The following is a 61,670-nucleotide window of genomic DNA, read 5'->3' on the forward strand; positions in this document are numbered from 1 at the left end:
CTAATGTATGCATGCTTCAAGGGGGCACTAGCCCCATATCTTTTCAGTAGCAGCATCTTGGAAAAAATACTATTAAATGGGCATGATTAAAGACAATGTCGATATTCACGATAAAGTTTACTATATATTCAAATTGTAGCAAGGCTTAGGCCAAACAGAGCACGGACAAATAAATTATATGTCAACATTCACGCCTTTCATATGCAATTAATGTTAGATTTGTACATAGCTTTTCTTTACAATCAAGTATGCACGAGTAAAAAAATTGATTTTAAACACAAGGGAGCGTTTCTTGTGAATAAACCATCAGTTTTTGCCACGATTTCACGAATCAAGCTGATGGGCCTAAACTCACCGTATCAACTTTCTATTTCGGCTTACTATTATCATCTACCGCAAGAAATCTAAGCAATCTTTGCATTATAAATAATATATTTTTGGATTTCCAGTAAATTTAACAGTCATCTTGAACTTTAGAATATATCAGCATCTTGAACTTTTTCTCGAAGCTTCGCTATACACTTCCGCCATTACCACTTGGTCACTGAAACGCTACCCGTTTCACGAAGGTTACTGAAACGCATATACGTATCGCCTCAAAGGGGACACTTTTGCATGGGGGACCGATTAGCATACTACACCGGCATGAAAATTCGGTGAAATTTGCTCGCCGTTACATGAAACCCGACATGAAACTGTCGAATTCTTTCGCATGATATTCACGTGACTTCGTGCTTCTCAAAAAAGAGCGGGAAAGTTTAAGAGTAAATTTCTAAAATGGCAGCAGAGGATCCAAGGAAACTTCTTTTGATCACAGTCCTCAATCTAGTTTTTACAACTGGTTGCATTGCGCTACAATGCCAAATGCTTCTAGCTATACAGGTATTCTTGCAACAGCAAGAAATTAAGGAAAAGTTAAGAGCTGCGGTTGAAGATAAAAATCGCGCCCTTTGCCGATACAGAGCCATGAGAAATCGATTTTTGAGGAAAAAAAGACGACAATGGAAAAAGCCTGGTCGCACAAGTGCATGGTGGTTAAATGTTTGGGATGGAGAATGGCATGTTAACTTTAGAATGTCAAGGGAATTTTTTTCAGACTTGTTGTCGAAGTTAGGCCATACATCTGTGCAGCATTTATGCCAGGGTTGCCAGGTGGCCTGGGACCAAAGATGCCAAATTCTGTTTGAAAAGTTGCCAAAAGTTGCCAAACAGGTTTTTTTCTCACAATGACGTCACAAAACTCTCACGCATGCGTACTTAGGCCCAAAGTTAACTATCATGTCCGAGAATCAAGATCGGCAATGTTGATAGAGACATAAAAAATCATTATTCTATTGAAAACATATCTGATATTCCATATTGAAACTCGAGGATTAAAATGAATATAACAAAATATCAAAAAGAGATAAAAAGTGTATCGAAATATATATATATCTTACATGTCTAGCAAATCTGCCATACCGTCAATATCAGTTACAGTTGCCTTATACATATTTTCTGTGTTAAATAAGGCAAGCATTCTTTGAGTTGCAACAAAGTCCTTACAACATCTTTCACCAAAGCATAAATGTGATCTAATTCTCACAACTGATTCTAGTAGATTTGAGCTCATTCTATTGCGAGGCTTTGTTTTCACACTTGTCACCAACGAAAATATTCGCTCTACAACTGCATTACTGACAGGTGTAGTGAGGCATGATAATGCATATAGAGAAAGATCTTCGAACGGATGTTCTCCAAGTAGGTTTCGATACTCAGCCACACCTGACCAGAACTGAATTGCGTCCGTTGGAATTCCTCCATTAAATACTGCAGTTTCCTTCCAATTGACTTGCAATATGTTGCGGTACTGAATGTCAACTTCAGCCATTTTGTCAGCCAGGAGGTGTTGCATGGGAAGATCAAGTAGTGCAGATCTTCCAACCTGGCTCAAAACTTTTGAAGGATGTAGCTGAGCTAATCCTTTGAAAATATTATGTGATGTTGGAATCCTTTTTTCAGGTTGTGATGCTGCCTCCAGAAGCATTGAATGACATCGTCCTTTGGCTTCATTGACTCTTAAAATCATATTTGGATCGTTGTTACTGTCCTTAATTGTCTTCATGGCCTCAAAAATAAACTTTCCGCCAAAGTCAACCTGCTCTATAGGCAAAGCATCATGAGAACACCACTTTTAAAACTTTTGAAGAATAGATGAAGTTGCTGAACCAGCTCATCGGCATCTATACTGGTTGCTTGAAAAAATCCATTAACTTTCTCAAATTCCGTAACAACAGGGCATAAAAATTGAAAATATAGATAGTTTATAGGGTCTTTTAGCATATCTGAGATTAGGCGTGCTGTGTAACGTACACTGGCTTGAGCCTCTTGCTCTGCAATTCCAAAATAGGCCTTGAATTCATTCCAATTCATTAATATGTTAAATATTATTTTACTCCTCACCAGCCAGCGTGTTTCATTGTACTTCTGGAATGGTTTTGGTAGATTTGAGCTCTCTGTTCCAGCATTAATTATGTCAAAGAGCTTCTTGTAGGCATCTCGACGAATCGTGCTTTTAGTGAACCATTTCGGAATTTTTTTCAATAGAAAGCCCAGATGTGATGGCATCAGTTCGAAGGCATGCTTGACACACAAAGCCAAAGAATGACATATACATTTCATTTGCAGGCAATTTGGGGCTTCCTCGACAATCCTCGACCAAAGAGAATTGTGCTCGCCAACCATGTTTGCTGCCCCATCACTTGCATAGCCAACACAGTCTTCGAGCTTTAACCCTGAAGTCACCAAGCATTCCTTCATTGCAGTAAACAGATCCATGCCAGTGGCGCTGATAATATCAACGAGGCCAAGAAATGCTATTACTATGTTCTTTTCTTTCTTGCTGTAATACCTGACAGCCAAACACAAAAACTTCTTACAGGCAATGTCTGTTGACTCGTCAACCATTATACAAAACTTCTGGCCAGCCATGTCATTACATAAATCCTCGTATAAGGCCTTCGAAATTACATTAATAATAATGCTTGTGCATTTTGTACGATGCAGTCTCATCTTTGACAGTTTGCTGCCTGTGCCATGGCGAACAATTATTTCACCCAGATGATCGATAGCAAGTATGGCTGAATGGCATGTTACTGACACTGCCATCTGTATCTCTATTTTCTTGACTACCTCATCTTCTCTTTCAATACCAGTAATTGTGCGATTACTTGCAATTGTAGAGGTAAGTCTTGAATGTTTTGCGGTATCTTGGTGCTTTTTCAAGCTTGATAGACGTGGCTGGCAATTTACTCTGCAGATAGAGCAGTATGCATCGTCTGACCCATCCACTGCCTTTTTCACCCATGGATACGCTCTTTGCCATTCCATGTTCAAAAAGTGCCAAAAAATTGCCAAACTTTAGACAGTTGCCAAATCTAAATTTTTAGTTGCCAAACAACATGAAAAAGTGCCAAAATTGCCAATTTTGGCAACTAAATTGCCAAATTGGCAACCCTGATTTATGCAACGGAGGCGATTTTATCACTGATTCCCCCCGATATGAAAAACTGATATGTTTACACGACACTTTCGTGCCGGTGTAATATGCGTTTCGGTCCCCCCATGCGAAAGTGTCCGGGGGGACCGAAACGCATAGCAAAACGACACTATGCAAAAGTGTCCCCTCTATAAAACAATAGGGGGACACTTTTGCATAACAAAACTGTATGCGAAAGTGTCCGGGGAGACCGAAATGCATAGCAAAACGACACTATGCAAAAGTGTCCCCTCTCTAAAACATTAGGGGGACACTTTTGCATAACAAAACTGTATGCGAAATGGTCGGGGGGGACCGAAACGCATAGCAAAACGACACTATGCAAAAGTGTCCCCTCTATAGAACACTATAAAACGATAGGGGGACATTTACCTAAAAACTGATTGCCCTATCCAAAACATCTATGGAAGAGGTCAATAATTGAAATATCGCTCTGGTTAAATTATTCATCAAAATGTCTTATTGATAGGATCAATAAAATATGATTGACTTTCTTCAAATTTGTAATGGTATAACTATTGCTTCAGTGAAATTACCATCAAATTCTTAAGAATTGTAGTTTGCAATTTCGACATTAAGAATTGTAGAAAATATCGTGGAAATTGAATGGAAACAAAGTAACGTTTATTCATAACTGTATGGCAAAAATTTAAGGGAAACGTAGAAAACTTTATTTAGATCTTATAAAGAGAGGAAATTACAGCTGAAGAGGTAGGACTATTGACACATGAACATAGCATACAGTGGGATCCTGATACAATGAACCCCTGGTTTAACGAACTTCCGATATAACAAACTATTTTCTGGTTCCCTTCAGAAATCGTTATATCGGGATTCCACTGTATTTGTTATGTCAAACGAAATCAATAGGTAAAACCAATATATTGTTTCATATTCATGTGAGACCATGCTATCCACTATCTAGGTCTTGGCTACCGTAAGCAGACGTATGGCCTTATAATGCGATTCAAGGTGCACACAAAATTTAGCCTGGGTATACATTCCACTGCAAAGTTCCCAATGGCAGAGACAGAGAAAGAGTGGGTGGGACATCTCGGTGTAATTGATTTTGTATTTCGCCGAATTCTGATGAGATAATTCTGGGAAAGGGTAATATTTTAGGAAATTATTATACTTTATTCTGTGTAACCAAAAAAATTAGTCTTGAGGGCATCCTACTTGTAAAATAGTTACTTTCTGGGGTTAAAAAGGCGCTTTTTGACTGCAAAAAGGTGTGGAAATTTTTTCATTCTGTCCCAACCAGTTCCATAACACTCTCTTGTCATATACTTTAATCATGTCATGTACTTTAAACAAATTAATTTAAGTTTCTGATCCATCATTCTCCAAGGCCTTTTTTGTTAAAAAAAGGAGAAAAGGTGGGTTTTTTTCAAGTCTTAACCTGGGTTGTACAAGAACAACTATAAAGTAAATTACCATATGATTATATATTAGCATTATTGTATTAACTCCTTACACTGGTTAATAACAGAGCCGCACTAGCATATTTAGTCCCAAGCATAGATGAGCCTCTCTATGAACTAATGTGAAAATGAAATCTAATGAAATTTGAATAATCATTGAATGCTGAATTTTTGTCTCTGTAGTTACAAAAAGGCATTTTATGAGTCGAATAAAAACATTTCATTATTATGTATATGAACAAAAAGAAGTTATTTCTCAAATTTTAATAGATAAATATATCTCCTTAATCATGCCTCCTCGATTTACTTGCGACACGAGGCGACATTCTGTGACTTATACAACTTTTCTCTTCAAATGAATATTCAAGGGCGGAAAGCTATTTCAAGGTTTTGATAGATTTTGAAATTGAAACTTTGGACTTGAATATTAATTTGTTTTTGTGTTTCCATTTTTGTATTCCGTTTTTGGTTAAACTTCGATTTATTGCTAATACTCCGATTCTTTCTAAAGGGAAAAAAGTGGAGTATCTGTCTTCAATTCTGAAATGAAGAAAAATTGATAAAATTCGACGAGGGCTATGTTAAATGATTACTGTGATTTCTTTTAAAGACAATCAACAAACATTAGTCTTGTTGTTCTGGAAAAAATCAAATCTCATCCAATTTGTATTTGAATTGACCTGTACCAAAATACACCATTGTATGGAATTTCTCGTAGCGAAAAGAAGTTTCATTATGATGAGCTTTCAGTTGCCTATTTATAGGCGCGAAGGTGTCCAGCTTTATCTCCGTTGATTCTTTGTAAGCAATAGCGAGATAATGTTTTCAACTTTAACGTTGAAAAATAATCCCATTTTACTCAGACTCTTTGATATCAGAAGGAAGAATGTAATTCTTTGTCAAAGAAGTTTATATGTCCCCTCCTTTGCTACCCAACTTTGTCGTTGATATTCTAGTTGTACCTTTACATAAAACCTTTCAGTAAGGGGTCTCTGATTGGGCAATTGCAAGATACAATTCGCCATTAATACATGCTAATGCTAGATAGTTTGATAAAAAAGGGTCGAGTTTTATATATGGTGATTTGAAGAGATGTGTACATATTGCGAATTTTCCAATTTAGGGGCAATATTATGCATGCTTGTATCGTGCATAAAACAGTTTTACATAAAATTTGATCTTTAGAATTAATCGAAATTCACTTGCCTGAATCTAAACTCAGACTACGATATATTTGGTAGTTTTCAATTTGAAAGCTCGGTATTGCGGTAAAACGAAAATTTCCTTGCAGAATTGCGTTAATAGGAAATTTTCTATGCGGAATCCTGGTATCTGATCTCACCCAAAGAGCCACCCCCCCCCCCCCCCCCGTTCCCTTGAAATTTGAGGAAAAATTGCAATTTATAGACATCTGTTACTGAAACATCTTGTCTCCAGAAAGTCAGAGCAGCTTCCAAAGGTCCTTGTGCCAAATAAAAAATTTGCAGCCCCCATGCCTACAGTAGGATGGTCTCCACTCCAATAAGTAACTAATCTTTTTATATTGAGACTTTGTATGAAATATCAGTTGTAAACCTCTTCACTCCCTTTATTTTTTTCAAAACCCTTTATTCCAAATTTTCCAATTTAGGGGCAATATAATGCATGCTTGTATCGTGCATAAAACAGTTTTACATAAAATTTGAGCTATAGAATTAATTGAAATTCACTTGCCTGAATCTAAACTCAGACTACGATATATTTGGTAGTTTTCAATTTGAAAGCTCGGTATTGCTTATATTATCCTTTCCTTGCAGAATTGCGTTAATAGGAAATTTTCTATGCGGAATCCTGGTATCTGATCTCACCCAAAGAACCACCCCTCCCGTTCCTTTGAAATTTGAGGGGAAATTGCAATTTATAGACATCTGTTACTGAAACATCTTGTCTCCAGAAAGTCAGAACAGCTTCCAAAGGTCCTTGTGCCAAATAAAAAATTTGCAGCCCCCATGCCTACAGTAGGATGGTATCCACTCCAATTAGTAACTAATCTTTTTATATTGAGATTTTGTATGAAATATCAGTTGTAAACCTCTTCACTCCCTTTATTTTTTTCAAAACCACCACAATTTCCTTTACCTCTTCTGAAAGATAAAATGAAAGGCTAAGTAGCCATATTGAACTTTGTAATGCCCCTATTTGCATTGGAATCTGTTATTTGTTTGCCAAACAGGGAAATGCCTAGGTACTACCTACCCCTGATGTGGCTAACACAGTTGATTTTGTGCATTTTATATCCATATGCATTTATTCTTATCATATCAATAAGTAATATTATTGATATGTTTTTTTGAATAGGTCTTGCTAATGAAAGTTAAGAACCACAAAATTAAACTAGCATTGTAGTCTCTGAACTGGTTAGAAGGTTTACCAAAAATCTCCCAAAGGTCTGAATAAAGTTCTGAAAAAAGGTGCCAAATACCTGAAAGCATTAATAAGAAAATCATTGAAAGTTTATATAACATAAAATCTTTATATGTCTGATAAATCTGACAATAAATACATGCATTTTGAGAAAAACAGCTCTGATTTTATTGTTTTTTCTCAATTATTATTTCTCATTTTTATGCAAAAAAATCTGAACACAAATGTCTATTGTGTAAGAGCTGTGCAATAAACCCCTTAGTGAATGAGGGCTAAGTCAGAGATCATGTCAGGCTTATTCTAGCAAAAAAGTACAATCTCATGGTATTATACAGTAAACATTATGACCCCACAATTGTACAAAACAAATAAGAAAATTTTTTCATGATTGTCAATTGTTTAAACCATATAAAAATTTTAAGAAACAAAAATAATGTATTCTTTCCATCTATCAAAGTAATGTGAACCCTAAGACAGTTGTAGTGTTTACATATTATTAATGATGATGACATCGTCATATCAAATTTACACTATACAAGAAACATCTCATCCATTGTTGTCTTGTTTAAGTTTATTGAGTAAGAGTTTTCAGAAGATGTATTATTTGAAAAAGAAAATGCTCAGCTCAGCATCAATAGAGAGTGTTTGAAAAACCAAGAACAATAATTGTCAATGTCAAGAACATCCAAATTGAAAAGCAGACATTCTGAACAATATTACCTCTTAAGCAAAACAAAATTAGCAATATTTTATGTTTATACTTGTAAATATCAGTACAGAATATTCAAGATAAAATGTTTTCAGACAAAAATTTCCTCAATTTAAAAAAATTAATAGGGGGATTTGGATCATTTATTGATATAGAAGATGCCTAAACTTGAAAAGTATACAGTTTATATACACATCTAAATACTTTGCCTACTTTGTCTCTTAGTTGAAAAGAAAGGATGCAAAAATTCCGCCTTGATTCTAGAGACTTTGATAACTTTTTTCAGAGGTGTCATAAAGTTTGATGGAGGGGCTGTCCCTTTTAACATGGGGTAGAATATCTTCCCCGTCTAATGTATGCATGCTTCAAGGGGGCACTAGCCCCATATCTTTTCAGTAGCAGCATCTTGGAAAAAATACTATTAAATGGGCATGATTAAAGACAATGTCGATATTCACGATAAAGTTTACTATATATTCAAATTGTAGCAAGGCTTAGGCCAAACAGAGCACGGACAAATAAATTATATGTCAACATTCACGCCTTTCATATGCAATTAATGTTAGATTTGTACATAGCTTTTCTTTACAATCAAGTATGCACGAGTAAAAAAATTGATTTTAAACACAAGGGAGCGTTTCTTGTGAATAAACCATCAGTTTTTGCCACGATTTCACGAATCAAGCTGATGGGCCTAAACTCACCGTATCAACTTTCTATTTCGGCTTACTATTATCATCTACCGCAAGAAATCTAAGCAATCTTTGCATTATAAATAATATATTTTTGGATTTCCAGTAAATTTAACAGTCATCTTGAACTTTAGAATATATCAGCATCTTGAACTTTTTCTCGAAGCTTCGCTATACACTTCCGCCATTACCACTTGGTCACTGAAACGCTACCCGTTTCACGAAGGTTACTGAAACGCATATACGTATCGCCTCAAAGGGGACACTTTTGCATGGGGGACCGATTAGCATACTACACCGGCATGAAAATTCGGTGAAATTTGCTCGCCGTTACATGAAACCCGACATGAAACTGTCGAATTCTTTCGCATGATATTCACGTGACTTCGTGCTTCTCAAAAAAGAGCGGGAAAGTTTAAGAGTAAATTTCTAAAATGGCAGCAGAGGATCCAAGGAAACTTCTTTTGATCACAGTCCTCAATCTAGTTTTTACAACTGGTTGCATTGCGCTACAATGCCAAATGCTTCTAGCTATACAGGTATTCTTGCAACAGCAAGAAATTAAGGAAAAGTTAAGAGCTGCGGTTGAAGATAAAAATCGCGCCCTTTGCCGATACAGAGCCATGAGAAATCGATTTTTGAGGAAAAAAAGACGACAATGGAAAAAGCCTGGTCGCACAAGTGCATGGTGGTTAAATGTTTGGGATGGAGAATGGCATGTTAACTTTAGAATGTCAAGGGAATTTTTTTCAGACTTGTTGTCGAAGTTAGGCCATACATCTGTGCAGCATTTATGCCAGGGTTGCCAGGTGGCCTGGGACCAAAGATGCCAAATTCTGTTTGAAAAGTTGCCAAAAGTTGCCAAACAGGTTTTTTTCTCACAATGACGTCACAAAACTCTCACGCATGCGTACTTAGGCCCAAAGTTAACTATCATGTCCGAGAATCAAGATCGGCAATGTTGATAGAGACATAAAAAATCATTATTCTATTGAAAACATATCTGATATTCCATATTGAAACTCGAGGATTAAAATGAATATAACAAAATATCAAAAAGAGATAAAAAGTGTATCGAAATATATATATATCTTACATGTCTAGCAAATCTGCCATACCGTCAATATCAGTTACAGTTGCCTTATACATATTTTCTGTGTTAAATAAGGCAAGCATTCTTTGAGTTGCAACAAAGTCCTTACAACATCTTTCACCAAAGCATAAATGTGATCTAATTCTCACAACTGATTCTAGTAGATTTGAGCTCATTCTATTGCGAGGCTTTGTTTTCACACTTGTCACCAACGAAAATATTCGCTCTACAACTGCATTACTGACAGGTGTAGTGAGGCATGATAATGCATATAGAGAAAGATCTTCGAACGGATGTTCTCCAAGTAGGTTTCGATACTCAGCCACACCTGACCAGAACTGAATTGCGTCCGTTGGAATTCCTCCATTAAATACTGCAGTTTCCTTCCAATTGACTTGCAATATGTTGCGGTACTGAATGTCAACTTCAGCCATTTTGTCAGCCAGGAGGTGTTGCATGGGAAGATCAAGTAGTGCAGATCTTCCAACCTGGCTCAAAACTTTTGAAGGATGTAGCTGAGCTAATCCTTTGAAAATATTATGTGATGTTGGAATCCTTTTTTCAGGTTGTGATGCTGCCTCCAGAAGCATTGAATGACATCGTCCTTTGGCTTCATTGACTCTTAAAATCATATTTGGATCGTTGTTACTGTCCTTAATTGTCTTCATGGCCTCAAAAATAAACTTTCCGCCAAAGTCAACCTGCTCTATAGGCAAAGCATCATGAGAACACCACTTTTAAAACTTTTGAAGAATAGATGAAGTTGCTGAACCAGCTCATCGGCATCTATACTGGTTGCTTGAAAAAATCCATTAACTTTCTCAAATTCCGTAACAACAGGGCATAAAAATTGAAAATATAGATAGTTTATAGGGTCTTTTAGCATATCTGAGATTAGGCGTGCTGTGTAACGTACACTGGCTTGAGCCTCTTGCTCTGCAATTCCAAAATAGGCCTTGAATTCATTCCAATTCATTAATATGTTAAATATTATTTTACTCCTCACCAGCCAGCGTGTTTCATTGTACTTCTGGAATGGTTTTGGTAGATTTGAGCTCTCTGTTCCAGCATTAATTATGTCAAAGAGCTTCTTGTAGGCATCTCGACGAATCGTGCTTTTAGTGAACCATTTCGGAATTTTTTTCAATAGAAAGCCCAGATGTGATGGCATCAGTTCGAAGGCATGCTTGACACACAAAGCCAAAGAATGACATATACATTTCATTTGCAGGCAATTTGGGGCTTCCTCGACAATCCTCGACCAAAGAGAATTGTGCTCGCCAACCATGTTTGCTGCCCCATCACTTGCATAGCCAACACAGTCTTCGAGCTTTAACCCTGAAGTCACCAAGCATTCCTTCATTGCAGTAAACAGATCCATGCCAGTGGCGCTGATAATATCAACGAGGCCAAGAAATGCTATTACTATGTTCTTTTCTTTCTTGCTGTAATACCTGACAGCCAAACACAAAAACTTCTTACAGGCAATGTCTGTTGACTCGTCAACCATTATACAAAACTTCTGGCCAGCCATGTCATTACATAAATCCTCGTATAAGGCCTTCGAAATTACATTAATAATAATGCTTGTGCATTTTGTACGATGCAGTCTCATCTTTGACAGTTTGCTGCCTGTGCCATGGCGAACAATTATTTCACCCAGATGATCGATAGCAAGTATGGCTGAATGGCATGTTACTGACACTGCCATCTGTATCTCTATTTTCTTGACTACCTCATCTTCTCTTTCAATACCAGTAATTGTGCGATTACTTGCAATTGTAGAGGTAAGTCTTGAATGTTTTGCGGTATCTTGGTGCTTTTTCAAGCTTGATAGACGTGGCTGGCAATTTACTCTGCAGATAGAGCAGTATGCATCGTCTGACCCATCCACTGCCTTTTTCACCCATGGATACGCTCTTTGCCATTCTGGTTTGAATTTTCTACCATCGTCATAGGCTCCTTTCCATTTCATTCCTATCGATGACTTTTTTGAACTCATTTTCAAACAGTAATACAGACAATAGTTTTAGTAAACAGAATGATAACAAATTGCACACCAGTGAATAGATGTTTTAATTTCTATTGTAAAATCTCACATTATTATATATTTTGAAAAGGAAATACAAATATATTGTCCAATCAGCATTGGGAATCGAAAAATACGTACCTTCGATGTCATCCAATCGAAATCATCAATAGAAATGACGACATTCGACATGTGAACAGTATGCAAACATATTTAAACATTGTTTCCTATCACCGACACCACACCTTAACATTAGCAAAGTTGCCGACATCACAGGGTCACACCAAGATGTAAGTACTTTGTTCCGGTCACCCAAGTCAAGTGAATGAAACTTCGAGAAGTGTCAGGGATAGGCACAGGGTGTCATTAACGGAATATTATCGAATTTGAAGGGAGAATGTCACGAAAAGATACTAAGAAAATGTCACAAACTCGTGAAGAGAAAATGTTCAAAAAGTGCCAAAAAATTGCCAAACTTTAGACAGTTGCCAAATCTAAATTTTTAGTTGCCAAACAACATGAAAAAGTGCCAAAATTGCCAATTTTGGCAACTAAATTGCCAAATTGGCAACCCTGATTTATGCAACGGAGGCGATTTTATCACTGATTCCCCCCGATATGAAAAACTGATATGTTTACACGACACTTTCGTGCCGGTGTAATATGCGTTTCGGTCCCCCCATGCGAAAGTGTCCGGGGGGACCGAAACGCATAGCAAAACGACACTATGCAAAAGTGTCCCCTCTATAAAACAATAGGGGGACACTTTTGCATAACAAAACTGTATGCGAAAGTGTCCGGGGAGACCGAAATGCATAGCAAAACGACACTATGCAAAAGTGTCCCCTCTCTAAAACATTAGGGGGACACTTTTGCATAACAAAACTGTATGCGAAATGGTCGGGGGGGGACCGAAACGCATAGCAAAACGACACTATGCAAAAGTGTCCCCTCTATAGAACACTATAAAACGATAGGGGGACATTTACCTAAAAACTGATTGCCCTATCCAAAACATCTATGGAAGAGGTCAATAATTGAAATATCGCTCTGGTTAAATTATTCATCAAAATGTCTTATTGATAGGATCAATAAAATATGATTGACTTTCTTCAAATTTGTAATGGTATAACTATTGCTTCAGTGAAATTACCATCAAATTCTTAAGAATTGTAGTTTGCAATTTCGACATTAAGAATTGTAGAAAATATCGTGGAAATTGAATGGAAACAAAGTAACGTTTATTCATAACTGTATGGCAAAAATTTAAGGGAAACGTAGAAAACTTTATTTAGATCTTATAAAGAGAGGAAATTACAGCTGAAGAGGTAGGACTATTGACACATGAACATAGCATACAGTGGGATCCTGATACAATGAACCCCTGGTTTAACGAACTTCCGATATAACAAACTATTTTCTGGTTCCCTTCAGAAATCGTTATATCGGGATTCCACTGTATTTGTTATGTCAAACGAAATCAATAGGTAAAACCAATATATTGTTTCATATTCATGTGAGACCATGCTATCCACTATCTAGGTCTTGGCTACCGTAAGCAGACGTATGGCCTTATAATGCGATTCAAGGTGCACACAAAATTTAGCCTGGGTATACATTCCACTGCAAAGTTCCCAATGGCAGAGACAGAGAAAGAGTGGGTGGGACATCTCGGTGTAATTGATTTTGTATTTCGCCGAATTCTGATGAGATAATTCTGGGAAAGGGTAATATTTTAGGAAATTATTATACTTTATTCTGTGTAACCAAAAAAATTAGTCTTGAGGGCATCCTACTTGTAAAATAGTTACTTTCTGGGGTTAAAAAGGCGCTTTTTGACTGCAAAAAGGTGTGGAAATTTTTTCATTCTGTCCCAACCAGTTCCATAACACTCTCTTGTCATATACTTTAATCATGTCATGTACTTTAAACAAATTAATTTAAGTTTCTGATCCATCATTCTCCAAGGCCTTTTTTGTTAAAAAAAGGAGAAAAGGTGGGTTTTTTTCAAGTCTTAACCTGGGTTGTACAAGAACAACTATAAAGTAAATTACCATATGATTATATATTAGCATTATTGTATTAACTCCTTACACTGGTTAATAACAGAGCCGCACTAGCATATTTAGTCCCAAGCATAGATGAGCCTCTCTATGAACTAATGTGAAAATGAAATCTAATGAAATTTGAATAATCATTGAATGCTGAATTTTTGTCTCTGTAGTTACAAAAAGGCATTTTATGAGTCGAATAAAAACATTTCATTATTATGTATATGAACAAAAAGAAGTTATTTCTCAAATTTTAATAGATAAATCTATCTCCTTAATCATGCCTCCTCGATTTACTTGCGACACGAGGCGACATTCTGTGACTTATACAACTTTTCTCTTCAAATGAATATTCAAGGGCGGAAAGCTATTTCAAGGTTTTGATAGATTTTGAAATTGAAACTTTGGACTTGAATATTAATTTGTTTTTGTGTTTCCATTTTTGTATTCCGTTTTTGGTTAAACTTCGATTTATTGCTAATACTCCGATTCTTTCTAAAGGGAAAAAAGTGGAGTATCTGTCTTCAATTCTGAAATGAAGAAAAATTGATAAAATTCGACGAGGGCTATGTTAAATGATTACTGTGATTTCTTTTAAAGACAATCAACAAACATTAGTCTTGTTGTTCTGGAAAAAATCAAATCTCATCCAATTTGTATTTGAATTGACCTGTACCAAAATACACCATTGTATGGAATTTCTCGTAGCGAAAAGAAGTTTCATTATGATGAGCTTTCAGTTGCCTATTTATAGGCGCGAAGGTGTCCAGCTTTATCTCCGTTGATTCTTTGTAAGCAATAGCGAGATAATGTTTTCAACTTTAACGTTGAAAAATAATCCCATTTTACTCAGACTCTTTGATATCAGAAGGAAGAATGTAATTCTTTGTCAAAGAAGTTTATATGTCCCCTCCTTTGCTACCCAACTTTGTCGTTGATATTCTAGTTGTACCTTTACATAAAACCTTTCAGTAAGGGGTCTCTGATTGGGCAATTGCAAGATACAATTCGCCATTAATACATGCTAATGCTAGATAGTTTGATAAAAAAGGGTCGAGTTTTATATATGGTGATTTGAAGAGATGTGTACATATTGCGAATTTTCCAATTTAGGGGCAATATTATGCATGCTTGTATCGTGCATAAAACAGTTTTACATAAAATTTGATCTTTAGAATTAATCGAAATTCACTTGCCTGAATCTAAACTCAGACTACGATATATTTGGTAGTTTTCAATTTGAAAGCTCGGTATTGCGGTAAAACGAAAATTTCCTTGCAGAATTGCGTTAATAGGAAATTTTCTATGCGGAATCCTGGTATCTGATCTCACCCAAAGAGCCACCCCCCCCCCCCCCCGTTCCCTTGAAATTTGAGGAAAAATTGCAATTTATAGACATCTGTTACTGAAACATCTTGTCTCCAGAAAGTCAGAGCAGCTTCCAAAGGTCCTTGTGCCAAATAAAAAATTTGCAGCCCCCATGCCTACAGTAGGATGGTCTCCACTCCAATAAGTAACTAATCTTTTTATATTGAGACTTTGTATGAAATATCAGTTGTAAACCTCTTCACTCCCTTTATTTTTTTCAAAACCACCACAATTTCCTTTACCTCTTCTGAAAGATACACTGAAAGGCTAAGTAGCCATATTGAACTTTGTAATGCCCCTATTTGCATTGAAATCTGTTATTTGTTTGCCAAACAGGGAAATGCCTAGGTACTACCTACCCCTGATGTGGCTAACACAGTTGATTTTGTGCATTTTATATTCATATGCATTTATTCTTATCATATCCATAAGGAATATTATTGATATGTTTTTTTTAATAGGTCTTGCTAATGAAAGTTAAGAACCACAAAATTAAACTAACATTGTAGTCTCTGAACTGGTTAGAAGGTTTACCAAAGATCTCCCAAAGGTCTGAAAAAAGGTCTGAAAAAGGTCTGAAAAAAGGTCTGAAAAAGGTCTGCCAAATACCTGAAAGCATTAATAAGAGAAGCACTGAAAGTTTATATTACATAAAATCTTTATATGTCTGATAAATCTGACAATAAATACATGCATTTTGAGAAAAACAGCTCTGATTTTATTGTTTTTTCTCAATTATTATTTCTCATTTTTATGCAAAAAAATCTGAACACAAATGTCTATTGTGTAAGAGCTGTGCAATAAACCCCTTAGTGAATGAGGGCCAAGTCAGAGATCATGTCAGGCTTATTCTAGCAAAAAAGTACAATCTCATGGTATTATACAGTAAACATTATGACCCCACAATTGTACAAAACAAATAAGAAAATTTTTTCATGATTGTCAATTGTTTAAACCATATAAAAATTTTAAGAAACAAAAATAATGTATTCTTTCCATCTATCAAAGTAATGTGAACCCTAAGACAGTTGTAGTGTTTACATATTATTAATGATGATGACATCGTCATATCAAATTTACACTATACAAGAAACATCTCATCCATTGTTGTCTTGTTTAAGTTTATTGAGTAAGAGTTTTCAGAAGATGTATTATTTGAAAAAGAAAATGCTCAGCTCAGCATCAATAGAGAGTGTTTGAAAAACCAAGAACAATAATTGTCAATGTCAAGAACATCCAAATTGAAAAGCAGACATTCTGAACAATATTACCTCTTAAGCAAAACAAAATTAGCAATATTTTATGTTTATACTTGTAAATATCAGTACAGAATATTCAAGATAAAATGTTTTCAGACAAAAATTTCCTCAATTTAAAAAAATTAATAGGGGGATTTGGATCATTTATTGATATAGAAGATGCCTAAACTTGAAAAGTATACAGTTTATATACACATCTAAATACTTTGCCTACTTTGTCTCTTAGTTGAAAAGAAAGGATGCAAAAATTCCGCCTTGATTCTAGAGACTTTGATAACTTTTTTCAGAGGTGTCATAAAGTTTGATGGAGGGGCTGTCCCTTTTAACATGGGGTAGAATATCTTCCCCGTCTAATGTATGCATGCTTCAAGGGGGCACTAGCCCCATATCTTTTCAGTAGCAGCATCTTGGAAAAAATACTATTAAATGGGCATGATTAAAGACAATGTCGATATTCACGATAAAGTTTACTATATATTCAAATTGTAGCAAGGCTTAGGCCAAACAGAGCACGGACGAATAAATTATATGTCAACATTCACGCCTTTCATATGCAATTAATGTTAGATTTGTACATAGCTTTTCTTTACAATCAAGTATGCACGAGTAAAAAAATTGATTTTAAACACAAGGGAGCGTTTCTTGTGAATAAACCATCAGTTTTTGCCACGATTTCACGAATCAAGCTGATGGGCCTAAACTCACCGTATCAACTTTCTATTTCGGCTTACTATTATCATCTACCGCAAGAAATCTAAGCAATCTTTGCATTATAAATAATATATTTTTGGATTTCCAGTAAATTTAACAGTCATCTTGAACTTTAGAATATATCAGCATCTTGAACTTTTTCTCGAAGCTTCGCTATACACTTCCGCCATTACCACTTGGTCACTGAAACGCTACCCGTTTCACGAAGGTTACTGAAACGCATATACGTATCGCCTCAAAGGGGACACTTTTGCATGGGGGACCGATTAGCATACTACACCGGCATGAGTTCATTTCGGATCTCATGTAAAGGGCCCCTAACTCCGCTTTGTTCCTAAAAATTCCATCAACATTACTAAGAAAAACAGCTACAGTTTTTCAAGTCACTGAGTGTGGATAACGGTAAGGCAAAGTTCTTTTTCATTTTATTGTAGCTTTCGTCATTTAAATACGCAAGAAAGGGTCTTCTCTTTAAAAGCACTGCAATTGATTTTAGGCCGACTTTTTTGCGATCAGGAAGTTATAACTTTTGACCCTCCACCTCTGTTTTGGTCTGTATGATGCGTTTCATTTCTTAGCTCGTACGTGCAAAAAAATTAAATAAAGGATGTCTATTTTAGTGTCAGATTTGCAATTTTATTTCCTTAACCTGTCTTCATGTCTTGAACTGCCCAGTAACTTTCGGCACATGTAACTTCGGTTGAATCCATGGAACTTTTGCCGGAGATACATTGAATCATACTACTTTTTAAAATTTAGATCTTTCGGAGGAGCTTGGTGGATTCAACCCTGCTCACCAAAGTTAACTTAAGTTAATTTCTAGTTATCTTTTCTTGGTCAAATTATTAAAGAAAGATAGGCCTAATCAATCATATTCAAAGTATGCGAAAAGACCACAGAAGGTAGGACCATGGCAACATCATGTTTTATTACCATGGTTTACCATTGTGAGACACAGAAATAACCCTCTACAACCATGGTGGAAACTATAATAAATTCTCTCAAGACATTAATATGCTTGTTGAAAAGTGCACAAAAACATGTACCAGTTAAAAAGTGCTCATAAAAGAATCAGAAATAAAAGCAAAACCTTGGATCAACAGCAGAATACAAAAAATGATGCGAATTCATGATCATATGTTTAGAAAAATGAAAAGAAATAGATCGGATCTTCAACTCTACAGAAAATTCAGAAATCGGGTAACAAATGAGATAAAGAAAAGCAAGCTAAACTATCTCCACGCCCATTTCTCTACGAAATGTCAAAATATGAGAAAACTGTGGGTAAGCATAAAATCAATTATCTCTAAGAAAGGCTCCATATCCCTTCAAGTATTGGCAAAATCAAGGATAAAGAAGAAATAATTTCAGAAACAACTAAAATTTCTAATATCTTTAACAAGTACTTTGTTAATGTTGCTGAGAATATTACCAATACTTTGCTAAAAAGATCTGAGTCACCTATTGAATATCTTGAAAATAAAAAACTTAAACTCAATCTTCCTCTCTCCAGTCGATCACATAGAAGTTGAGAATGAAATTTTTAGATTTGACTCATCAAAGTCTTCTGGGCCACACAGTATCCCAATCAATCTATTGAAAATTCTAGGACCCTATATTTCGAATTCCTTAGCTACACTCATCAATCAGTCGTTCTTCAAAGGAATTTTTCCAAATGAATTAAAGGACATCTGTCGTGAACATGATTGGCTAATGCAATACAATTATCTCTTTTGTTTAATACAAAGCATGGAATCGAGGGTGAATTTTTACGGCAATAAAAATTAATTTAGAAGAAATGAATAGTCACAAAACAATGGAATTCCACTTCAAAGGCTTTTGTTTTATTAGCCAACTGCTAATGCGACATATGCCCTTTAAAAGTAGCCAAAATAATTCCTGTTTTTAAAAAGGGGGACACCAAAACTAAGTCAAACTATAGGCCTATATCGATGTTGCCAGTCTTCAGCTTATATGAAAAATTAATGTACAAACAACTCTATTCGTTTATTACTCATAACAAAGTAATCTACCCTTTACAATTTGGTTTTCAGGAAAATCATTCAATTGACCATGCTTTGATTAGTATGACTGAAGCAATAAGAAACAAACTTGGATGTGGATGTGGAATATTCATTGACCTTCAAAAAGCCTTTGATACTGTTAAGCACGATATTTTGATTAACAAACTTGAACATTATGGTATCAGAGGAGAGGCCCTGGCTTGGTTTCGGTCCTACCTTTCAGAAAGACATCAATTTGTTTCAGTCAATGGCGTAAATTCTGAATTACTAAAAATCACATCCGACATCCTAATTAAAATTGGTGAACAACATATCACCAGGGTAAATCATGTAAGATTTTTGGAACTTCTTCTGGATGAACATCTTAGTTGGAAAGTTCATCTAAATGAACTCTCCAAAAACTGTTTTTTCAAAAGCTGTACTCACGAGATGAAAGACATTTTTCTCCCACACTCAACTTATCTCAAATGTCAATGCAAATTCTTTTACTTTTTTCTATAATGGACATTTGTGATAAATGCTTGTAACCAAGGTTTTAGCTAATTTGCTTACTTTTTGGCATCTTCTGTTTTGTCTGAAAGGACAATAAAAAATTATCTTGAATGTGCTTAACAAATAGTAGTGTGAAGCTGACTCCACTGTGAGCAGACATCTTTTTCGTTACCTGTTATTGATGTTTTGAAATTTTGCTTTGCAGGCAATGTCATGGCAACAATATCACCAAGTGCATGAGCATTATCGTCATACGAAATCTCTACATCAACTGAATCTGCGCAACCATGGAACATTCGTCTACTATGGTGACATCCCCTGTAGAAAAAAGCTCTCTTTCTAGCGACCCAACCGCATCAGGGACTTCATCTATTGAACAAACACCATCAAGTGATGACGTCATAGGTATCCTACATATGAGACTTCTGATTGTCTATTTTAAATTTTTTTTATTCTCTTTGCCAATGTGAGCTAATCATGAAGTCCCTTAATAGCACAAACACAGCTAAAAATGTCGAGAAATGGGTAAGATCTGACCAATGAAAAATTTGGAAGTTTGGCAAAGATTGCTGCCATTTAGTTAAAGAACAGAAACCAAATTTGACTGATTGGATGTTGATATTGTGTAACCGCAAATTTTTATCATTTTTATTCGAAACCTTTTGTAGAAGACCAATCAATCAGGCCTTGGCTATGAACCTTTAGGTATAGCTTTAATTGATACCAACCCCACTTTATAATCAATGGCAATTTATAATACGTAATTTATAATTTTGTAAAATAATCACCAGTATATTCTTATAGCTTCTAAGTAAAATTCCCAAATTAAAAGAGCATTTCCAAGTGAAATAAGGTAAATTGCTGCCCAGAAGCACTGACTGCCTGTACCTAGGAACTGATTGACTATTCATCTACTTTTGCTGCTTCGCAGGGCGAGCTGAGAGAAGTGTGCCTGTACAGATATATGACATACAACAACATCCCAGAAAATGTTAATTCCTTTGTGAGGTTTTTTGTGCTAGAGGCCATCAAAGGTTTAAAGACAAGAGAATCCTCTAAACTGGTTGTTCACTGCAGGTGAGCTTTTTGCTGCCTTGAATTTTGCCTTCATATTTTGCCTTGACTTTTTGCCTTCACATTTTGCCTTGACTTTTTGCCTTGACTTTTGCCTTGACTTTTTGCTTTGACATTTTTCCTTGACTTTTTGTCTTCACTTTTTGCCAACATTTTTTGCCTTCACTTTTTGCATTGTGGATATACCCAGTTGTGGATGAAAACAGGTCAGTTAGTAACGGGTCATTCCATGTCAAAGGGGGACAAAATTTTCAAAGTTGACACCCATGGTCACAGATTTTTTTTAATTTTGGTAGGAACAAACAACACCATGAGACAGACCACATTTTAAAATTTCAATCTAATATCTCATTTGGTTTGTGAAATATAGGAATTTGAAATTCGGTATTTTTTGGCTTTAGTTTCTTGAATCCGCCATTTTGATTTTTTCCATAACTATAACATTTCTTAAAGTTCACGACAGACCATGATTTTGCATACAAAAATACCATACCTGGTCAATTAAACACCACTGAATCCAAAAATGGCCTTAAAACTAAACTAAGACTGAAGAAACTCATTCTATTTATAGAAACAGAATGGAAGAAAGTTGCCATGGCAACAAGTGTTCCATTTTTTGGCTCAAAATTAATCATGTTGGCGAAATATTTCAAAGTTGAATTTTTATATGTTTATTATATACATAAATGTCTAACATATAGCAGAAAATCAGCAATGTTATTTTTGTTGTTCTCAAATTAATGGCATTTTAATTATTCTAAGTTTTACCTGTTCGGAAAAGGGTACATTTCAGAATCAAAACCAGTAACAATATTCTGGTTGAGCAATCTTCACTTATCTATGCAATAATGGGATTAAATGACTTCCAGAAATTACTTTGAAAACAATTTCAAGCCAAATTCCGTTAACGGAACACATGACTGGAAATGTTTCCCAGTCAGTGCTGCTTCCCTATTGAAAATATTACCAGCTGGGTCCAAGAGAAAACTAGCTCCTTTTTCCTGCATATTGGCTGAGTTTTCATTTTTTATTTTTGTAATTCGTTTTAAAACTGCTAGATGGAGAAAAAGATCTGTCAATGATTCAAAAAAAGTCGTCATTGCAGTTCCCATTTTAAATCTCTATAAGGCAATAAGTCTATAAATGCTTTTCAGGTTCACAGAACCTAGTTTGTACATGATATTTGCTGAAAAAGTTATAACAGATTTGACATCTCACATGAACTATCAGCTTTGCAGAATTGTCTTTGAGTTTCTGTTTAAAATGAAATTTGTGTGGCTCGGATAGGATCAATTGTATTCATGCTCTGCGCAGCAGAAAGAGCAACTGTATCAGTGAAGCTTGCATATCATCTTTTGGAATATAGTTCATATGCTTAATTTACAGGGCGTTATTTGTGACAAATTGTCTCCTGTGAATTCTGTTTTCTTGGGTCCCAAACTTTTGCATTACATTTTAACCAAGCTGTTTTTCTTTTTCAGTGATGGAATCGGCATGTCAGCTGTTTTGGTTGCTATTGCCAACGGCATTGAGAGTTTGGCAAAACGAGGCTCTGTTGATGTTTACAACATCGTGAAAGTGTTGCGCAATGACAGAGCTGGTGCTGTGGAGCAGTTTGATCAGTACCGCTTTATATACGAGGTAGGCCCTTTTGCTAGTAGTAACCCATTCAATCTCAGTTTTCTGCACAACTTATCCTTAATTCTACAGGGTCGACAGTGTTGTCAAGGTTTGAGGGCATGATTTCCCTAGGCATGTATTCAGGGGGGTAACTTAGCTTTGTGTGGTGCACGATTTGTAAAGAAAGGATGACAAACAATTGACGGGGTGAAAATCCATTTTTTTGGGGGGGGAGGGGATTTCACACTACGATTCTCTTTGCCTGGGGGCTCATTTATTATGGACATTTTCAGACAACTAGCATCATCGTCAACCATCAAGTGAATGGTGTTTTTATGGAGTTAATAAACCTCGTATATTAACATGCAATTGGGGTGGGGGCTTATGCGAGAACAGGGGCAGTTTTCGTGTTCAAAGTATCCTTTGAGGGTGACTTTATGAAAAAGACCCGCACCAAGGTTGTCTTTGTAGCTGGGCCGTCATGTGTACGGGACAATGCATGCTGGTCAAGCTACCGATACAGCTCGGTTACCAGGCTGAAGACCCTTAAATTTATTTCAAATTTGTGAAAATCCAACAACGCAATCAAGTAAATGAGAACATATTAGCCTTCTTTTTAAAATTATAGCTCAAAATTCAGGTTCACGCTAAAATTCAATCCAAAAGTTTATGACCATGTCTACTTGGAAAAGGCACCCCCAAAGAATGGCTCGTCTCGTACCGATGAGTGTAGAAGTTACGCCCCCTCCCCTCCCCGGGGGTATCTAGAGGCAGGGCCGCCGAGAGGTTAGGGAGGTTATGGGGGAAAACGGAAAATTTTTTGCAACCATGCCCTTTAGATTAGCTAAAATTTATTAATTTTTGAGCAATCATTTAAAAGACTTAACTATTTTAGGCATAATTATGTTACTTTAAATTAATTCGATTTCAAAACGGATTCCATTACTATATGAACCCCCTTAGACCTCAAGGCCTTAGGCAGTTTGTCCCCTTGCTTCCTTTCTTTCAGCGGCCCTGTTTAATGGTCATAGAAGCTGTTTGTTACAAGTACCTTCAATCCTCCAATGAACGCCCCCCTTCTTTTGAACGCCCCCTCTAATAAACGCACCTTCCCAAAAGGGTGATTTTGTACCTGTTATTTGATTACAGTACTTGTGTGTAGCATAATGAAAGATATTTTTTAATTTTTGAAATAAACGCCTCCCTTTTATAAATGCCTCCCTCTAATAAACGCCCACATCAACAGTCAAAAATTATATAAACGCCCAGGACGTTCATTGGAGGATTTAAAGGTCTTATGAACCGAAAAACGATTTTCACTTATTTGGTAGAGCTTTTTTCGCTTGTCAAGACGCCGTTCCCCGTTTCTTTCTACGACTTGAAATTTTTTAGATATGGCGCTCGAAAGCCCGAAAAAGTGACCTTCAAAAGCGATGCCACTCGAACGCGGTCAGATCGACGCTATGACGTAATAGGTTTGACACGTCCCTTCGATAGCCATTGGAACCTTTGTCAGTGATGTTGATAAAAAAATCTTGCAAAAGAAGATAAAAGCACGAAACTTTGTCAGAATACAGAGTTTGACACGCTGAAAATGATAGGATGCATATCTTATCTGGCAAATGCCCCCTTGTGCTATTTTTAAACTGGGGTACTCGATTCCAGGCCTTTGAAGGGGTTTTTTCCATAAATCAGTTGAAGATCGCGATAGAAGCATTAAACTTTGTGAAAGTACATAGTTTGATACGCTGAAAAAGATAGTATGCAGACCCAAGGTGGCAAATTACCCCTTGTCCTATTTTTAGAATGGGGTACTCGATTCCAGGCTTTTGAGGATATTTTCCCAAAAATCAGTTTCAAAACACAATTAAAGTAAGAATCGTGCTGCAAGTACATGACTTGATCGCTGAAGATGGGATACTGCCCCCAACTGTCAAGTACCCCTTGAGCTATTTTTAGACGAGGGTACCTGTTCCCAGGCCTTTGAGGATTTTTTTCAAAAATCAGTTGCAAAATACAAGGAAGTCCAAGGAATTTGAAGGGTTTTCCCATAAATCAGTCATGGGACTTTGCAAAAGTACGTAAAACAAGATTGTTCTAGAAAACTATATGCTCATTGTGCAGCAAAATTATTTTGTAAGGATAATCAAATTGTAGTTATGACATGGTAATTTGCATTGAGAAAATTTAAAAAGGCTTTAGGAAAATAAATCTCAAGTACATAAAAAAAATTCTATGCATTTCAAGTTCATATCAAATACATTTTAGGTAGGATTCCAAGCATTGAGCTGGGCCCGGCCTTGCTTTCGGCGGCCCTGGGGAAATGCTCGATGTTCGTTCAGTTCCTTGTGACAACACTTCCTGATTCAACAGCAAGTGTTGATTTTATTCCACAAGTGAGAGCAGTTCGTACTTCGTACTGCCTTCGAGTCTTGTCCTTGAATAATAGCCGGCAAGGAGGAGAACTTCTTTGTGAACAAGATTCTTGAAGGGGTTTTATTCTGTTACACCGTTATTCATTCCTGTTTGTTAAACCATCAGATGTGAGCGTGACCTACGTCTCGTTTATTCCTCGGCTGCAGCAGTACTTCCTTGTCTGATAAGCGATTATGTTGAGCACTTTGTACACGAGCACCTGTGATAGAAAAATATAATCACGATTCAGTCTTTCCCTTTTCCCACCAATTTAATGAAATAGAGTTCGCCAATCTAGTGAAAGCTTACACACAGTAAGGTCTGTTTATCAGGCTAGTATCCCGTTTGCTTTAGGCCAGTAGGCCAGGCTCGTGTCTGTGAGAGTTTCTGCCTTGAAATACTATAAATTGTAAAGATAATGGAAAAATAAAGAATTTAGTTTACCTTTGATTCAAGGCAATATGTCTCACAAACCAAACTCCAAGCTGCGTTGATCAAATTCAATCTTCATTCCCAGGACACAGAAGAGAAAAAGTATTCTGTGCCCAGGATGGTCCTAGTCCTCTCCCTCACATCGTTCGACGAGGATTGATGATTCTTCTTCGGAGGATACCGGTGTTGTGTGCTAGTAAAGCTAGAAAGGCCACCAAATTCAGCCAATGCTCCCTAACTCATTTAATTCATTCGAAGACTGATCCAAATCAACATTACCATACGTCTCCTCTGCAGTTGCTTAATGTTTATGTTTACTACGGCTTCAAGGCCAAGAACATGTCAAACCTATTGCGTCACTTCCTGTCTTCTCGTCCCAGACCCCGGTATCACTTTTGGTCTCCAAAATTGACTTTTAAAGTTGAAATTCTGGTGTCTTACAGGTATCTTTTGAAAATTTAACCAAGATTTTCGCAATCAGCGCCATCAAATTGCGTAAAATGTCCAATAAAAAATTTCGTTTCATATGACCTTTAAGGTAAATGTAGAAAAATTATTGTTAAAGGGCCACTCCAGCCCAAAATTTTTATTTCAGAATACGATGTAATCAGACCTCCTGAAAACGAATCTGTTATTATTTTTTCATATCTCTAACCGTTTTGTAGTTATTAGCGTTTGTAAAATGGTCATTGAGTTGAATTGTTTTCAACCGTGTTATCGGAGATCTTCGGATTGACGTCACAAGCATTTTCGACCTCGGTAAGTTCGAGGCAAGTATCATCGGCTGTCCAAAGGGTCAACGAGAACCTAGCGAAATGGCAGACAGGGCCTAGCAGACATCTCGTTAAATCTTTGAACTGCTCCAACCACTGATTGGCCATTTTTACAATAGCATGTTAGGAACAATTGGAATCTATTTGATAGGCCTTGGTATTATATCCATAGAAACAGAATCAGCCGCCAAGCAGGCAAGGCGCGGACGCGGAGAAAAGCGAAGCGGTTCAAAAGTAGAAGAATGAGAGAGTGGTGGGGCACATGACCAAAGACCAAGACGTATGAGCCGGGGAATCTGAGGCACGTGCCCCCAATTTACAAATGTTGAAAATTAAACACGCTAGACCTCAATCAAATCTCAATCAACATAAAAAGGAGAAACAAAATTTTGATCATGAAAGAAAATGGGTTAATCCGATACAGCGGCGCCGGAAGCACGGGGGCAGCGGGGGCAGTCTCTCGATTGCTTGGGAGCTGCCGCGCGCATTTAGAGTATCGAGCGTTTGTTTCCTCGTATTGGTACAAGCCTCTCACCCATCAATTCTTTTGTTTTACCACTCGGAGCAGTTCAAAGATTTAACGACATGTCCTAGCAGCGGCATGCTTTTTAGAAGGCCAGACTTTCTGGAATCGATATAAAGATAGAAGTATCGTCCACCAGTCTTGATATTCTAATCGAATATGGAAGTTTTTTATCGCACGAATCTTTCTGACAGAGAAGTCAAATTGTCAAAGCGACAGAGACATGAGGATGTTGACAGACTTTCATGGAATGTTGCTCTTGAAGCAATTTGTATTGGCAGGCCAGTTCTCGATTTTAAAAAGGAGATTCGCGCTTTTTCATCAGCTCTTCCTTTAGTGCAACATCTAAAAAAACCATCGCGCAATTAATTCGGGAGGAAAGACCAAAACAAAACCAGTATACCGGGAATGAAAGCTGTATGAATTGATACCACATATTCATTAGGATAAAGAGCTTCATATCAACATGACTATGACTTATTAGAAATAAACCAGGACAATCGAGGGCATGGACAAGAAAGTATACAAACTTTCAAGACAAGACTAAAAACCTACCATTAGTCATGAGTCAAACAACTTTTTCAAAAATTATAAATGTGTTTTTATACAAAAAAAGGGATTTGAGATTATAATAATTCAACTTTTTCAATATACTTGTGTAAATATAATTTTTGTTTTTAACCTTTATACTATTACAGGGGTCTTTTCAGCTCCTTTAAGCTGTCAGAATTTCAACCTGCTATATTTATGAATAATAAATACATGTTTGTATTTAAATACTTGGCTACATTGAACTATATATTTAAATATCTATACAATCAGGCCAGTGAACTAGCTAGCAATTTGTAATTTCTATTGCACATGAGATATGTTCTTATAAATGTATCATGAAACAATAATCTATCTAATTTCTAGAAATTACCTATATGTTGTTACTAGTTTGAAATAATAGCTGTGGATTTGCAAACTTTATATAGATATGACCAAATTATATATAAAATTTTGATAATTTTAAAAATAGTCTCCTTTGTAAAAATTTTAATACAAAAACAGAATAATGTGTTGAGGTCTTTGTGGTAACTCTTGCAGGGAAGAGAGGGGCAAGTTATCACTCCCCCAAAGCCAGTAGCCAGATAAAAGGATGCATGTAATCTCCAACCTTCATCTAGCATTTTTTGCAAGATTCTTTCTGCTGATCCATAAAAGAGTTTGTTACCTTTTTATGCCTAGAATAATAAGGTTGACAGGGATAAATACTAACATACCAGTGAAACTTACTTTAGAGTCATATTAAAACATAAAATGATCAAAGAAATCACTACCTTGGACACTCAGGGGCATTCAGAGTATAGATATTTAAAAGGATCAAAGAGAAATTTAGGGGTGAAAGGGCAACCACTGTTACTATAGCAAATAGCATCTAAGGATATTAATTTGAAGTAACACAAAGATGAATTTAAATGAATAGGCCATGCTTATATAAATCAATGCTAGAATAGCAAAGGTAAATTTAACAAATATAAACAATTCTGCCTTTAAAACATTAGAATGAGGATATTACACATCTTTTTTCCAAAACCAAGGGTGTAAATTCCATGTTTTTTCTTTGGGGTAGTAGATCTTTTGCCCTGTATATTGATCTGGCGAAATTTTGAAATTGTGCATCAATTTTATGATGAAATAGGCAGAACTCCAAAATTGAAGGCAGAACATGGTAAAACATGAAGAAAAAGGGTTCAGGGGAACATCAGACAAACCCTAGGAAATTTTACACATCTATACCTCGGGCAAAGGTGTAGTGCACAGATCATTGGCAGGGATGTAGTGCTAGGAGGCTCAGGCCCCCTTGTTTGTACAAAAAAGTAGCAAACTTCTACTTTTGGTACTATTTTATGTAACATTTTGCTTGAGAGCCCCTGTTGTACTTGTAATATAACCACATTTCTGACCATTTGGGGGGCAGTTCACAAGACTGGCTGTTAAAAAACTTATATTTAGAGGACGAAGTTTCTCTCAAAGCCCGGCAAATTGCGTTGCTTAGGGGGTGCGTGTCACACCTTCCCCAAACCCCCTCCAAACCTCTACACCCTGCAGTTTCGCCAAACGTTCAACATAGTAAAATGATAAGGATGAATTGTGACTTACGGGGAAGTTTCCATCTTGTGAATTGGGTTCTTCTTCTAATGCGTTAAGACATCAATTATTATTCAGCTCCCTGGAAATCCCTGAGATGACACGACGCTAAGAAATGCCTTCGGTCAGAAATCCATTCACATCTGAAAATTCGTGAAGCATTCCATTTTGAAAAGCTTGCTGCGTTGCCAAGATGAGGATATGCGTTCAGGTTGAAGCTTCCATCTTTGATTTGTCGAATTACTAGTCCATGTTGGCTGGAAGCCTCCGCTGAACATTAATCGCAATGAAGGAAAATAAATAAAACGACAACCGAGATTCCGACACGAATCGCCTCTTCCGAGCCTCTACCGAGTCGTGCGAATTTCAGTGCGAACGTATAACAATAGCTCCGAATGTTGAAACAATGGTCCCTTCATACGTCACAAGGTACTTTTTCCGAAAAAAATTTGCCGTATTTTTACGGTGATTCTCAACTTTGAGCGTCTATATCTGGAAAACGAGTTAAGCTTTTCGAAAAAAAATTCACGATAGCTTTTTTTTCTCGACTAACTACAAATTTATGCAAAAATCTCAGAAAAAATTTTTGGGCTGGAGTGGCCCTTTAAAAAGTGAAGTATTAAGTTAAGGTTGCCTTATTTGAAAGTTAGCGGAAACATTCGTCTTTAAAAAAGGGAAAAAATAGTTTTCGTAAAAAACAAAACAGGAATAAGTAAAAAAAAACAAAACAGGTCTTTTGCAAAAATTACTTTCTTATGACAAAAAAGACGAGTGTAAGCCGACCAAAAAATAAATGAATATAAAAAGAGGAATTAGTCAGGTACCTTTCACGGTCCGATTCAAGGTGACAACCAGCAATAGTGCATTCATTTGTCAATGCGCGCGTTTTGACAAATGAGTCACCATTGCCACACCCGGTCACAGGGAATCGGACTCGAACCAGGTACCTTCCATGGTCCTGGCTTCCAGAAGCTGGATTACAAATGCGCGCCACGGCATTCAGCCACCTGTGGGCAGAAAAAGAAGAACTACATTTACATTTCCAGATTGTCCAACTTTCTCGGGGGGGGGGGGGGGGCTAGGTTTGGTTTTGATCAAAGGTTTTCGAACTTGTAGAAGGGAGATGAAAAAGTAGGGGGCTTGATAGAAGGGGGTGGGGAAGTTTCAATGTGAGTAAGCTATTCATTGAGTGGTTTATTAACAATGGCAACGATGCTCTTCTTATGGTTTATTTATATTTCTGTTATTGAAACCTGAATAACTCGATGATCTGAATTTCTGAATAGCTTATTCTATCAGAAGAACGTCATGTTGATCTGAGTCAATACATAGAGCAGGAACATCCTCAAGACTGATTTCACCTTCCGAAATTGATAGACCACTGTTGGAAAGACTCTGAGCTGGACAAAAAGCGACCCACGTTAATGCACATGAAATAAGAAATAGAAGATACGGTAAACTTCTGCTTACCCAAACCTCCAGGGGACCAATGAAATGGTTCTAGATAGCGAATGTTCGAGTTATCGGGGAATTTTTATACGAAGTTATTTGGCAAGGGGGATGCAATATCGGTTCGACATAGAAGATGTTTGAGATCGGCGTTTCGAGTTATCGGTAGTTTACTGTATTAAAAAAATTTTATTTGTGGCTTAATGTTTGCTTATTTTTCCAACGCTTCTGGTATTCTACCTTTGGGGGGAGGGGGCTAGAAAGGTAGGGTGGCTAAAAGGTGAGATTGGCTTATTGAAAAAATCTATGATCTGAGGGACGGGTCTATAGGAAAGGGGGCTGAATCGAGCTTTGACGAAATTTGTTATCAATTAAACAAATCAAAACAGGTAAGCAGCAAATGAACTTTTTGACATTTTAAGTTTCTGTTTGGATGTTTCCGTTGATTGAACAGGGAAATGGAATATACTTGGGAGGAGGTGTTTATTTTTGACGAAAAATATTTAGCGAGATTGCAGAAAGAATTCGAGAAAGAGGAACTCCAAGAATGGAAACTGGAGTAAGGAGTAGAAGAATTTAGAAATTTGGCATAACAATTGATAAAAACCTTAATCCCTTTGATTTTCGCCCTGCTTCGGTCGCCTACCGGAATGATCCCTTCCGTAATAAACTGTCCCCTTTTGCTCTGGTTTATTTCTTACATCCCTCCTGATCGGATTGTATCTAATTTTTTTCTTTTCATAATTTTTCTCTTTACATTTCTATTGACTCTTTTTTGTTTATTACTTGATGCGGCCCATCCTCATCCAGACTAGAAGAACAACAGCGGCCCCCAGCTAACGTGAGCTTGGACTTTTTGTTTTATACTAAGTTGCTGGGATTCTTTGGGTAAACTTTGTCAGGCCAAAAAGCTCATTTGTCCATTCATCCTAGGCCTTGCAAGAATACTTGGTGCAGATGCGGGATAGTCAACAGGAGTACATCAATAATTCCGTAAGTATCTTTTGTGGCCGGTAGCTTTAAATCTTTACCATAGAAACTGTCACTGCAAATGTATGATCATTTCAAGCCAGAAAGAAATCCCCATTCAACCACAGATTCAACGAAACCGATAATTTTGACGTAGCAACGTCGTCAAATCGATTCGTCTTCGTTCGGTTTTTTATTTCAAATATTTGTATTTTGAAATTCTTTATACAGGGATTCAATTCAGTTTGAATAACCAGTTTACATTTGAATATGAAAAGTAAAATCTTATTGGATAAAATGAAAAAACCTTATTGGAAAAGTAAGTAGGCCAAAATCCCGACTCGTACAAAATTTTCCTTTACAGAACCCTTATTAAAAACCAACCCTTCACAACAACAACCCTTGCATTTTCCATACTTGACAATCATCAATCTAAAGACAGATACAATACAAAATGAATGGAAATTGTATTATGCCTCCCTTGCATATTCTCAATAATTTCTTTTAGCTTAAAATTGAATGACTGGGCAAAACTGGCCATTCAGTGTCCGAACCTAGTTCCCAATGTCAGCCAGATCACACCTTTGTTTAACGTAAGGCCCAACTATGAATATCCGTAAGGCCCAACTATGAATATCCGTAAGGCCCAATTATGAATATACGTAAGGCCCAACTATGAATATCCGTAAGGCCCAACTATGAATATCCGTAAGGCCCAACTATGAATATACGTAAGGCCCAACTATGAATATCCGTGAGGCCCAGCTATGAATATACGTAAGGCCCAATTATGAATATCCGTAAAGCCCAACTATGAATATCCGTAAGGCCCAACTATGAATATCCGTAAGGCCCAACTATGAATATCCGTAAGGCCCAACTATGAATATCCGTAAGGCCCAACTATGAATATCCGTAAGGCCCAACTATGAATATACGTAAGGACCAACTATGAATATCCGTAAGGCCCAACTATGAATATACGTAAGGACCAACTATGAATATACGTAAGGCCCAACTATGAATATCCGTAAGGCCCAACTATGAATATACGTAAGGACCAACTATGAATATCTGTAAGGCCCAACTATGAATATACGTAAGGACCAACTATTAATATACGTAAGGCCCAACTATGAATATCCGTAAGGCCCAACTATGAATATACGTAAGGACCAACTATGAATATCCGTAAGGCCCAACTATGAATATACGTAAGGACCAACTATGAATATACGTAAGGACCAACTATGAATATACGTAAGGCCCAACTATGAATATACGTAAGGCCCAAATATGAATATACGTAAGGCCCAACTATGAATATCCGTAAGGCCCAACTATGAATATCCGTAAGGCCCAACTATGAATATCCGTAAGGCCCAATTATGAATATACGTAAGGCCCAACTATGAATATCCGTAAGGCCCAACTATGAATATCCGTAAGGCCCAATTATGAATATCCGTAAGGCCCAACTATGAATATCCGTAAGGCCCAACTATGAATATCCGTAAGGCCCAACTATGAATATCCGTAAGGCCCAACTATGAATATCCGTAAGGCCCAACTATGAATATACGTAAGGCCCAACTATGAATATCCGATAACCGTGTGAAAGCCTGTCTAAGGCTTTTTGGTAATAGACCATTATATGATGACTACGCCATAGTGTTCCTGTACGGCAGCTGCTCGAAAGAAGGCCAGCCTAATCGAGTCTGCAACGAAGGAGCAGAGAGAGGATATATCATATGAGCCAAATCATACATTTTCTGCTTCTCTGTTTTGCAGTTTTTGTATTTTCTTTAATTTTGCTACCCCGTGGCAACCCAATACTGTACAACAGTAATTCTGGCGTTGTTACAAAACGATAACGCAAATATGATATTTACAGTGCAACGTTTTCATTTACGTATCGTTTCGCATTTTTCACAAGACTCGAACCACGTGATGGTTTTTCTTGATGTATTTGAATCAGCCACTCATATTACCTGCAAAGTGAACGCCCTTTAATTCCAATCATTAGCTAGTTACGCAATTTAGAGACAGAGGCCCTTTCTCTTAATAACCTCTCCTCCGGTCCTATTCTGTTTTAAAAATGCTTCTAACCCATCTCCTCCTCTATTCAACCCTTCCCAACAAACATCCCTCCTTTGAGAACATCCATATAAAAAATGTATAAGAGTGTCGACTGACCTTTTTATATGTTGATTTTCAACTATTTTCACGAATTATTTTTATTAATTTTTTCTTTAGGACATCACTTCAAGCATATGAAGACCTTAGTCATGGAGTCATGTGAAGACTCAGTTACTTTTCGCTACTTTACAATTTATATTTATTCATCTAGGCTTAATCTTCCTGTTACTTTTGCAGTTTTTCTAAATTTATTACATCTCCAAATCAACCCTCATTTATTGGAATTGTATGTTATTTAATTGGCAAGGTACAACCATTTTGCTTCCTGAAATCTTTTTAAAGTGATGCCTCCGGATTCCTGCTACTCAAACCCAACCAATTTCGCTTCATGTACCATACTTTCCTATCATAAGTCTTCACATAAATACCCCTTTTTTGCCAGAAGAGCAAGTAGGATTATCTGTGATCACAATTACGAATAGCTTTGCCTCGGGTTGGTCTAACCCATAGATACTTTTGGCCTTATGTTTCTCACCAATCGCTATAGAACTAACATAAGGTTGCATGTTACAGTGCGTGACCTTCACAGCTCTTATGCAAAATCAGAACCATCAAAATAAACAACATCTCAATCCAGCTTGGAGACGTCTATGCCCTCGCCTTGTTTGGTGCCCCTAGCAGTCAATGCCCTCGCCCTATCGCTCACAAGGGACACGCCTAACCTAGAAAATTTGGTATCTTCATCACCATGTAAACAGGCTCGTTATTTATTCTCAAATAACATATTATGTTTGCCAACGATAAATTCAGAGATATCAATTTATCCCAATCACAGAGCACTATCAAAGCCTCTCGCGTTTGGCCAGCAATTTTCTATTTATATTTTATTCCTAAATGGCACATAAGACAGCTTCACCACCTAATGATGTATCTCTACATTTTTATAGCTTATTTCCCACCTGAATATTTATTTGATTTTTCACATGATTTAAAATGATAAATTTCTCCAAATGCTTTATGCACTTATTCGTCTTGTTCGCTTTTCCTTTACTGGCCTCTGAACGCAGCCTCGGATATCAGTGCTGTGCCAAGCTCAACGTAGCCTTGTTTTCTGATATTTAGAGAGAACGATGAAAATCGCCAGTTTTTGAATTCAAGGGTAAATGTCACGAGGGGCTGTCACATGAAGAAAATAACTGTGGGCGTACTTCCATGCGCATACTTCGATGCGCGTACTTCGATGCGCGTACTTCGATGCGCGTTCGTCGATGCGCGTTAGCTTTTGCCAAATAATTCCGTAATAATTCGATCGAGCTACACCCCTTAAGAAATAAGACCTCTCTTTATTATTGAGCTACCAATAATAAACTTGCCGTAAAATTTTCTATGTGCACGGGCTATTTTGTATCTGTTGTTGTGGCGCATCCCAATGCAAGAATTGTAATGCGTCCCACTGAAAAAATACCACAAACCGCAAAGGTTTTTAAAGAGCTCTATTGTTTTGCAAAATAGATGGGGACCGTGGCCAGGCGCTCCTCGTCGTCGGAGGTTCAACACGACACCTGAATCTGATAGCCAAGCTTTCATATGGTGTAACCTACCTCACGACATGGTTAAATGCATGTCAAAATGAACAAGAGCAAACGAGAAGACAACGACAGATGAGTGGGAATGAGCACATCAACATTCATATTCTATTTTCGAAAATTCATGCTTATTACATTGGGCGGGGAATGTGAATATTGCCGTACAGTATGCGTTTTACATTGCACGAGAATTCTTAACAACAAGGTTCCTTTTTACCATTTAAAGGTAAACATTGAATCATCAGAATATTCTCAAAACCTGAAATACATAATACAAATTTAGGGGTAACACCTTCTTTTGCTGCAATTGTCCAATTCGGCAGATAATCAAAGAAGGGCAAGACATCGTCCATTACATTCATAGAGATACGTTTGGCAACACTTGACCTCCTATCCAGCCTCTTTGCACAACCTCGTTTCAATTTATTTTGCTCACTTGCATAGCCTGGCCTCGTCCTTTATAGACTTTATTGACAGTTGAAACGACATGCGCTTTCGGCACATTTATATGCTCGTAAGAGTCTGATTGTGTGGCAAGCTGGAAGGGAAAATTTGTATTGAGTGCATATATGACAAGGTTTTTCAAAACAAATACAGTATGATCCGGTTATAACGTATTTTAAGGAACGTGCGTATTAAGTACGTTATATCCAAAGTACGTTGTAACGAGGGTAAATAAAAGTTGACTAAAACCAAGCACACCTTTTGCCGGGACAAAGCACACCAGTACGTTATATCCGAAAGTACGTAATAACCGAGTACGTTATAACGGGATTCTACTGTAAGCGATAACTTTATATTGTCGCGAAATTATTCATCACTTTCTAACGGTAAGCCGGCTACGTGGACCGCCCCAAGTTCTCGCGCAAATTAGCCTCGGAATGACAAAATTAAGGCTATCATTAATAAGGAAATTAACCATCAGGGCCAATGCGCCTGCGCAGAAGTCACGTATTAGGAAATGTAGCTGAGGTATGAAATGTATGAAAGGAGAAACAAAATCAGTCTCGAGATCTACTCGCAATCCTGTGATAGTCCCTAGGAAGGGGGAGCCTTAGGGGAATATGGGGTTGCGGCAATCAAAACATTCGAACTTTCAAAAAGGTTTGGCTTAGTTAAAACTTAGCGTTACCTGAAGTTAACTCTACCTCGTTTTTGCACCAAGAGACAGCAATTTCAAGGTTCCTTATTTCGTTTGTTTGAACGCCAGTGGCACTTACGTCGGTTAATCAGAAAGAGTAAAGCTTTTTAATCGGAATATTATCAAAAAGAAAGATTGCTTACGATGCAAAAGTAACCAAGCATGTAGACAGCCAAAACTGCAGCTATGATGATTATTACCATTTTAGTTGAAATACTTGCAGCAGCCGTTTCTGATGAACCCATTTCTGCGCTTTGTACCTTCAGTGAGATTAAGGATAAGATCTGATTCAGATTGATTCAGAGAGGATGAACTGAAGAAATATTAACAACTTCTTAATCAGGTTTGGTAACTTCATTTGATTGAATGTAAAACGTTCTGTAAATTAGTCATGAATTTGTTTATTGTTCACCTGTTACTCAGCTACGTTGGTTAGGAGATCGACTGTAGCATCATATTGGGCATTAGAGCCCTTGTAACCCAAAGAAATTCATCCCTCGCTACACAAAAGAGGGGTTTGGCCAATGCTGTTACTAATAAAACTTGGGGTTCAGGACTCCGTACATTTCTTTGCCGGTGGCTGAAATTGTGGGGATATGAAGGGAAGGCTATTCAAGATATTTCTAAATTGTCCAGTAAAACACGCTTTTGCCGGTAGATTATGTCATTTGTCAGCAAATTTGCATGTTTGGTGGGCTTTGTCAACTTATCCATAGCATCAATATTTTATCGTTTTGAATCAAATCAGATTTTAGCAGTTAGAAATGATTCGGCTATCCATGACGAAATTGGCCTGCCTTTGTCTTACTAAACTATTTTTGCAATTGGCCTGCCTTGGCAGATTTTTATTTCCGGAACGCATCCTGGCTCAGATACTAACGTTGGTGTGCTTGATATTTTCTTGGAAAAGTTTTTGTCCTGGACGCACAACGACAACAAGAACACAGCTGAGAGGGCAACTCTCTCTTACAACAGATATGAACGAAAGTAAGCAAACAAAGATAAAGTCGAAATTTTCGATTTCAATAGTTATATTCATGTTCCTATGAAACCCTATGGATTTTAATTACCATCTTCGTTCGACTGATGAAGTTTTCAAGTCTAGTGTTGGATATCTCGAATGAAAATGTAGTTCACAAATTCCTACATTGCATTCTATTGTTGACTCCCGATCTTCCCGACCCGCTTTACCATCCCGGCCTCTTCATGGATACAAAAGAAGAGTTTCGATTTCTAGGGAGCCTAAACAATGTTGTTACAAGAACAGTGCCTAATTACTTTTTCTTAGAGAAGCTCAACTGGATAATATGTTAGTTGTAAGCTAGAATCACGCCGGTGTTAATCAATAACAATAATAAAAGTTATTTAGTTATTTACCTTGAAACTTCCAAATGTCGCACCGTTCTTGAGAAGAAGAGCAATTTTTTGAACTGCATCGATATCGAACGTTCCACTACTTGTGCCTTGCGTATATACTGAGACATGGAGAAGAACTTTCATGTTTTGTTGAGGGACGTTTGAGCAGGCAGCATCGGAATTCAGTAAAGCTATTTGGTTGGCTCGTATTGCAATTTTTATTTCCTTGTTCACAAAATCTGAAAGGGCAGCTTTGAATATCTCTTTCTGCTGACAGAAGGCGCCCCAACTCGTTTCTATCCGCAGTGCTACATAAGTTGTTGCTTGAGTATTCAAGGTGTCCACCAGACCTAAAGAATGATGTAAATTCAAGTGGACGAAAGTACCGATTGTAGTGGCCGCAGATGCTATCGCAAATAGAAAAGTATATAGAGGTGCTCTTCTGCAAAAATAGCTAAGACGTTGTAATTGATTGACTGCGAAAAATTTGCAGTCAGGATCAGTGGCGGACTTAGGGGGGGAAACTAGGGGCAGTTGCCCCTCCTTCGCTGAGTTGAATCAAGTCTGGAGCCCCTTTTTGAAATTGGTTTGGCACAATAATTGTGAAAATTTCCTTTAGAAGGTGAATAAAGAGCCTTCTGTCAGTAGTTAAGGTCTGTAATTGTTGTATATAGCGTAATCTCATCACCAATTTATGAAAATTTTTCAGCACCAACACCAACTCCCCCCCCCCCCCTTTAAATTTGTTCTGGATCCGCCCCTGCGTCAGGTTGATCATGATCAGTTAGGTCTCTTATGACTTTCGCGCAAATTTGCGTCTCAACATTACTCAATTTGAATTCTATCAGGAAATAAAATCCTTGCTATTTTGGGCTCGGCTGAAACAAAAGCATCCATCGTGATCGGTTCCGGATCGGTCAAAGTCGTTTTTAGCAATTTCGATTTTGTGTGAAAGCACAGATTTGATTAAACCATTTATTGGTACAATCCTCTACTCACTCCCAGCTTAAGAAACCGGATTTATTCATCCTCTTTTCCATTTATGGCTACTATCTTTTTCCATATCAACGCTTTACTTTCAATGGTTGGTTTTCTCAATATATTCATGTGACGACAATGGGGAGTTTTGTTGCCCTTGACTATGACATCAATAACATCAGAAGCGAGTTTGGGAAACCTTTTCTGACGATAGGCTTGGGCTATCACGGATAAAAGGCCTTGGACTATTCATTAGATATGATCTTTAATATGCCCTTGCCACCCCACCCCACCCCAACTTCCCAACTTGCGTCTAATAGCCATTGAAAACTTCAGCATCTAGCCACGATATTGATCATTTTCGATATTTCTAGAATGGGACTTCATGCTTTCAATTACATCTGCTAAGATCTGAAAACCAACAATTTCATTCATATGTTTAAAAAACTAAAAAAAAACAGATTTTATTAACATTGAACTTTATCGTACGATAATAGAAGACAAACCAGGGAAAGCTTTTTCAAATGTTTAAATCGCCTACACAACTTTTTTAACATCAATTCTCACAGCTGAAAGGTGTCAAAACATCAAAAAGGTCAGTTATGTATTTCGTTTTGTATCAAACGACGAACTCTTATAATCGCTTTTTGCACAATTCGTTCATGTCAAAGCTATGTCAAATATTTTCTGCTCTTGCAAGATGCGTGTTACTTGCTTCTTTCGAGCAAAACGTCAGAGGTACATCAAAATTGGCTTCCTGGTCTTCTCAATGACATTACAGTGACCACCTTGTGGGTAGTCATTTTGCACCATATCGTTTTACACTGACTTGCAGGAGGAATAGCGGGGGAACATGCGTTGGTTTGGTTGGGACTGATTCTTTCCATCATGTCTTGCCTGTTTCACATTTTCCGAGCCTATCAAAGACCACGTGTTACACCTTCCCACAACACCTAATTTGCGCCCCTGCTAATGTTACGAAATTTGTAATGCTTTTTTCATTTTCGAGTAACTTAAAATATGTCTTCTTTTTGAAAGAAGACTACGTTTTACAATAGTATTTCATGAAATGTCTAAAGCCATGCTTAAGATTTTTCCCAGGGCACCTTTTAATATTGTAACTCCTGGGCCAGTGGACCCTCTTCCTGGCCCAGTAAAAGAAGCAAAATTTACCATTTTTGACCCACTGGTTAGGGTCCTATTCGCAGAATATATTTTTCTCATCAAAATGTGAATATTCACAAGTCAGTCTGTCAGTCATTGTGTCAGTGAGTAAAAGAGCAAGGGCCCTTTGTGTGAAGGCTCTTTATTACTATTGAGCCAGCCCAGCAATTCTTATTATTGAGATAAGACCCTTGAATTTCGAGATTAATGGCGAAGTCGAGATTTTACTCAAGTGCAACTTTTGCATCTGTGGTTTGCCTTTTGATGTTGAAAAACCTTGAGAAAATGGGTTAAGTTAGTGAATTTTTTAGCAGGCGGCCTTGTCAATGCCAAAGAATCCGTAACACGCGTACTTCGCGGGTTTATAGCGATCCATTACACCACAATCCAATAATTTAAATGTTAAACAACTCATAAAAACACAAAATCAAATACTCACCAAATAAGACAACAAAAAGTGCCAACATAGTAGTACGGCTTCTTCGCTTTGTGTTCATCCCTCAAAGACCAACACGTACAGCCATAAAACAAATCAAGCGGCGCTACAATTCACAGCCCTCCGCTTTCGCTATTTGTCTTAACAAGCAAACAAAGTACTCGCCATCACTGACGTAATTCCAAATCTAAACAAACCATCAAGCTCCAACTTTTCTGAGCTCCATCAAGTAAACAAAGATGTGTTTCTTCGAGCCCTGCTTCCTTCCGCAGACGCCTTTCTGCTAAAACTATTGATATATCAACATATAAACGACTTGTTCAAATACTAGCACCTGTAGAAAACAGATGTTCGCAAGGCAACACCGGCGTTGACAGTCATTCATCGCCCATCCACTAAGACAATTAATAACGGTCATTATGATAATCATAAACCACCAAAACACCAACCGTTATTATAATTGACACAATTGACAGTTTTCATTTTCATTTAAAACCCAAGCACAAAACACAAAACACTTTCCAACTTTGCTTTTGATGCAAATATAACTTTCAAGGTAATTTGCGGGTGGTTCACTTGTAACGTGTGTGAAAGGTATGAAAGCATTTCAGAACGGCTGCACACTGCATTCGAATTCAAACTGATTATTATAATGGTCATTTCAACCCTCGTCAAACATTCTAGTTATCTTCTGGAAATTCATAGACTGGCCAGACCCTTTTTTATACTTCTTTTTTCGGCTTCTGAGCTTACACAAACGAAAGGACAAGAAAACACTTTATTTATAAGAACCAGTAAATTGAAGTTTAGGCTGACTGATTCTTAATTTTTTTGAAAATCTGAGGCTTGATTTTTCTAAATTTGTTCTTAAATTAATAGGGTGTAAGCAGTGTGATTGCTAGCTTTTTACTCTAGGGTAGTGTTCAGGCCTCATTTGCTAGCCAATCTAAAGATAACTTTTATTTGCCGACAAGTTTGAATATTCACCGAAAAAGATTCCACACATGGCTAAAAATCATACTTTTTGAGATAAAACGTTGTCCAAAATTGCATTTTACAGTAGCCCAGCCTCAGCTTGTTCTTAATTTGTTCCTAACGTATGGCCAATTTTGAGGCTCCTGTTCTTATGAAATTGTTGCTTAAATACGTCCCCTGGCTTTTCTGCATCGAAAGTGAGTGCATCGAAAACACTCAGCCTGAGCCGAGTGACCAAGAAAGATTAGGTGTCTCTGCACGGAATAAAATGCTATGAAATGGCACTTCAGAGACAAGGACCCCACAAAAAGACCTCCGTAAAAGCAAACAGCGCACAGTCTACCCTGGGTACCAGACTCACTATATAAAATAATAGAGAGTCTGGTCTAGTGCGCCCCATTCTCGTTCTGGTGAAATTACTTGAAAGAACTGAAGTCTATTTAACAGACTAGGCCTGTGAAACAAGACTGTCAGATAAAAAACAAAGATACTCAGTAGTCAGAGTACTTCTGTAATACAGTTTTAACAGCATTTTCAAACTCAATCGTTACGGTCGCTAGCATTTATTTATGTTGTGTTCTGTTCAATGTTTTACACCAGAGCTAAGTTTATTGTTTCGCTGTGACCTTTGAACGTACAGAAATCTGTACACTCGCTCCTGATTGGTTAATATCAGCACACCAGAACGAGAATGGGGCGCACTAGACCAGACTCTCTATTTTCTTTTATATATAGTGAGTCTGGTACCCAGGGTACTCACAGTCAATCAAAAGTTATGAATTTTGAAATTATTTAAGGCTTTATATGGCGCCGAGAATATTTTAGCTCAACTTATAAAATGTATCTTTATTATTCGTCTTGCTTTGGAGTCACTTTTCTTTAGGATTATTTCTCTTTAACAAAAATAATTGCAGATCAAATATATCTTGACAAAATCACCATAAAATCAACAGAATCACCACGACACGTTGCAGAAGACCAATGCAAACGACTTCAATTAAATACCAAGTAAAATGATATGAAAAACAATTGCTTGCACTCAGTCTTCGTACATACCGTAAATCCTCGAATTAGCCCCCTGGGGGCTTATTTATTTTTGATATTTTTGGACGAGGGCTTATTCGAGAGGGGGGCTTGTACAAGTGGGGAGGGCTTATGAAATTATTGTAGACAATAAGAAGACATTATTAAAAGACCTTGTTTATTTTAGTAGGAATTTCTTTATGAGCATTCAACTTATTACTACCAAAAGTACGAATTTGTCGTGATTGTTCAATAAAACCGTCAAACTAAGGGGTCCAATTCGAGAATACACGGTAGCAGTGGGGGCTTATTTGAGGGGGGGCTTATTGACAGTTTGTATTTTAGAGTGGGGGCTTATTCGAGGGGAGGGCTTTTTCGAGGGGGGGGGGGCCAATTCGAGGATTTACGGTAATAAACTAAAATGCTGACAGCACGTACTCGGTGAGTTGGCGCAGGTCTACCAGGAGCCACGCAAAGGCATGCACACCCATAAAACGAATAAAATTTGAATACCCTGCTGGCTTGCTGAACTTTTTCACCGACAAATAGCAGTTGGATTTTCAATAATAACTTCGAAATACGCTTTTAAGCTGTTTATCTCTCTCCAAATCTTTCTATTCCAAAACAGTATTATATGGATATGACGCCCTTTTAATGTCGACTTACTTAAATCAATTCCGGAAACTAGAAGCGAAATTGAAATTTGTTAATTTGCACAATCAAAAAGAAAGATTTCTTCAAAAAGCATCACATTCTCGAATCAAAATTATGGCAAAAAGACAGAGGATTTGGGACACGAATGAAGAATCTTAAATTTCACATACGGTCAACATCGCTTTTCAAGTGAAATTATCTAACCACTCATTGATAGGCAAACCAACAGATTTCAGAAAGCCCGACACGACCAAATTTAGTTATAACCTTCGTAAAATTTCGACATAAAATCGTCCTTCTTTTCTCTTTCCGTTTCTTTAAAATATCTCATAATATGGGTGCTTTGCTTCCAGATGTTGTGTGTTTCTTCCAGCTCCAATGTTCCCTGTGAATGCAAAGAAAATCCCCCATTAGAACAAACCTTCATACAAAGAGAACTAGAGGATATGGTTCTGGAGCAAGTAATGGGGTGGGTAAAGCATTGATTTGTTTGGGGTGTATTGTTTTGAAAAATAAATTGGCTCTCGAAAAAACTTTGCAAAAACAAAGTAGAAAACGGTTACTTTTGACATTGAAAAGGCTTAGCCCTCTTCTAGGCAATCCCAGCTCTACAGCCCTGGTTTGCCACCAGTTGGTGGCCAATAAACATTCTTTTACATCTACTTTTCTAACATTTCTGATTATTCATACTTTCAGGTATTACCAAAAGAGATGAAATGCCCTTGAAATTGTCAATTACTAAAAGCTGAAAAAGCAAAAATTTCTTAGATATTTATCGAAGATCTTTAATGCAGTTCTTGTTTCAAGCCAATACATTTTTCTCTCGTTTTACAAGTTCCCAGAGGAAGTAACAGTGGCGGCCCGGCAGGGGGGCCGGGGGGCCAGGGCTGACATTTTTAGAGGGGCGCCAAAGCTTGTATAGGGCGCCGAAAACTCCGACTTGTCTTGTAATTAGGTATCTAGGAGGCCAGCAAAGACAAAAAAGACGCCATAAAATTCAAAACTTTATTGGGGCGCACGCCCCCATACCCCCTAGAACATTCTCATTTCAAGGGCACGTCTTTGTGCCCTTCAGTACTGTATTATCCAGACAAAGCATTTGTAAGTAACTGTCGGGAAACTTACTTAGTTAAATTCTTTCATATGGAGAACACAGCACTCATAGTGTGCACAGACTGTGTTTAGGATGTCCGGACTCAAGCCCCCCTTTCAGGGAAAATTTTGATTTTCGATGAGTCTCTTTGGCTCTGCTGGCCTTCAGAGACCTGCTCATGTGGGGGTCAGTAGATTTTGTCTCAGTGCTTCATTTCTCATAAAAGTACCAATTTGTCTCGACGATACAAAGATAGATGGATTCTTTTCCTTATTGCAAAGTAATGAAATCCATTTTAAGACTGGAATTAATCAAACGTGCTAAAAGGATGCCTTAAAAATAGCAAAATTTTTAATCGATTTCAAGAAAATGACTGCAAGAAATATTTTGAAATGTATTTTAAGCCAATCTAAAGGGCGTGGTCGCAAAACTTTTCTGCTCGCTCCGCTCGCACGAAACCCTCTTTTATTCAGAGTTATACCAAGGGCCTCCGACAACCTCTCGCCGGCCCTTCCCAATGTTAGTTTTTTAATCAGATAAAGCTATTAATTCGCCCCTCCCCCACTTTGAATTTCTTGGCACCGCCCCTATACTGCCAATATTCTCAGGAAAAAGACAATAGTGTTAGTTATGGATGGCACCATTTTGACGCTGGCCCCCCCAGGCGAAAAGGGCCAGGCCGCCACTGGGAAGTAAACGCCATTTATGGTCACAAGAAACAGCCTCCATTTTGCTACTTCAAAATGCTTTCTGTTTAAAGCTCATATTCAAAATATGGTACACAAATAATGATTCAAAAGAATCCGAAAATCTACTACGCTAGGGAAATCAAGACAATTGTGCACTGAAAATTTACAGGAAAGTTATTGGTGTTCTTTGTCCTTTTTCACAATATAGAAGCATCAAAGAATTTACCATTTCATCTTTTGTTCTTGATCGAATGAAAAGTTTTACAATTTTCGAAGGGCTAAATGTTCTTTGCTTTTTGGAACTGAAAAGGATGATTTGAGGGCAAGTACATATGTCCGATTCGTAAGATAAAACGCTCGTCTTTGATCAAATACTTCTGCTGCTGCTTCTTTGATCAATGTTTTGTGGCTTCTCATCACCTTTTTCATAGCAATTTATGATAAGATTTAAGGAGGTCTACAAAGTGCAGGGGGAGCTTAGCATACACCCGTTAAGAAGCGTTGAGAATTTCTAGCAAAGAAAGATTTGTAATGTTTTCAATTGAATTGGCTACCCGTTGTTTCTTAAAAAATTCCCACTTTCAATTGTTCCGATCAATAGATACAGGGAACGATTTTTCAAAACTTCAGGCTCAATCAATACTGACGGTAAAATTTAAACTTCTTATCCAGAAATTCACCTTGCCTGTTTGAAATAATCTAATTCAACTTAACCCCTGTCAAAAAGGAAACAAACGATGCAATCATGCAATTTGAGATCCAGTGGTGACAGGGATTCGCAACTAAAAACGATTAGAAGATATGCCTGCTCCAGAGTTTGAATTTTAATAAGGTCTAAGATTTTTACTTTTAAAATCCCCAAATCCTAAGCTATAAAATTTACACATTTGGTCATTATAGTTTGAAAAAATTCCAAGTGAACAAAATTTGAAAGTGAACAAAATTCCAAGTGAAAAAATTCCAAGTTTTCCAACTACAATTGGATTTTCCAACCTTTGGGGCGTCACGCCCCCCACGCCCCCCACGCCCCCCTATTATTTACGTGTCTGGATAAACGTTGATGAAAATTTCCCTGTAGTGTCTCCTTTCCTGCTTGCTTCTGATTTGTTCTTAGGTTCTTGACAATTTGCAATTTGTAATTCTCGTGTTCGTATAGAATTGCATATATAAAAAATTTATTTAATGTGCCTGTGACATGATTTTTTTTTATTCTCTTAATTGAAGCGTTGCACTGCTCTTATAGTAGATCTGAACTTTTTTTTGAAACAAAAGCGTTTTGATATTGAAATTAAGCAAAATAGTGCGGCCTAGTCAAGTCGCTTTATCATCATTTGCCGTTCTCTTGTGACGTCATGGGGGGAACTCGTTATTTTAACAATGTAAGCGTTAACTTCACAAATCTCATCCTCGCTGCCACTACCTTCTCTGGAAATATCGCTCATATTGGACCTGTTAGATTTCCCTCATTGACTACGATACAAAAACTTTAAGAAGGAGGCGATCTGGTCCCTCTCGTGACGTCACTGTCTACTCATTCTGAAAACCAAGATGGCGAATTTTGGCGTAGAAGATCGCCAATAACTCCTTCATTTCTCACGAAACGTAAAAACTTACCTCAGAAATGAAAATAACAGGCCCTTTTACATAAGAATAGATTTATAAACCAAAAGTACGAAAATCATGTCACAGGCACTTTAAGAAAATTGCATGAAAAATAACTGTCGTGAAGGTTACCTTTATGTAAATCTAGTTGCCTATACAGTGAGTGACTAGTTCAATTTTTATTCAGTTTACTTCATTCAGTTTTGAACTACAACAAACTGGTTTTAAAAGAATCATGACAAACGGGCAGGAAAATTAATGAATTAATTAGTGTTATGGGTGATGGTAGAAATACCATCGTCGGAAGGTCTGAAACATTAGGAGGGGGGGAGGGGGGCAACATAAAAATAGGACAGCTGAAACAAGACAAAATTAAAACTAGTAAACACATACTTATTATTTTGGAGTATGTCTGAGTTGATACTAAAATGTTACGTCTAAACTTTTGCAAAATACCGTTCTGCTTATTTTCTCCACCGTTTTGCGGTCACTGCAAGATCTTTTCAATTGAACTTACATCTTGAGATTCTTTGCATGTATTGACAATTATCTTATGTCATCTGAATATCGTCATGTTATCGGATATCGCAGCTTTTTTATGAATTCAGATATATTTCCATTCTTCAAAGAGTACGCAAGAAAAAGAATCTATAAACGGGGGCAACCGCTTTGTGACTTTAGTTACTACTTCTCTCAAATTATTCGTTCCCTGGAAATCTTCATTCAAACGAGCTAGAGGCAAGCACTTTTGGAATGCTATTTTCTTCTGATATCTGTAAATTTCAAGCAATAGCAAAGGAATAATTGATATACTTAGCGAAGCTGTGGTAACATTTTTCAGACCTAAAACAAATTTTATCTCCGTTAGAAATATACCATGGGTAATCCCAGAATACTTCACAGCCTCCATTTGATCCTGACAGTTTTCTGGCTATTAAACCGCTTCTCGCATTCTGACTGGCTTTTAAACCGATCAAATGAATGGTATCACAAGCTATAAATCTACTTTAGGGGTGGAAGAAAAAGCAGCGCACATCTTGCTTGGTCCAATTTACCGTATAAAATACCATTATATGATATTCTATGGATATCTATTTTTTCAAATTCTTATAACACGCTATGAATTTTTTTCTCTTTGAAAAACAAAATCGAGACACAAGCTGTTGTTTCTTGTAATAAGCGCCCGTCCCCTTCAAATAGCTGCCCACCCAAACTTGGCAGAATTAGAATTCACCTGATTTTATTCAGTGTAGAAAATGAGAGTTCATAAATGGGCTTTTCAGCTGTAGCGCAGGGGCGGACATTTGGTCAAATATTGGGGGGGGGGGGCAAGCCTATTGTTTTAATAAGATGACATCACATCTCCCTATTGTTTTAGAGCAAAAGACCATTGTCCTCCAAAGTAATCGGGGCGACGGCTGTGACGTTTTTGTAGAAATGGGCTTTTACTTGATTAACACAAAGGTAGAAGCTATGTTTTATTTATATTTCATTTCTATGATATTTCTTTTTTATCTAGATAAGACGCTTGTGGTGAGGTTTCCAGCATTTTGTTGTTAAAACTATTTAAATATAACAGAGCTACCATGAAAAAGCTCACCGTGTAGAAAATATCAATAAAACACGTACATAAAAAGCAAGAGAGAGTGTTCACAGCAACGATGTTTTTAGAAAAGTGCAAAAATGACGAAGGGATTCCTGGGATTTCTATCTTGATACGTCAAGACTGAGAAATAATCAGGCTATCGTATGAAAATTGCCTTTGATCTTTCTTCGCGAGCAATGCGTAGTTTTATGCCAAAATGCATATACATTCAAATTGACGGGATAATTTCATTTCATTTAGGATTTGAAAATACTAGGATTTGAAAATACTAGAATGCATAACTCTTCGTGACATCGAAAAAAGCTATATTGAACGGTGTGTAATACGGAAAAGGCGATTAAATCTTTGTAGTTATCTTCTGTCCGATAATAGGCAAGCGACAGCCGTTTGAAGTTGGAATTTCATAGCGATCGACTAATTTGGCCGGAGAACTTTCTACAGGCATCGAAAAAGAGATATCGTTCATGAAATGCTGTTCATCTCTGTCGCCAAAACGAACAACTTTGCCGGCCATTGACGGTGAATTGAATTGTTCTGTATACGACAGGTCACTGTCCTCTATATAGTCAACGCTATTGTGTATCAAGTTATTGTGTGTCAGCGCTGTTGGGAAACTCGTAATCAAAGGGAACGAATCGGAGACCAGTAGCGGTTCTACAGTGTCATTCCTAAGTCGGGAAGATTCTAGTTGGTCTATCGCGGTCGGGAACTCTTGCATCACATTTCGCCCTGTCACGTGAACGTTTCGCAGATCATTAGCACTTTTCTGCTTTCGTTTAACTCTGGTATTTGCATCTCGCTGTCCAATCTTGCTTACGTACTTCGCCATTTGCGGTTTTTCTGAAAACAAACCAGTCGCAGATAGAGCACCGTCAATCTTGCTGTTGCCTTCAGTAGATTTGACTTTGCTTACGTAATACATGAGCGCACTGTCATAAGCATACTGCTCCTCGTTGGATACATTACTGCATTCGACTGGGCCATTGCCATCACTACTCTTCATTTCTTGCAAGTGATCAGCCACCACCTGTACATCGGGACTAACCGGACTGTCTTCGTCGTCTGATGGTTCAGGTGAAGGATACAACATGCTGCTAGATGTTGGCATGGTGATTCTATGCACGTGTCTTTGATTCGAAGGACTCTTGAACGGGGACAGGCTTACCCTGTTTATGGACTGCAAACTGCTCGTCAAGTGGTAAGTTTTCCCCTCGATGACCTTCTTACTTGGGCTGTTTAGTCGGTAAACGTTCAGTGGTAAATTCTTAGAAGGAAATGTTGAATTCGCATTCCTTGTACCCAAACTGCCTAGCTTTCTCTTAGAATCAGGTGTTGTTGAATTTGCGATAGAGTGTTTCGAGAGCTCTAACATTTTTCTTACTTGGATTCCTATAGGTATTTCCTTTTTCGTTTCCCATGCAAAACAGTGAGTAGGCAGCTGCGTTCTTGGCTTAGAAACTTCATTAGTTCCACGACATGCGAATCCTTTGCACAGTTTGTTTTTCGATTCACTAGACATAACGAAATTGCCTGTGCGCATGACAGGCGAACTTGAAATGTCACCAGACATTGCAACGAGCTCTCCATCTTCTGCATCATGAACTTGCAGCGTTCCCAGACTGGAGAGTATTTCCCTAACACTGGGTATATCCATGCGATATCTCATTGCAGATGAATTGCGCTTCTTCCTCGGTTGAGTTCTTTTGGAAAACCTCAACATTTGCGAATTGCCTTGCTTCGACTTCACACTCTTTAGTGGCAAGGTTTTGCATGTCATCGGGTGGAAATAGATGCTGCTGCCATAGCCTTGCCAAAACTAAAAAATACAAGAAGCATTAAGGTGGTTGCAATGAAAAAGGAGTAAGAAACGCCTCTCAGCCGCAAAATTATCAACAGTTCACGATGGATCAAACATAATATTCTGTGCTACAATAATGTCATCGTTATAACATTCACGCATACGCTACGCAGAATCATTCGCATCAGCAATTAAAATGTGCCACACGGTCTTACAAATAGCTTTAGCTGCGTGCTAAGTGTGTGTAGTTAATAACGGCTGGTTATTAACAGTAACACAAATGCGATTCAACCTTAAATGCGGGGCCGCAACCGGCAAACTGTAACGGGCAAAGAACATATCTGAAACTCTGCCTCAAGGAAGAAGATTAGTAACTTTATCATTTCGATGCATTCAGTTAATAAGGGAAACAAATATCGCCTTATTTCAGCTCTCAAAGAATCCTTACAATTAATTTTGAAAAACGTGTTTCCTCAATAATGTTACAACTCGTTGAGACTGAAGCACCTTGAGCTAGATAGCAAACATATAACCTGGCTTTCAAATAAGGGATCTTGACCTTCCAGTCAACAGAATTATGCTTCTGTAAAAATCTTTTCTTCGTGACTGACAATCTATACCAGTGGTAATTGGAATTTACCAAACTTTCAGAAAATTTCACTGTAGGAATTGCATTTTAAGGACTTTACTCACAATTAGCCTTTTGGAAGGCTGACAAAACAGAATCAAAACTATTTACCATTAATATTGGGCTAAAATTAATGTGCCTTAAAGGTATACAGATAAAGAATGCGGCTATAGGAGATCTAATATAATAGGAGACCAAGATACAATGGCATCATCTTTTTCAGATTTTGATATAAACACATCACAGTTCTAATATACCTCTGGCAAACATTGTGCATAGCGCAGGGATGTTGAAAGCATCTGAAAGTTGGAAAGGCACAGAGAGAAGAACGAATGCAAAGTCTCAGAAAAGGGGAACTTTCCCAAACATTTGGGAAAGATGCTCCTTGGGCAGCCCCGGCTCCAATATCCCAGAATAAACAAAGTCATTCTCTTGAAGTCTAACCTCTGTACTTGATTCTGGCTCGACAGGTGATTTTTCATCTTGATTGACAATTTCACCTTGCACAACATCAGCTGTAGATTCAGTGACACGCGTAGGTCCATTGGTTTGTCCTTGACGGTCACTTTCACATGTCTCATCTTTACAGACAAGCGGAGGACTCTCCTGGAAATGCCTAAAAATTGACGAACACAAAAATAAATCTCCTGGCTTAGAAAATCTTAGAGTGAAATCCTCTGTTGCTAAATATTTATATGAACATTGAATTTTTGTTACTCTTTTAGTTCATTTTTCTTCTGCACTATTAATAAAAAGAAGCTTTTCATTTTCTGTTGGTCTTTTATCAAATATTGCAGCATTATGTCCGCAGGTTTATTGAAGACTTTTGGCAAAGTCCAAGCATAAAATATAACCAAAGACCACAGGACCAGACACAAATGTGGATCAAACCATAAAAGTTAAAGGTTAAAATTCAAATCAATGTACTAACAAATTTTAAAAAATTAATATCTGTTAAATTGTTAAAATATCCTTCTCCACTCCATCTGAATCAATTTCAGTTGATAAACTCTTCTACATGTCGGAATCTGCTATTTGAAATGCATCCGCTTTCTCTTTGTCATTACAAGATGTGTCAGTTTTCAACTTTTCATAACCAGCATGGCAAAACCTATTTCCTTTCTGAAACATGATATTTCTTTATCAGCAAAACCATAAGTCAACAAGGGCAAAACCAACATTGAAAATAATTTAAGCTGATTCTTTTAGAATGCTTATAAAAAGACATCAAACACATTTGCGCTTTTGTTATTATTCTTATAATAGCCCTGGATACTTATTTGAGGGTGGACCCATATTAAACAAAAAGGCTTTAGAAAGGTGTTTATTGGAGAGAGATCAACAATAACTGACACATTACATCAAATAATTTAAATATCAAAATAGATAAATACTTACAAAGACTCGCTGTCTTCATTGACATTGATGGAAGACAAATACTCATCATTTCCATACTTCTTCACATATTCATTGTGGTAGCTTTCAACACTGCTAGCTTTCCGCTTTGAAACCCAAACTTCAATGTTAATATCACTAGAACCTTGTGGTACATTCTCATCATCCATTTCCAGTTTCACCAATGTATTTATATTCAATCTATTCAGGCACAATGAAACAAGAATAAAATGAGCAGCAAATATATAAATGTGGCAACATGAGTTACTTGTGCCCAGAACTCAATAAATAGTCCAACAGAACAATTTGATAAGCCTAAATTAATAATGTTGTCCTTTTCTCTCTCCCTTGATCATAATCAAGGCTCGTATAATTGAGCAACAAATTCTCAGATGTTAGAGAGGACAGCAGATAGAAAAGGAAGGCAAATGCAGCCCTCTGAAGAAAGTAAGTGAAATTCTGGATTGTAACATAGTGAGATGATACAGTGAGAGCATAATCTAAAAGATGATTGGATGATTTCTTATTTAGTACCATAGCAGCACAACATGAATAAATTGGCTAGCTAATTTTCCTGATTTTTCAGGGTGGGATGTGGAGCGGAACAGAACTTGTAACTTATCAAAAATGAGTGGCAACCAGCAGAAATAGACAGGCTCGTTTGTTTTGATGTTTGAACGTTGTTTGCTGGTCAAAATTCCTCTGCATGTAAATTTTTGAGGAACCCTTAGTACACCCTAGGGTACCTTATGACTTCTCTGCCCAATAATATAACCCTATAAAGTGTTTTCATTGTAAATTGCATATATATTTAGGAGTACAAAAAGTAAGTTTTGAATGGGATCACTAGAAATTTACATATAGATGGTGAAACTCTGTCGATGATAAATTCTTAAGCAGTTTTCTGGTATCCTCTGTCATTTATTTCACAAAAGACCATGCTCAGCAATGACCCGCTCATTCCAAGGGTGTGTGAGTGTAAGCAGGTAGGTGCATGTAATATTTGAAAACATGCCCATTGTCACAACCGTAACTCAAACCAAAGTTTTAGGGGCTTTAAAGCTTCTTGAGAAACTCTGATCATTGCAAATGGAAGTACACTCCTTTTTTATAAGAACAATTTTATAAGAACACGAGGCTCAAAATTGGTCAAATGTTAAGAACGAATCAAGAACAAGCTGAGGTTTAGCTTCTGCAAAATGCAACTTTGAACAACCTTTTTTCTCAAAATTGAAGTGCTTTTGATTTCTTTTTTGGTAAATATTCAAACCTGTCAACAAATGAAGGCTGTCTCACTCACTTTGTTGGCAAATGAGGCCTGACTACCTCCTTAGAGTGAAAAAGTTTGCACTTGTGCTGCTTACACCCTATTAAATTAACAACAAATTAAGAACAATCATACCCCAGATTTTCGACAAAATTAAGAACAGTCAGCCTGAACTTAAATTTATTGGTTCTTATAGAAAAAAAGAGTGTACTGTAATGTCCAAGTAAAGTCTAGATATGTATATGGATGTGTATGTATGTTGTTAGTTTTGTCCTTATTCCGATCATAACTCTTTCCAAAATCCGGAAAATCATTGGACTTGGACCCCTTACAACTGAACACCCTTACCCCTTGAAAACTACGGCTCTGATTTACCCCCGTTCTTTTCGAACAACCATTGTTCTAATTCAAATCTCAAGTGTACAGGTTGTCATACAAAACCAGGTAAGAAACCAGCCTTAACTTTATTCACTTAACAGCAATTTGTAACCAATTGTCTACTTTTTAAAATGTGTTTCATTTGCATTCGCTCTAATTCACGCCAAACATTGCCTTCTCCTCTCTAATTCACCCCAAACACTGCCTTCTCCTATCCACATCCGACACGACATGCTCAAAACAAGTGCACAGCAATATCTCCGATAGCAGATAGACCAGTCCCTACTCCAATCAGACGAGCCAATGAACCTTATTTTTCAAAACAAATCCTTTGATTCTGATTGACTCACCATTTACTTTCCTCCACTCTTTCAATTTCACTTCCCAATTTGATCAATTGCTCTTTTTGTGATTGCCTTCCATTTCCCTGGAAACTCTACTCCTGTGCAGCGGTCCCTTTGCAAATAGCTACGCAACAAAATTGATGGATTTTGCTACCGCGCGACAATGGCCAACAACGGATACCTATCACTGACACCTATTCCACATTGGCGCACGCAGTTTAGGGCATTTTGGTTTGCTGACTAAGATACCCCGACCAAAAATTATTCCAAAATTATTTCTATATCCACGTTTTGGAGACTTCGCTCACTTTTATATTTTTTTAAAAACTTTAAGTTTCGTCAACCGAAACTCCTTTACATCAGACACAGAATAATCGCACGCTGGCATGAGTTCTTACAGGCATCAACATCTGACAACATTTGTTGACTGTTACACGAGACTCGGCATTAAACTGCAGACTCATGTCACATGATTTAAACATGATTTCGTGTTGGTCATAGGCGTAGACTTGCATTCTTTTCAGGGGGGGGGGGGGCTCAAAAAATTAATCACAATTCCTAAAGGCAGCTGCTGATGTCATAGGATAGAAAATGGATTAGCTAAGGGCTTAAAGGTGATTTTTCCGTGCATTTTTCATTATCGAGGAAGAAGAAACACACAAATGAAATGATTGAAAGTTTATTTTTAAATCGTAATCAGTTTCTTTAGGTTGAGATAATCAGTTCTATTTAGGCACCCAAAATGTTTATGCGTGGAACCAATAATATTAACAAACTAATCTAAAAATTGGTAAAGCAGCCCTCAGCTTTCGTCAGAAAGGGCTAAAGCCCCAGAGCCCCCCCCCCCCCCTGAGTTTACGCCTATGGTGTTGGTCAAGGCCGGTTTCCATTTGACATTTTTTGTGCGCGCGAGGGTAGTGCCCATATCTGAGCATGCGTAGTTAAAATCAAGTGGTCTCGATCTTGCGTCCGCTGTGAGCGCCAGAAAGTTGAGACTACTTGACATGCTCAGATTTGGGCGCTACGCCCGCGCGCACAGAAAATGTCAAATGGAAATCGGCCTTAAAAAAGGGCGAGAAAGTTTGGAAATGAATCTTTAATATGGCAGCAGACGATCCAAGGAAGCAGTGATTGATCTGATTCTTACACCTGGATGCATAACATTAAAATGTACATAAACGTATATATATATCAGCTATTCAAGTTAAAAGTTGTAGTGAGGATGTCGAAGATAGAATCATAGAAATTGTGCTCTTTGGAAATTCAGGACAATAAGAAATCGATTTTTTGAGGAAAAAGACAATTGTATCATTAATTTCATCCAACTCGCAAAAATTATCTGTTTGCATGGCACTTTAATGTAGGAACGAAAAAGAACAATGGGCAAAATAGCAAATTGCAAAAGTTAGAATTTTTCGCGCTAACTTGAGTGGTTGATCTCAAAATAAATGATACACTAACAATGTTTACATTTTTATCTTCCACTTCATTTGTAAAAATTGTCCTTCCTCTGCTTGTCTGAAATTTACCATTAAAATGCTTTTTATCAATTCAAATTTTTGCTTTATTGAACGTTTCAATTGATGATTTGTTTGCCTTGAGAATCCAGCAGCTGATTAAAAGCCTCCAGTTTTCTGCTTGCAATTGATTTTTGCCGATATTCACTGTAAAAGTATAAATGCTAATTTATTTTGTAGCGAGAAAAGCAAATCAATTCATCCTGTGATGCCAAGGCACATGGCACCTTCCCACATTCGTGTAACTAGAGTTGGTTAATAAAGTTTAACGAATTTTCTTACAAAGAAGACAACAATCTATCTGGATTTCGAGCCAACAAGTGAGTTCTCAGCATGGTTACAAACTCATTCAACAGCGAATTCTACCGACAGATTTTTGCAGAAAAGTTTCCTTTTGTCAGCTGGATAAGAAACTACAGTATTCTGAAACTTCAGGGTGACTTGATAGCTGGTCTAGCTGTTGGTTTCATGGTTGTTCCCCAATCACTGGCATTGTCAACCGTTGCTGGACTTCCAGCACATTATGGTCTTTATTCCTCATTTCCTGGACCCCTCGTTTACTGCTTTCTTGGCACCAGCAAAGACATAAACGTTGGTCCAACACTATTGGCTGCCATGGCAACAGCTCGTTACGATGATTTGCATGAGCCCCGCATCGCAACCATGATGGGTTTCATTGCTGGAGTAATATTACTTCTGGCTGGCCTACTTAAACTTGGCTTTATCGTTCGGTTTGTGTCTGCCCCTGTTTTAAGTGCTTTTATTTTTGCGACTGGGATTTCGGTAACTATCAACCTGTCACAGGACCTTCTGGGGCTTCCACCTGGGCCTAGACCATTCTTCCAGCGGCTCTGGCATATTTTGACGAATTTAAAGCAAACCAGACAGTGGGATGCTTTGCTTGGCATTTCGTGTCTTTTGACATTGATTTCCTTAAACATGGTGCACAGGCAGAGCGATCAGAAAGATGCTGGATCAAAGTCAACGCGCAGCAAAGTCTTCAGAGTTCTAAATATTGCTAAGAATTCATTGGTTGTGACTCTTGCAACAATTATTTCGTATCTTGTATACATTTCGGGACAGCAAGACACTTTTAAACTGGTTGGAGAGCTGCCTAAAGGCTTTCCTCGACCTGAGGTAAGTTTGTTCATTACGGCTATCACGAAGCAAACATTTCACGCTCATACATTGCAGCTTTCTAATTCCTCCAAAAATTGAAAAAGTGGCACCCAAGTTTGAAAAATACTCGAATCATCGGTTTTGTTTTGAAGCAAAGCCTTTGAATCCATGTAACGAATCCATGTAACGAATCCATGTAACGTACACGAAGAATATCACTTTCCAATAACTTTAGCCTACTGGCATAAAAGTAAGGTAGGAATATGTAGGCTATGTATTGGCAAAAGTTGAATTGGCTTGCTGCGTGTGTATGACGCAGTGCATGTGCGTGACTCATAAATTATTGTTCTTGACTGATTTATAGTTTTATCGAAATTATTCTGTGGGACCTTTTGTGACATGACTTAACAAAAAGACGTATGCACTGCTCAATAAGTTCATTTTCTTTCTCTTACTCTTCAACTAGTTTGGAAGCGAACTGTTGCTGATTGGAGGGACTAAAAGAACCATTTTCACGCGTCTTTATTCCTCTTACGTCACTTTCGGTCCATACCTGGGCGGATGTTTTCTGATTACTTTCAGCCATTATTGGTAGATCTAGCTATCAACGCTACCCATCTACCTATTTATTATTTTAAACACCCGTTGTTAGTAATGGCGTATAAATATCTACGCCTGTAATAGTAGCGTAGGTTAGCGCAAATTAAAATATAATCAGAAAAAATGAACTATATAAATAACTAATGGATATCTACAAACAATTAAAAACTCATAGACGTTTCTACCAAGCCCCCCGCTCCAGAAAATTCCTTGGTCCCTTGCTTCCGCCCAAAATTTCCAAAAGTTACTATTAGCAGTTTTATGTCTTCTTCCATAACTGTTCAATCATTTTCAGACTTTTTAGGGTTTCTCTCTTCTATTTTGCTTAATGCAATTCTTTATTGCACTTATTTAACAAGCTAGGGGCTCTGGCGGTGGGTTGCGCGGGGTGAGTCCAACGCAAGCTTCTCCGCGTACCATTTAAAACCCAGCGTCGGAAAATACAAATACCATCCCAGTAGACCTTGGCAATCTACCTTTCTGTATTGCATTTCCATAATTTATAATTCTATGTAACAGAATGATTTCATCAATCAACTTTACGAAGCTATTTAGCCTTTTATTTCTAAAAGTATAATTCCTCTGTTGATATTCTAGTCTTCATGTTTTATTGTTAAACAGATAGAGCTCAGTGGAGTAACGAATAAAAGTTTCCTTCGGTTAAAAGAACGGAGGGTCCCCAACCTTCAGGGAACCCCCACAAACACTGCTTCTTTTGTTATTTTTCCCAGGGAACGCAGATTCATTCGTTACGCTACTAATAAAACTACTGGGCATAGTGATAAAAACACGCGAATATTTTTTAGCATCTTCAATTGGCTTAAACCTATGAATGTTGTAGATATTTAAATGGAGTTTCAGGTCATCCCTAGAATGAAATAGTTCCAAAACGTTTCTTGCCAAAAGCCACAGCGGTGTCCTTTACAAAATCCTTGATTGATCTTAACATTGAAATTTCATCAAACCTGGTAGAGGTGTACCAAGGCCATACTTTTCTAGTGGGCACCAAATTTGGTGTCCTGTAGCCAATTTTGAGCCAGTAGGCCACAGCTTTACCTTCTACTTGCTCGCAAAGTAAAAGCTAGCGGTGGCTCCCGGCCAGGCTCCCCCCCCAGATTTTTAAGGCTTGATTTGCCACTGGAAGACTTCACAGAAAAATTACAAGAAAATATGAAAGCTCTGGCATTTTTATCATACCAAATGGAAATGTTTTATTAATTTAAGAGTAATTGTAAAAGCTTTAGATTACATGTTTTATTACAAGTTTCTTGTACCTTATAATATTTAGAGTCCAGTGCAGCAAATTCGTATATCTGCCAACCATACGATGAACTTTGAAGATGTATTGTCGTCTCTGGGTCCTGGTATTGGAGTCCTGCCTTTAATCATGTACCTGGAAAGCATAGCAGTTGGCAAAGCCCTGGGGACAAAGAACAACTATGATGTAGATGCATCTCAAGAACTCATCGCCGTTGGTGCCAGCAACATTGTCGCCTCTTTCTTTCAAGCTTTTCCTATAACAGGCAGCTTCGGAAGGTCAGTGGTCAACAGCGTGAGCGGTGCTGCCTCGCCTTTGTCAGGTATGACGCTTAAACATTCAAAGCTTGGTATTTATTCTGCCTTAAAATTTATAAATCAGCTTTTATGGCTTTTGTTAAGTCCTGATTAAAGTTCAAGTTAAGTGAAATATTAAGTTCATTCTGCCACCTTGTTTAGTCGCAAAAACAGTTGATCGGAGTAATAAACGCATTGCGAATAAAATTTACTCACTGTCAAGTTCAGTTCGTTCTGCCACCTTTAAGGAGCTTTTTACATATAGGCAGCTGAAAGTGCAAAAATATCAAAATTTTATCTGAAAACTTTCAGGACATGATGAGTGTTTTGATCAACTCGTGTGATCTATATGGTTATAGGAAACAAGAAATTGTGATAAATGATATTTCCCCTAACAACTGAAACTTTTCCATAAATTTGATGTCCTTTCAAATTCTTATGCCACATAACTGTTCAAGGAACTCTTTCTTTCTTCCGATTACTCTCTTTACTTCTCATCAGGAATTTAGGGTTACGGGTCCATATTAATGAAATTACCATCAAATCTACTTTTCGCAAGAGCGATTAATTGGCATTTCAGTCAGATCAACATTTGTTCGGAACCAATTTCTAACTTTAGACCAACAAGCCAAAGTTAACGATGAAAGTGCCTAAAAACATGTCATCAGAAATATTGCGAAACTGTAACTTCTAATTAGTGCACCAAATAAAAATTTGTTGATTTAGTCAGTTTTTCTGAAATTCGAATTCATTACATATCGAAAGCATTCATAGTATAGGCAGCAGTCATATTTTCTGAGATGAAATCAGGTTGCTAAAAAATTGTAGACACAGAAACACGTAAGAATCTCTTGATGCTTGCCCAGAATTCGGGGGTCTTGATCTTGTTAAAAATGGCTTAGACAGTTTACTATCTTAAATAAATAGTTTTTGTTTGTTTAAAGAAAGTTTTTGTTTGTTTAAAAAAAGTTGAATTAGGGAAACAGAATCTAATACAAACGCTAACTTGTTAAGACAATCCTCTGACACTCCTCCTGGTACAGAACGTCAGGACAAACGTTTTCCTTTGCATTTTCAGGCGTTTTCAGTGCTTTGATTGTCATCATGGCTTTACAGTTTATAACCCCCGTCTTTCAGTACATTCCAATCACGATTCTTGCTGCCATGGTAATAGCCTCGGTTTTAAGTATGGTTGATTTGAAAATGCCTCAAGAGTTGTGGAAAACCAAGAAGATTGAGCTACTACCATATATGGCCTCATTTTGTGCCTGCTTTTATGAGTTGGAAGCTGGCATTTTAGCTGGAACATTAATGAGTTTATTTTACCTATTATACAAGCAGATGAGGCCGAATGTGCTTATAGAACAAGTGGAAGCGGCTGTTTCCGTTTTGAGAGTTCAAGGAGACCTACAGTTTCCGAGCACAGAGGACCTTATCGAAAAGCTTATCAGCCTGCACAAGCCAAAGAACGGTACCCAGAAGAAATCCTTTGAGCAGATGGAAATCAGGATCGACTTCTCAAATGTATTTGGAATTGACCATACTGTCGCATCAGCATTGAAGAAAGCGATACACGAGCTTCGAAGACAAGGGGTCAAAGTGACAATGGTAAATGTAACCGATCCTAGAGTGAAGAATATTTTGACGAAAACTGGCCTTACGTTGCTCGAAAGCGGAAAAAGAGACATTGATTCTGAGTCAAAGGATTACCGATGCTACGAGACTAATGTGTGATTACCAATTTAATCATTTACTTAGTCTACGTTGCAATGAATTGAGGATTCCTATTTCAAATGAAATCTTTAAAAATATATTAGAATTAGAATATGAAATAGAAATGAATTGGCAATATTTTTAATCTGTATTTTGTAGGATTGTTCTGCTCTACTCTTGCAGTACATTTCTTAAGTATGATTCAAGGAACAGGGCAATCATTGTCATTTTATTTTCATTTTTCATTTTAAGCAATCATTGTCGTGAAAATTACACACAGATTTGCTAAGTGTTTTAGATTCCTCCAGGCTTAAAAGTTGGTTGATTAACTCTGTTTGTTTGTGTCTTGAAAAGCGAATTTCAAGTTTCACAATAAGCGAATCGAAGTGAAAGCACTCGGTTCTTATTGAAACGGCATCACGGTAATTTAACAGTTACAGTGCATCGAGGCCGAAATATGTAGAGCGTTGTTGATGAAGCTCGGACGCTCTGCATCTCAAAAGAATGTCCTCAACGGCATTACACTTTTTTATGCTTATGCTTTTATGGTTCACCCCAGAGATAAAGTTTCAACCTGATTACGTTTCACCCTTCAAAATGACTCGGAAGCTGTTTTCGTGATGTTCCAAAAAACTCTCTCGTAACGTCGGGAGGACTATTTGATTATGTCCCAGAATCTTCTTCCGTTATATCCCGAAGGACGATTTCTTAATGTTCCAAAGGGCTCCCTATTAACGTCCGGATGACTATTTTATTATGTCCTAGACTCTTCTTCCGTTGTGTCCCGAAGGACGATTTTTTAATGTTCCAAAGGGCTCCCTATTAACGTCCGGATGACTATTTTATTATGTCCCAGACTCTTCTTCCGTTGTGTCCCGAAGGAAGATTTCTTAATGTTCCAAAGGGCTCCCTCATAATGTCAGGAGGACTATTTTATTATGTCCCAGACTGTTTTTCCATTGTGTCCCGAAGGACGTTCTCTTAATGTTCCAAAGGGCTCCCTAATAACGTCCGGATGACTATTTGATTATGTCCCAGAATCTTCTTCCGTTATATCCCGAAGGACGATTTCTTAATGTTCCAAAGGGCTCCCTATTAACGTCCGGATGACTATTTTATTATGTCCCAGACTCTTCTTCCGTTGTGTCCCGAAGGACGATTTCTTAATGTTCCAAAGGGCTCCCTATTAACGTCCGGATGACTATTTTATTATGTCCCAGACTCTTCTTCCGTTGTGTCCCGAAGGACGATTTCTTAATGTTCCAAAGGGCTCCCTCATAATGTCAGGAGGACTATTTTATTATGTCCCAGACTGTTTTTCCATTCTGTCCCGAAGGACGTTCTCTTAATGTTCCAAAGGGCTCCCTATTAACGTCCGGATGACTATTTTATTATGTCCCAGACTCTTCTTCCGTTGTGTACCGAAGGACGATTTCTAAATGTTCCAAAGGGCTCCCTACTAATGCCAGGAGGACTATTTTATAATGCTCTTTATTATTCTTCCATTTTGTCAAAGAGGACCCTTTGATTGTGTACCTGGCAGGGGCGTTGTGGCTCCTAGAAAAGGGCCGGGAGAAAAATATCATAAGGCGACCCGCTCATTGGTATGACATCTCTAATCACAAACCACAGGTCACCAAAAATGGTACGCACCTGGAAATCATGCACCTACGACAAATTACAAAGATTTTAAAGATTCGTCTGCTATATTTGTAGGGGTATATCTCCTTTTCT

At 37.5% G+C, this 61,670-nt stretch overlaps 5 protein-coding genes and 1 long non-coding RNA gene across 8 annotated transcripts; 2 read left to right on the plus strand and 4 right to left on the minus strand.

Moving 5' to 3' along the window:
- Positions 1-10,565: 10,565 nt before the first annotated feature.
- LOC148957733 (uncharacterized) lies at positions 10,566-11,861 on the minus strand. Its single transcript, XM_089114690.1, has one exon. It carries the CDS (start codon positions 11,859-11,861, stop codon positions 10,566-10,568), a length of 1,296 nt encoding a protein of 431 aa, XP_088970816.1.
- Positions 11,862-20,742: 8,881 nt separating this feature from the next.
- Positions 20,743-33,500, plus strand: LOC135683402 (tyrosine-protein phosphatase non-receptor type 7-like). The gene is made up of 4 exons (XM_065198645.2): positions 20,743-20,870; positions 22,349-22,508; positions 31,146-31,205; positions 33,438-33,500. The coding sequence occupies exons 1-4, from the start codon at positions 20,758-20,760 to the stop codon at positions 33,456-33,458; spliced, it is 354 nt and encodes a 117-aa protein (XP_065054717.2). The 5' UTR covers positions 20,743-20,757; the 3' UTR covers positions 33,459-33,500.
- LOC148957734 (uncharacterized) lies at positions 22,725-29,178 on the minus strand. 2 transcript variants are annotated; one of them, XR_016145020.1, is made up of 3 exons: positions 28,776-29,175; positions 25,347-27,856; positions 22,725-25,122 (listed from the first exon to the last, which is right to left on the minus strand). It is a non-coding gene; the product is annotated as an uncharacterized LOC148957734 (long non-coding RNA). The 2 variants fall into 2 exon arrangements; XR_016145019.1 differs by having other exon boundaries at positions 25,347-29,178.
- A 1,492-nt stretch (positions 33,501-34,992) lies between the features above and the next one.
- On the minus strand, positions 34,993-40,387 carry LOC135683190 (uncharacterized). Of its 2 annotated transcripts, XM_065198375.2 has the most exons (4): positions 39,985-40,385; positions 37,425-37,753; positions 36,191-36,307; positions 34,993-35,444 (listed from the first exon to the last, which is right to left on the minus strand). In XM_065198375.2, exons 1-4 carry the CDS (start codon positions 40,040-40,042, stop codon positions 35,325-35,327), a joined length of 624 nt encoding a protein of 207 aa, XP_065054447.2. In that variant the 5' UTR covers positions 40,043-40,385; the 3' UTR covers positions 34,993-35,324. The 2 variants fall into 2 exon arrangements, with proteins under 2 accessions (XP_065054447.2, XP_065054449.2); XM_065198377.2 differs by lacking the exon at positions 36,191-36,307 and having other exon boundaries at positions 39,985-40,387.
- Positions 40,388-47,356: 6,969 nt separating this feature from the next.
- On the minus strand, positions 47,357-53,842 carry LOC135683459 (uncharacterized). The gene is made up of 4 exons (XM_065198714.2): positions 53,440-53,842; positions 51,448-51,645; positions 50,494-50,665; positions 47,357-49,439 (listed from the first exon to the last, which is right to left on the minus strand). The coding sequence occupies exons 2-4, from the start codon at positions 51,612-51,614 to the stop codon at positions 47,961-47,963; spliced, it is 1,818 nt and encodes a 605-aa protein (XP_065054786.2). The 5' UTR covers positions 51,615-51,645; positions 53,440-53,842; the 3' UTR covers positions 47,357-47,960.
- On the plus strand, positions 52,549-60,656 carry LOC135683460 (sodium-independent sulfate anion transporter). The gene is made up of 4 exons (XM_065198715.2): positions 52,549-53,155; positions 55,131-56,087; positions 57,958-58,249; positions 59,302-60,656. Exons 2-4 carry the CDS (start codon positions 55,284-55,286, stop codon positions 59,955-59,957), a joined length of 1,752 nt encoding a protein of 583 aa, XP_065054787.2. The 5' UTR covers positions 52,549-53,155; positions 55,131-55,283; the 3' UTR covers positions 59,958-60,656.
- Positions 60,657-61,670: the final 1,014 nt, after the last annotated feature.

This window comes from Rhopilema esculentum, chromosome 20, assembly GCF_057945365.1.
Source record: "Rhopilema esculentum isolate cy_ngs chromosome 20, ASM5794536v1, whole genome shotgun sequence".
NCBI classification, from domain to species: domain Eukaryota; kingdom Metazoa; phylum Cnidaria; class Scyphozoa; order Rhizostomeae; family Rhizostomatidae; genus Rhopilema; species Rhopilema esculentum.

Bases quoted from the DNA above. Each gene is read 5' to 3' on its own strand.
- LOC135683190 (XM_065198375.2), bottom strand. From the start codon at position 40,042: ATGAACACAAAGCGAAGAAGCCGTACTACTATGTTGGCACTTTTTGTT. The intron at 37,754-39,984 runs GTGAGTATTTGA...ATCATTCTTTAG, and splicing joins ACTTTTTGTTGTCTTATTTG to GTCTGGTGGACACCTTGAAT. The intron at 35,445-36,190 runs GTAAGCAATCTT...TTTCCCTTCCAG, and splicing joins TGCTTGGTTACTTTTGCATC to CTTGCCACACAATCAGACTC.
- LOC135683402 (XM_065198645.2), top strand. From the start codon at position 20,758: ATGACATACAACAACATCCCAGAAAATGTTAATTCCTTTGTGAGGTTT. The intron at 22,509-31,145 runs GTAGGCCCTTTT...CATTCATCCTAG, and splicing joins AGTACCGCTTTATATACGAG to GCCTTGCAAGAATACTTGGT. The intron at 31,206-33,437 runs GTAAGTATCTTT...TTTTTTCTTTAG, and splicing joins AGGAGTACATCAATAATTCC to GACATCACTTCAAGCATATG.
- LOC148957733 (XM_089114690.1), bottom strand. From the start codon at position 11,861: ATGAGTTCAAAAAAGTCATCGATAGGAATGAAATGGAAAGGAGCCTAT.
- LOC135683459 (XM_065198714.2), bottom strand. From the start codon at position 51,614: ATGGATGATGAGAATGTACCACAAGGTTCTAGTGATATTAACATTGAA. The intron at 50,666-51,447 runs GTAAGTATTTAT...GTCAATTTTTAG, and splicing joins AATGAAGACAGCGAGTCTTT to GCATTTCCAGGAGAGTCCTC. The intron at 49,440-50,493 runs GTTAGACTTCAA...TGTATTTTTTAG, and splicing joins AGCCAGAATCAAGTACAGAG to TTTTGGCAAGGCTATGGCAG.
- LOC135683460 (XM_065198715.2), top strand. From the start codon at position 55,284: ATGGTTACAAACTCATTCAACAGCGAATTCTACCGACAGATTTTTGCA. The intron at 56,088-57,957 runs GTAAGTTTGTTC...TATAATATTTAG, and splicing joins AAGGCTTTCCTCGACCTGAG to AGTCCAGTGCAGCAAATTCG. The intron at 58,250-59,301 runs GTATGACGCTTA...TTGCATTTTCAG, and splicing joins TGCTGCCTCGCCTTTGTCAG to GCGTTTTCAGTGCTTTGATT.